The sequence below is a fragment of the Lactuca saligna genome, chromosome 2 (genome assembly GCF_052625555.1).
Source record: "Lactuca saligna cultivar CGN05327 chromosome 2, ASM5262555v1, whole genome shotgun sequence".
NCBI classification, from domain to species: domain Eukaryota; kingdom Viridiplantae; phylum Streptophyta; class Magnoliopsida; order Asterales; family Asteraceae; genus Lactuca; species Lactuca saligna.
Window position 1 is genome coordinate 109,119,033 of NC_136418.1, and position 72,089 is coordinate 109,191,121.

A 72,089-nucleotide genomic window follows, 5' to 3' on the forward strand; every position below is an offset into this window, starting at 1 on the left:
TTGGGCCATATTGGGCTTTAGGATTCCCTTTAGGAATTTGAGCCTTTTGAGCAATTGATTGGGACTTAGTGTTAGGCCAAGTAAGAAAAAGGGTAAAATGGTCTTTTAGCCTGGATATTGGACAAGTAGCTTAGATTCTTGATTATGGGTTGAGATTTAATTATTAATTGGATATTTATTTGATGATATTACCGTGGGAATTTTTTGGACCAGCAGATTGAGATTTTACCCGAGTGATTCTGCAGCTTGAGGTGAGTTTTCCTCACTGTGTTTAGCGGATCGAAGGCACCAATGTCGGCCCATGGTTTGATATGTTAGGATGCTAGTTGTTTGTGTGACTTTTGCATGTGATATGTGTATATGTTTAACGAGCGGAGCCCGATGCTGGACGAGGCGCGATGATTATCATGTATGCTATTTATCTTTGTGATTATTGCATATGTTTGTATGATTGTATGTTTATGTGTTTATATGTATATCGGGCGGTGCCCGATGCCAAGCGGGGCCTGATGACTGACATATATGTTTATCGAGCTAGGCTAAATGTCGGGCGAGGCTCGATGTCGGGTAGGGTCCGTAACGAGTGGGGCCCATTATATGTTTTATATGTATGGTATATGTGATATTTTGGAGAACTCACTAAGCTTTGTGTTTATGGTTTTTAGTTTATATTTTAGGTGCTTCTGGTTCCGCATTTTTATATTACTCTAATATACTTGAGTGTTTATTGATATACTCTAATTTTGCCATGGTTTTATGAACATGTTCTGCATGATGGTTTTATTATTTTGAAAATTGAAATTTTGAGTCTTAATTTTTAGGACGTTACATTATTGGCGCTTTACACGAGATGAACAGTACAAATTTTGATTCCATGTCACGCCCAAGGCATATCTGAAAGGTCAAAATCTTAGAAATTTTCTTATTTTTTGATTTTTGATTTTTTGGATTTGAAGCTTAACATTTATTCTACATGTTGAGAGGAAGTATGTGATTGTTTTACCCGATTGAGCTCATTCTCATGTCCAATTGACGGTTTTATGATCTTATTTCGATCATTAAAGGGGGGAATTTGGTATGATCAATCGAAAGAAGATTTTGACTTTTCAAAATAATGATTTTTAGGATAGTCTGGGAAGGATTTTTGTCGAAGTTGGCGTTGTTGGTGTCTTGATGAACTTTTATTGGAGTTTATTTGTTGCGATAGACTACGCATGTTATTGACTCAACTTTTATTCCTCTTGATTGCGCCTCATTGAGAGTCACAATTTTGATTTGTTACATTGTGCTTTTGGATCTTCTTATCTTTAGCAAATGCTGTTCATGGATTGTTTTGAAGACCGATGTAACATCGAGGGGGAGTTCTTTATTGTTTGAGAAGCATAAAGGTGATTTAGAATGCTTGTTTCTGAAGTGAGTTTTTATGATGGGTTTGTAAATGACATGCTTATTTTTGGGACCATTGGATCTTTGTGACTACAAAGGATTAGAGTTTTTTGAATTTCTTCATTGTTGCTTCATCATGATGTCACAATTGGACTTCTTATTCGGTAGATGCTCGATTAGGAACTTACAGTCTTGTCATCTATTCCAAGCTTTGAAGAGAAGATTGAGTGCAAATCTTTCCATGAAGGGTGACTTGGAGGTACAAAATATTCCCTTGACATATGTATTATATTCCTTAAGGCTTGGGCATACCATATATATTGTGATGTCATATTCATTCGAGGATACGCACACATGTAATCATAGGGACTAGAGTGACGATTCATTGTACGTAGCTACTGTTTATTTCTTGCACTCATCTTTATGAATGATTTACGATTACCATTCTTGGCAACAAAGTCATCCTCCCATTGTGTTGTTCTTATTTCAGTTTGCCAAATCAAACGTTCATGTCCCCACGTGACGAGACTTTACCTTCTCAAGGTGAAACGATGTTTGGATACGGGTTGTTGGAACGTTAGATACGTTGGCATAGGATACTTACTGGCCGAGTGCTTGCCTGCTTGGTAACCTGCTAATGCTATATATATATATATAGATATCATTACCTATATGTAAGAGATTTATGCTTTGGTCCACGTCGATGAGCTGTTTTTGTCCTTGCTTATCTCCCCAATAGAATAGAAAGACGAAGTCGGCTATTTTTATCGTATACGACAGTGAGCAGCTTGGGTGCCTCCTTGTGTCACCAATGTGCCTACTTGCTTACCATCATCTTCCAATTAGAGGGTTGTTGCCGCCCATATCTTCCATCATACTCTTCCGATCATTAACAAAAGACTTCACGGTGGTTTTCCTCTAGACTTGCCACCTCCTGGTTTATAGCCTTGCCAGATGCCACTAGACACATTTTTCCACTGATATACTATACCACCGCCTCTCTTGTTTGTTTTACTTTATATTTGAAAAACGCTCTTTCTACTTCACACAACCACTATCCATGGCTCCAACTTCTGAAATTTTGAGTCAGCTCTTCTCAATATCATCAGTACAATAAACTACATCCCCAGCACTGCGACAGCTGACGACCGCCATATCCTTCTTCCGTTGTTTCTTAATACAAACCACAACCTTCTGTTCTTGATAATTTACAACGCAAGCATTATGTATTCCAGTGTAAGTACACTTAGGGAAAAGAGATGTGACTACTTTAGATGCTGAAATGTATATTTGATTATTGTAAAAAATTGAAAAAGGGTTTTTCATAATCTTTGTTATTTGAAGCAAACAGGGTTGTTGAATGAGTACTTTATTAGGTTTGCTATGAATAAATATGGATAACATTCTTTGAACGTATCTCAAATCAGATGAAGAGAAACAGAGGTATGTGTTAATTGTTGTCTGTTGAGTGGACTTTGATACACATCGATTAGGTGCTTAAAATCCTCCAATAAGAACCGTGGGCGGACATTTTTAACCTTTCTTACATAAGAGCCTTCAAAGATGGATTTGCTTCAGCTGCCTATTCTTTTTAATGTATGCTGCATCAACTGTTTGCCTCCTTCACACCACCATCTCAATTACATGCCTAAAGGTGAGCCACTTCCTCTCTTTTTTAATGTCGTTTCCTTTTCCACCACCTCCTTCTTTGTTTTGTGGCCTCATATCACTGCATCAGCTGAAGTCATCGCAATTTTGGCCAACTGGGTTGCCGGAGTCCAGGTAGCTAATAGTGCTTGTTACCGCCTTATCAGGAAAGTAGAGCTTTGTGTTTCTAATTAATCGAAAGAATCAAAGTTTGAACTACAGCTTAAGGGTAATTGATTTGAAGTTATGCCACTGATCCTTCTCTCACATCCGCAAGGCAAACCTTAAACATATTAATATATACAACTGTAACAGCCCGAATCCCCAGGTATCTCCATTTCACATATTTTTATCATTCTGTGAGGGGACTCGGCGAGTTGGTAGTCGAACTCGCCGAGTCGGGTCGCGTTTTTGAGCGGGGGTTCGCATCCGGACTCGGCGAGTCCAAGGGATGGACTCGGCGAGTCCGCGCTGTTTGATGAAACCCTAATTTCCCGGTCCTAAGCCCTATTTAAAGGACCTTATGGCCCTCATATGCGGCCACCTTGAACCCTAAGAGCCTCCATACGTCTGTAAGCCCTTGTGAGTGTGTTTGAAGGCCTTTTGTTCATCATTTTGTGGGATATTGCAAGGAAAGGAGGGAGAGGAGCAAGCTTGAGGTGTTGGGGAGCTTAGATCTGTTGCTATTTCATCAAGGGGGTCTTCTTGAGGTAATTTTCTGAGCCAATCTTCGTGTTTTGTGTTGATGGGCTAAATCTAGGGTTTCTTCTTGCATTTCTTGGCTTGATTAAGAAGTATGAGAGGTCCCATGGAGACATGGAACCTAGATCTGGACTTAAGCAGGTCCAGGAGACCCCTCATGTCAAGCTTTATGTCCATTCTTTTGAGTTAGAAGCTAAACTTGCCAAATAAGTGGTTGTTTCTTCAAAATGAGCCTTGTATGCATTGCATGGCAACCAAGACTGAGACTTTACGTGACAAATAAGCTTGGGAAGGCCAGATCTATGTATATATGGAACGGATCTGACCGCAAAAGCCAGTTTTAGCTGGTGCATGGCATGGACTCGCCGAGTCCGAAGAACAGACTCGACGAGTCGCTTGAAGATTGTCCTTGAGACCATCCTGTGTGTAGTCCGGACCGAGTTGTGGGCGACTCAGTGAATCGCAGAGAGTTGGAAAGGTGTTGACAGGTGGACCGAGTCAGGTTGGGACTCGCCGAGTTGATCTTCGACTCGGCGAGTTGAGTCGCGGTGGCCCTGTGATTCAGGCCCAGGTGGAACTTGTCGAGTCGGGGGAGTACTCGACGAGTCAAAGGGAAAATTCTTGAGAGTTGGTAAAAATGCGTAGACTCGCCGAGTCGCTATTGTGCACTCGCCGAGTCTGGTCCAAATTGTCTAAAGACTACTGACCAAGTCAACCTGTGTTGACTTGATATGGATGGTTCACCTTAGTGGTACAAGTAATAATTATAGATTTATAATATCATAGGAGGATTGCAGCTCGAGGGTTCGAGCCCGAGTGATTCTAGGATTCACGATTGGCGACTTAGCGAGGCATACGAGGTGAGTCTTCTCACTATACTGTACCCGGAAGGGTTTTGACTGTGTGACCGGAAGGTCGAATATGATATGAAATATATGCCTTATGTGTGTTAAGTTATTTGCTATATGTGTCCTGTATGGTATGTTTGATATGGGCCGGAAGGCGTAGTCGTATGGACTATAAGGGTTGACGTGGGTAGGACCGGAAGGTTTACCCAGTCGGGACGGAAGTCCCCTGAGACACATGGACCGGAAGGTCAAGGCCTGGAAAGGCGTATGTGCGTATGTTGTATTTTGGGAACTCACTAAGCTTTATGCTTACAGTTGTTGTATTATGTGTTTCAGGTACGAGTGAGGACCGTGGGAAGGCGCCAGCGTGACCGTACACACACTCGGGGAAAACTATTTTATCTTTTGTTATGTAATCGGTTGTGACTACATTGTTACTTTGGAATTTAAACCTTTTACTCATGTTTTGATGGTTGTAAAAACGAAAATTTTTGGTTGGAAATTTTATGACGTTACAAGTTGGTATCAGAGCCTAGGTTTGAGGGATTCGGGTACACCTTCGGGCGTAACTGAACTCAAACCGAGGATTTGAGAAAAATTTTAATTTTTGACAAATGAGACGACCAAAGAAGAAAAAGTGTGTACGGTCAGCCAGCGCCCGAACGGTAAAAATCCCCAAAATACTCCTATTATATGTGTTACGATACATGATATGATATGATACGCATGCTAGTAGACTAGGTATACATATTAGGACTAGAGTGGCCTGATCTTGTGATGCCTTAGTCTAGAGAAACTTGCTTATATGAGGTGCTCGAGAGCGAGTGAGTAACTAGAGTATGATAAGAATAGAGTGCTCAGGATTCGGGATTCGGGGAGGAGGACTTGGGGTGGATACCGACGCGGTGTGATTGGTAGTATTGGGCCCGTACTACCAAGGACGCCGGGTCAGTAGGCAGCCCAAGTAAGAACCCCTGAGTATCGAAGACTGAGTAGGACTGCGTTATCGAGTGCGATTTTGCCGATAGAGTCTCTGATATTTTTATGTTGTATTTCAGAGACATCATGGTTGGACCTCGACACAGATCTGGCACGAGTAGAGCGACTGACGAGGAGCTTCGTCAGATGATTCATGAGGAGGTAGCTGCAGCGATCCGGGCCGAGATTCCGGAGATGTTTGGGTCTATTAAGACCACGCTGATAGAGACATTTGATGAGCGGTACGCTGCATTGTCTGAGGCTGCCGCCGCTGTAGCTACCACGGCTGTGGCTGCTGCCAGACCACAGGGGGGTGACTCGTTGCTGTTCCGGGAGTTCAGCAACACGAAACCACCAAAGTTCGACGGGGCGCAGGATCCGATTGCTGCAATGAGATGGATTGCTGATATTGAGGGATGCTTCTATACTTGTTCATGTCCGGAGCATCTGAGGGTGCGGTTCGCCTTGAACCAGCTCCGCCTGGGAGCAAAGGATTGGTGGAAGTTCGTGACGGCGAACTTCACTCTTGCCGAGGTTTCAGCCATGACTTGGGAGAGATTTACGGCTATGTTCAGAGACGAGTATGTTCCCCCGGTAGAGAGGGAATGATTGGTTCAGGAGTTCTTGACCCTCAAGCAGGGTGATGATTCGGTTACAGTGATCACGCGGAAGTTTCACGAGCGGGCGATGTTCTGCCCCGAGCAGGTGTCCACGGAGCAGGCTCGGATGAGCCGGTATTTGGGAGTGCTGAGGAGAGACATCCGGGAGTTCGTATCGAACTCGTCATATCAGACTTTTGCTGAGCTTCAGGCGAATGCCAGGAAGCGGGAGATCGAGTTGGAGACCCAGGCCAGGGAGGAGGTCGAGTCTCAACGGGCGGATCGGCGGCCGGCTCAGTCGCAGCCGGCAGCCAAGCGGACCAGGTCCAATGATTTGAGATCCGGAGGACAGAAGAGCTGCACTTGTGGAAAGTGCGGCAAGGGTCACGAGGGGGCATGTCGATCGGGTGCTTGCTACAAGTGTGGCAAGGAGGGGCACATTGCGAGGGATTGCTCCAAGGGATTTATGGTTTGCTTCCATTGCAACCAGACTGGCCATCGGAAGGCCGAGTGCCCCCAGCTTCGCCAGGGATCTTTGCCTGCTGCCAGGGTACCTGAGGTTCGGCCAGTGAAGACCGAGGCCCCGAAGGCTCGTGGGAGAGCTTTCCAGTTGACTGCGGAGGAGGTCCGCGCGGCACTTGATGTAGTGGCCGGTATGTATTCCTTCATGAATTTACATTTATGCTGAGATATTATGCTTATATTGTTATCTGCGTAGGTACTTTTCTTGTGAATCATGTGCCTACTTTGGTATTATTCGACTCAGGTGCGAGTCGGTCCTTTGTTTCGTTGGCCTTTAGCCAGCACATCGATATCGATCGGGAGACGATGAGTCGTCCCCTGCGAGTTGCTATAGCAAACGAGAGAGCGGTATACGCCACCGAGGTGATTCGAGGATGCGTGCTCGAGATTTTTGGGGTCGAGTTTCCTATAGACTTGGTCCCTATAGCTATGGGGGATGTTTGCGTTATCGTGGGCATGGATTGGTTGAGTAAGTTTGGAGCAGTCATTGACTGCGAGAGACAGCTGGTGATGATTCGAGACCCTAGTGGGGGAGTGCTCACGGTTTATGGTGAAGGGACCCGGTGTGGGTCGGCGTTTTGTTCAGCGGCCAGGGCAAGGCAGAGTCTACAGCAGGGCTGTGATGGATTCATAGCCTATGTGATGGATACTCGTGTGACCACGGAGAGGCCCAATTCGATTGATGACGTTCCGGTTGTATGCGAGTTTGTGGATGTGTTCCCCGAGGAGTTACCAGGTGTGCCTCCGGAGAGGCAAGTGGAGTTTCGTATCGATTTGGTTCCGGGAGCGGCGCCCATCGCCAAGGCGCCTTACCGTCTCGCTCCACCGGAAATGCAGGAGTTATCCTCGCAGCTTCAGGAGCTGTTGGGGAAGGGATTCATTCGACCAAGTAGTTCGCCTTGGGGAGCGCCGATTTTGTTCGTCAAGAAGAAGGATGGTTCACATCGGATGTGTATCGATTATCGGGAATTAAACAAGTTGACGATTAAGAACCGATACCCGTTACCTAGGATCGACGATCTATTCGATCAGTTGCAGGGGGCATCTTGGTTTTCCAAGATTGACTTGAGGTCGGGATATCATCAAATGAGGGTTCGCGAGGAGGATATCCAAAAGACTGCCTTCAGGACTCGTTATGGACATTATGAGTTCGTGGTGATGCCTTTTGGGCTCACCAATGCCCCGGCCGCATTCATGGATCTCATGAACAGGGTGTGCCGACCGATGCTGGATCGGTCGGTGATCGTATTCATCGATGATATTCTGGTGTATTCGAGGACTAGGGACCAGCCTGAGGAACATTTGCGGGAGATTCTTCGGGTTTTGAGATCGGAGAGACTGTATGCCAAGTTCTCCAAGTGTGATTTCTGGTTACGATTGGTCCAATTTCTCGGGCATCTTGTGAACCAGAAGGGGATATTGGTCGACCCGGCCAAGATTGAGGCGGTGTTGAGGTGGGAGGTGCCGAGATCGCCCACCGAGATCAGGAGTTTTCTGGGTTTGGCTGGATATTACCGCAGATTTATCAAGGATTTCTCCAAGATCGCTGTGCCACTTACCAGGATGACCCGGAAGGGTGTTGCGTTTTCATAGGGACCGGAGCAGCAGTCCTCATTTGAGACGCTTCGTCAGAAATTGTGCGAGGCTCCGGTGCTTGCACTCCCGGAAGGGATGGAGGATTTTGTGGTATATTGTGATGCCTCTATATCGGGTTTGGGGGCGGTACTTATGCAGAGGGGTCATGTGATAGCGTACGCTTCGAGGCAGTTGAAGCCTCATGAGTCGAGATATCCCACGCACGACCTGGAATTGGGGGCGGTGGTGTTTGCCCTCAAGATCTGGCGACACTATTTGTACGGGGTTCGATGTACGATTTACACGGACCATAAGAGCTTGAAACACTTGATGGATCAGCCAAATCTGAATATGCGGCAGAGGAGGTGGTTGGATGTGGTGAAGGATTACGATTGTGAGATCCTGTACCACCCGGGCAAGGCTAATGTGGTAGCCGACGCATTGAGCCGTAGGGCGGGTAACGCCCCTATCCGAGATATTTGTATGAGGTTGACAGTTTTGACCCCGATTCTGGACATTATTCGAGGGGCTCAGATGGAGGCCGCAAAGTCGGAACACCAGAAGAAGGAACGGGTGGTAGGTCAGGTATCAGGATTTGTTACGGATGGTCGAGGGCTTATGACTTGTCAGGGACAGATTTGGGTGCCGTTTGTGGGCGGTGCGCGCACTATTTTGATGGAGGAAGCACATCGATCGAAATTCTCGATTCATCCGGGTGCTACGAAAATGTATTTGGATCTCAAGAAGGAGTACTGGTGGCCATGTATGAAAAGGGATGTCGCTTGGTTCGTCGAGAGGTGCTTGACTTGTAGGCAGGTCAAGGCCGAACACCAGCGACCGCACGGTAAGCTGCAACCGCTAGAGATTCCCGAATGGAAGTGGGAACAAATCTCTATGGATTTTATCACCAAGTTACCGCGAACAGCGAGAGGAGTCGATGCGATCTGGGTAGTTGTGGATCGGCTGACAAAGAGCGCTCATTTCCTAGCTATTAGTGAGAGCTCTTCTGCGGAGAAGTTGGCTGAGATATATGTGAGGGAAGTAGTATCTCGGCACGGGGTGCCGATCTCGATTATTTCGGACCGCGACGTGCGTTTCACTTCCAGGTTCTGGAAGAAATTCCATGAAGAGTTGGGTACTAAGTTACATTTCAGTACGGCATATCATCCTCAGACGGACGGCCAGAGTGAACGGACAATTCAGACACTCGAGGACATGCTTCGGGCATGTGTGTTGGACTTCGGAGGGAGCTGGGACACCTATCTACCTTTAGCAAAATTCTCGTATAACAACAACCATCATTCGAGCATTGGTATGCCGCCCTTTGAGCTGTTGTATGGGCGGAGGTGTCGCACCCCCATCTGTTGGGGTGAGGTGGGACAACAGGTTATGGGTAGCACGGAGATCGTGCTTCAGACGACCGAGCAAATTCAGATGGTCAGGCAAAGGTTGTTGACCGCTCAGAGCCGGCAGAAGAGTTATGCAGACAGGCGACGGTCCGAGCTTGAGTTCCAAGTTGGTGATCTCGTGCTCCTGAAGGTCTCTCCTTGGAAGGGAGTGATTAGGTTCAGGAAGAGGGGCAAATTGGGGCCCTGGTATATTGGTCCTTTCCGTGTGATCGCAAGGGTGGGACGGGTAGCCTACCGTTTAGACTTGCCAGCAGAGTTGGGACAGATTCACGATACCTTCCATGTGTCGCAACTGCGGAAATGTATAGCCGACGAATCAGCGGTGGTTCCGTTAGGGGATATTCAGGTGGATGCAAGTCTGAATTATGCTGAAAGACCTGTGGCCATCAAAGATCGGAAGATCAAAGTTTTGAGAAACAAGGAGGTACCCCTGGTATTGGTTTAGTGGCAGCATCGGAAGGGATCAGAGATGACCTGGGAGCCGGAACATGAGATGCGGGAGCAGCATCCGGAGCTTTTTGCCTAAGCGGGACTTCGAGGGCGAAGTCTTATTCTAGTGGGGGAGATTTGTAACAGCCCGAATCCCCAGGTATCTCCATTTCACATATTTTTATCATTCTGTGAGGGGACTCGGCGAGTTGGTAGTCGAACTCGCCGAGTCGGGTCGCGTTTTTGAGCGGGGGTTCGCATCCGGACTCGGCGAGTCCAAGGGATGGACTCGGCGAGTCCGCGCTGTTTGATGAAACCCTAATTTCCCGGTCCTAAGCCCTATTTAAAGGACCTTATGGCCCTCATATGCGGCCACCTTGAACCCTAAGAGCCTCCATACGTCTGTAAGCCCTTGTGAGTGTGTTTGAAGGCCTTTTGTTCATCATTTTGTGGGATATTGCAAGGAAAGGAGGGAGAGGAGCAAGCTTGAGGTGTTGGGGAGCTTAGATCTGTTGCTATTTCATCAAGGGGGTCTTCTTGAGGTAATTTTCTGAGCCAATCTTCGTGTTTTGTGTTGATGGGCTAAATCTAGGGTTTCTTCTTGCATTTCTTGGCTTGATTAAGAAGTATGAGAGGTCCCATGGAGACATGGAACCTAGATCTGGACTTAAGCAGGTCCAGGAGACCCCTCATGTCAAGCTTTATGTCCATTCTTTTGAGTTAGAAGCTAAACTTGCCAAATAAGTGGTTGTTTCTTCAAAATGAGCCTTGTATGCATTGCATGGCAACCAAGACTGAGACTTTACGTGACAAATAAGCTTGGGAAGGCCAGATCTATGTATATATGGAACGGATCTGACCGCAAAAGCCAGTTTTAGCTGGTGCATGGCATGGACTCGCCGAGTCCGAAGAACAGACTCGACGAGTCGCTTGAAGATTGTCCTTGAGACCATCCTGTGTGTAGTCCGGACCGAGTTGTGGGCGACTCAGTGAGTCGCAGAGAGTTGGAAAGGTGTTGACAGGTGGACCGAGTCAGGTTGGGACTCGCCGAGTTGACCTTCGACTCGGCGAGTTGAGTCGCGGTGGCCCTGTGATTCAGGCCCAGGTGGAACTCGTCGAGTCGGGGGAGTACTCGACGAGTCAAAGGGAAAATTCTTGAGAGTTGGTAAAAATGTGTAGACTCGCCGAGTCTGGTCCAAATTGTCTAAAGACTACTGACCAAGTCAACCTGTGTTGACTTGATATGGATGGTCCACCTTAGTGGTACAAGTAATAATTATAGATTTATAATATCATAGGAGGATTGCAGCTCGAGGGTTCGAGCCCGAGTGATTCCAGGATTCACGATTAGCGACTTAGCGAGGCATACGAGGTGAGTCTTCTCACTATACTGTACCCGGAAGGGTTTTGACTGTGTGACCGGAAGGTCGAATATGATATGAAATATATGCCTTATGTGTGTTAAGTTATTTGCTATATGTGTCCTGTATGATATGTTTGATATGGGCCGGAAGGCGTAGTCATATGGACTATAAGGGTTGACGTGGGTAGGACCGGAAGGTTTACCCAGTCGGGACGGAAGTCCCCTGAGACACATGGACCGGAAGGTCAAGGCCTGGAAAGGCGTATGTGCGTATGTTGTATTTTGGGAACTCACTAAGCTTTATGCTTACAATTGTTGTATTATGTGTTTCAGGTACGAGTGAGGACCGTGGGAAGGCGCCAGCGTGACCATGCACACACTCGGGGAAAACTATTTTATCTTTTGTTATGTAATCGGTTGTGACTACATTGTTACTTTGGAATTTAAACCTTTTACTCATGTTTTGATGGTCGTAAAAACGAAAATTTTTGGTTGGAAATTTTATGACGTTACAACAACCATCTCTCGGTAAGTTCTATCTAAAGGTTTTTAGATCATCCACTTATATACTTTTTATTTGATTAATTTTGTTGGATTATTTATATGAAAAAAAAATAGAATTGCTTCAACTTGTTAGAATTTTAAATGATAATCAAAGTTTATTTGATGGTCGTAGATCAGTTGTTCGATGAAAAGGATAAACCAACTCTTATGGTCAATAAATTGGTTCACTATTGAAATGGACCCACCCTGGAATCCACATGATTTGGAAACGATCTTGCTATTTTTCTTTCTTGTTGCTTTATGTACAATTTTTTCTATGTGTGTTGGTGTTTGGTTGACGCATCATTAAGATGAACTTTATCTTTCCTTTTTATAGTGAAGAATATTAGTTAAAAGCAAGAAGGGGAGAGTTGCAACTATTACATTTTGGGGGATAGAATTGTATTTATGTCACTGAGTATGTTTCAGCTTATGATACCCATTCTTTTGTACATATACGTGGAGCTTGCGTATGTTGGTGAACCTTACTTTCTGATCGGAGTGCCAACTAAAAGATGAAGTTTCAATGTGCAAGCAGTGAGGGTGTAGATTATACTGGTAGAAAACATAGAAGAAGAGGGATGCAACATTCAAGGTATTAAAAGTTCCTTTTTTTCATTAGGTTTGACATAAAATAGCAATGTGTTTATAACAGTTCCTTTTTTTTCTGTTACATTGAATTTCCACCTGTTTGAATGCTTTAATCGTTCATAGTTTCTAGATTCCTACTCATGTGAACATGTAATTTTGTAAATTAAGGTACATAATTGTAAGCTGACATTTCAATTTGATGTCATTTGTTAGAAGGTTTGACTTATCATGTTTTTGTTGCAATTATTTATTACTACTATGTTTCATTGCTTTCAAGGAAATAGTGAAAATTTTCAATTTAGTAGCGTCTACCCAAGAAAATCAAATTTATTGCATTTTGGTGTTAATCTAATATGATATTAATCCCATGTGATTAGTTATATTGGGTATTTTAGGCACCATAAGTCGAGAACCTAAGAACCTACGACTTGAGCAATATAGAAAAGGACTTGGATCTGGCATAATTGATTCTTACTAAGAATTTATGATGGTATGTCATGCTTTTTTAAGTATGTTTATTTTATAATTCCCTAGATTCCTAAAAAAGAATTGCACTTTATTAAGATAATAAAGTTTGATTGTTTGTTCCCCTCTCTCCATAAAGGTGTTGAAATCCCTAAGTTGGTAAGACAAGAACACCCGAATTTGTGAGACCATTCCATCAAAATTGTCTGTGAGTTTCTTGAATTCTCATTTGGTAGTAATTGTATATCTGTAATTTTGAGTCATTGCAGCTTACAAGTCCAGTATCCATTAAAGTTGGTATATTGGAGCTATTGGGTATTACGTAGTGCTTTTTTTTTTAATTAGTAAATTAATAAAATAACTTATTTTTATCATTGGGTTTTAATTTTGAAATAAATTGAACTTCAATTTTTTAAATATGATAAGATATATAAATAATCATTTTAGACTTTTGGATATTTTGAGTTACTTTCATGTGTAGTATGTATAGTACTGAATTTGAACCTCAATGAGTCTTTCACATCATGCATGTATGATCGTGATGAGTAAACATCGATTGGTGCTTCTGATGACTTAAAGATTAGTTGCTAATTGCTTAAAGATCTGGATTTTGAGGGATTTATTTCCTACTTCCAGCTGAATGAGGACCACAAAGTCGTGCAAGAGTGGTAAGGATTCTAGGCCTCTTCTTTAATTGAAGAATTAATAATGTCCAAATCAGTCTTCATCTCATCTGAGGTAGGATGTACCTATATAATAATGGTGCATTGTTGTCATTAGCTTTTATTCCATACGTAAGAGATAAATGAAGAAATCAACAGGTGGCATACTTGATAAAGGAGAATGCACTGCCCAGATGATTGCTGCTCTTATTAGAAAATGGAGTTATAATGGTGCATTGTTGTCATTAGCTTTTATTTCAGTTAATATAATCCAAATTTGGCCTTCGCTTTTTGAAGAATAAGGTTAGGCTTTGTGGAAATTGTATGACTAAAAAACACAAGTTATGCAATTTGTGTTTGAAGTTTCACATGTGGAACCAATTATTGGGATAACATCATGCAAACTAACTGTTTGATGGAATGCTTGGATGGAATGATTCATTTTGTCACTTTATTTTCTACACCACATTTTGAACCTTCCTTGGTTGCTTGTCCTGAACAGCTATGTGAACCAAACTCAGATGGGTTTTTAAAAGTAAATGATGTTTGTAAAAGTAAATTACATAATCTGACCTTTTAACGTTCAGTTTTCTTATATTGGTGATAAAGTTTTGATTATTTTTTATAGGTTGTGATGATGAGTTTGCATCTTTCTGGTTGGATTCAAGTAAAGTTTAGATTATCCACATCTTATCAAAAGAAATTTTTAATTTCTCTTTTTACAATGCAACCGGTATGTTGTTGGGTTAATCTTGATGGGTTAAGTGCATGGAGATGGATCGGGTTATGGGTCACAGATCATGGTCCTGGTTGATTTAGTCTCAGGGGTATTTTAGTCATTCTTGTAGGGTTTGAATAAGTAACATGTAGGCCACGTTTGTTTAGTAGATCTCTTAGAATAGTGTAGATAGGGTTAGTTAGTTAGCTCCTTATTTTGTTGCTTTTGACTAGGTAGACGTGTTTTGATTATCTGTATATATCGTATGCTATTATATTGAATGAGAGCAATGCAAGAGTTCAAAAAGATGTAGCCTACGTATGTTGTTGGGTTTGTTCACAGGGGCATGTTCCAACAATAGGGGGAGGATCACAGGGATATGTTCCAACATATGTTTGTAGTTATGGAAGATTTATCCTCTTTGTTTGATCATTTACATATCTTAGCCACATATGAATCTGTCATATGATTTGTCTAACCACGTTTTACTTAGATTTCATAGAAAATTGTCATTTAGTCTTTGGAAAATCCATCTGTTGTCGACATTGTTATTTCTGAGAAATGCCATTAATGTGAAACAAACGACTGAATTGAGTTTCTTTAGGTTATATCTTTTAATTACAGTTGCATCTTAAGCCTTTGAAAAGTTGAAATGACATCTTTGAAGACATAATGAATTTTTAGGCAACTGAAACAACTATCCAACCAATTGAAATCAAGACATTTAGTTAGTATTTTTTTGTTGGCATGAAATGGAATGGATCATAATTCCATTTCTTTACTACATTCCTGCTCCTTTTTTTCTTAATCTGCCAAAGGATTTGTGGTGTCTTGCTTTCAACTTGCCGCTTCTCTTCATCAACTTGGCTCCGAAACCGCTTTTCCTTAGAATTACTTAAAATTAGCTTATTGGTTAGTTCTTTAGGGCCGTGATTATCACGGCCCCAACGAGTTTCCTAGTATATATATATATATATATATATATATATATATATATATATATATATATATATATATTGTCACAACTAGAAATTTTGTGTCTTGTAATCACTACACTCAAGTAAAGGTTGAATCAAAAACTTAAAAGCATGTGTGATGCTTATTTAATGACATCAAAAACTTCAATCAAATACATCATGCAAGTGCTACAAATAGTCAACAACCAATTGGAAACCCTAGAAGTCCTCGTTTAAGTCCATTTTGGATTAGGACTTCCTTATTGGACTCATTGGGCCAATAAGCCTCCAATTTGACTATCATGGGCTTAGAACCCTTAAATGGGCTCTAATTGGACCCACATCTATTTATTTCAACATTTTGGGCCATATTGGGCCTAGAATGAAATAAATTCAAAACTATGAACCATGATTAACCTAAACTAGCCCAACAAAGTGTAAAAATCATATTATATTTCTTTTGGGACTAAAAATCATCCAACTTAACATCTATATGGGCTTAGGGGCAATAAAGCCCAAAAACCTTTTTCCTTCCCAAATTCTCGGCCCAAGGCCCAAATCCCAGAAGAAATGGAGAAGTGTTGACTATTTGCATGCCACCTCACTTATATCCAACATGTTTCCATGCACCTCTCATACTTCTAGGAGCATATCACTTCAAAGATCACTTCTTCTTTCCCTCTCACTCACTCTCGGCCGAAACACACACACACACATACACAAATATCTCACAAATTCTCTCTAGAATACTCAAGAACACATCCTTCCTCTCCACTCAAAAATCTCGAAAATTAAGAGGCTCTCAAAAGGATATTTCCACAAACTCCTCATCTAAGGTAAGGTTTTGCTTGGATCTATGACTTATATTCTTTGTTCTATCAAAAACCTCTTCCTAATCCATGCAAAAATCGTGATCTTGCATCCTAGAAAACTCCATAAACTCGAAAGCTTCATCAAGGGTGCTAGGGTCAAAAATCACCAAGTTTTCTTCCATCTTTCCTTCAAGAACCAAAACTACTCCCTAAGGTGAGCTTCATACCCCCTTATTTTCGGTTTTTATAAGTTTTTGTGGGGGAGAATACAAGCAAAGGTGTATATCCATCATTATGTGTATGTTTTGGTTGATTTCTATGCTTATATGTATGTTTTGTATGATTTTGATGCTAGATCTAGTTATGAATTACTAAAAACCGAGATATATTTTATACTAGCATGAAATATACTAGTACATGCCAAGTATACCAAGAAAAATAGCCAAATGGCTTGACAACACTTATTTTGGGCTAAAAACTCATTTTTTTGACATAAAATGTTAAAAATACAAAGTAAAAGGGCCTAAAATGAAATATTTTGAAATCTGATGGGTGAGATGAGTCAAAACAGTTTCCATAATGTATTTTCTGAAAATATACTCTTTTGGAGGATTAAAACATAAATTTCAAGCTTAATGGGCTAAAAATGACAATTTCGGCCCAATAGGGCCCATTATGCGAAATTTTATGTTTTGGAGGGACAAAACTGCGTTTTTCTATAAAACAGTGGACTACTAGTGTTACAAGTGCTTTTCAAAGGTTTAAAATGCTTTTCAAATTTAAAAGGGACCAAAGTTGCAAAAATTTTCCAATTGGGGCCAAAATTGTAAAAACTGCAAAAAATGAGGGTTATAACCGAGAAAACTGCAATTTCAGGGACTTAATCTGTTTTCAATGAAAAATATACTGAAAAATATTAATTTCAATAATTTTTGGTGTTAAAATGTCAAGAAAAATGGTTTAAGGACTAAACCGGAAATTAATTTACCTAAAGGGGTGAAAAAGTAAATTTACAAAATAAAGAGGGGTTGTAAACATAAAATTTTCAATGATAATTCAATACACTCGTTGTGAACAAAGACTGACACTACGACTCTCGATGAATTACAATACACAATATCACCAACAATCGTTATCAAACGAATTGATTCGGTCTCGAATCAATAACAAATCTAAAACTACGAACACTACAACGCTCAATTCACATATGGAACTCTCGGAACTCTATACTCTCGTGGAATTACTCAATACGTCGACGTACACTCCTTAGGCCCAAAAGTTGCAAATCATGCTTGTCGAGCCTAGCTAGCCCGATGACATGATCGTTAGGCCCAAAGGACACTTGCTTACATGTAGTTGGGTCTAATACGACTCGACCGCGTGTAAAAGGACTTTCAATGGCAAACATGCTGCTGGTCCCCAAGGGTCCTTTGGCGCTGCTAGTAAAGTCGGGAACTCACGATTGCTGGTTGGGCTTCGGGCCCTTCGCAATTGCAATGGTCTTGAACGACATAGGGAAATACCAAGGGTTTTGCACCTTCACTTTTTCTCCTCGGTCGTGGGACTACACAAGTCCGGGAGGATTGAGTTGTGTGAATAAGTGCGAGTGACGCCTAAGGGATCGCTAGTACGGTTGTCAACTGGATGTTTTCATTAACGTACGTTACAACAATTCACCACCCTCTGTATACTCAATGCCTCCGGAGCTCAACGAACACCCTAACGTAACGAAATAACAACACACAAACTAAGTAAAGCAAAGTGATAGGAAAACGTTGGGTTTTCCTAGGGTTTTCAACTAGTACATTTATGAATTATATGTCAAATTTCACAACTCTTACGCTTACATCTATAGAATTCAAACAAGCATACTCACGGATCTTCACATATTTTTACGCTATTCTATTTTCAGAAAATATCGGATTTTCTGGTGGTTTTTTTTTTCAAAACATTACAAACATTGGATTTCAAACATTACTTATGAACTCACCAACATTTCATATGTTGACGTTTTTCAAAATACTTGTATTCTCAGGTAACAGATAAGTGAAGAAAGGACTGTACTCTATGATTGTTTTGCGGTTGTTTAAGTAACAACGAACAATGTATTTTGGAATGTAATATTTTGAGACAATGTAACGGATGTAAATGCTACCAGTTGTATTATTCCAATGCTTGGTGATGTATGATGTTATGTTTTATGTATATTCACTGTGATGGTATTCAATTGAGTCACAATAGCCCCCGGACGTTTCCGCCGTCTGGTTCGGGGGTGTGACATATATATATATATATATATATATATATATATATATATATATATATATATATATATATATATATATATATATATATATACTAGCTGTTACCCGCGCACAGCGGCGGGGACAAATAGTTTCTTTCAACGATATTTTTTTAACGAAAAATGTTATGTTCCAAAAGAAAGTTCATGTCGTGGGTGAGAGGAAGGGCGGTAGTCGTGATAGTGGTTGATTGAAGGCGAAAGGAGGCAGAGCGGCTGTGGTGGTGGTGGTTATACTGTCTTGGTTACTGGTTAGGGTTCTTCGAGAGAGTGTGCGTATATTTCTTACTTTGAAGGGATTACGAATATAGATATTCTGAGATTGTTTGTTACCAATGTGAGAGAAGAGATCCTCTATAAATTGTTGACATTTACCGCTTCAAATGGTTGAAGTGTTGAGATTGACGGGTTCAATTTGCAAATGAATTCTTCTATTAATTTGATACGAGATTTTTAAGGGATAAAGGATATGGTTAAAGTTTTAATATTATTATATTATAAATGGGTTGTACTTCAAGCTTAATAGTTTGGACGTCTTAAAAAAATAATATTATTATATTCAATCTATTTATAGAAATAGTTAGATTTCTTTTATAAGTAGTAAAGATATATATATATATATATATATATATATATATATATATATATATATATATATATATATATATATATATATATATATATATATATATATATATATATAATGAGTCCGAGATTTTGAGCTTTGGTTGTAGAACATTTTATGTCAAGATAAAACTACTAAAATATATAAATATTATGACTTTTATTACGAGTATACCACATGTACTTTCAAGTCGGTCAAAATCATGGTTTTCCAAAAGTTAAAAAATCATAAAAAACAAACATTTTTTTTTGTGTCTAGTGGAAGGGTTTTTCTATCTAGTTACGTGTAGTGGGAATTACCAAAGTTGTTTAAACACTACTCCAATCAGTTCCATGCCTCGACATCATATAACAAGAATATATCATCAAAACTTCATCATCAACCAATATTGAAGGTTCACATCGTATAAGGTTCGTAGACGATGTAATCGAGCCGAACCGAGTCAATGATTGTCAAGTTCAAAACTCGACTCGACTAAAAAACTAAAGTTCGAAATTCGACTCGAACCTCAATTTCAATCTCGGCCTAGAACTCGATAAAGTAATTGACACTTTCGAGCTCAGCTAGACTCGATTAATTATCAAAAGACTAAATTGCATTAAATTGAAATAAAAAATAAGACTAATCTTGTGAGCTTGATTCGACTGGGCTCGATTATGTAAAATATAATAAAATAAATGATAAAAGTATTAATATAACTAAGTTCGATTAAGCTCGCGTGTTTTATGAGCTGATTATTTCAATACTCGAGCTCGACTCAATAATATACCCACTCGAGCTCAACTTGGAGCTCGACCTGAACCAAATCGATTTCAAGTATTTTTAAAGTTGGTCTCGAGTATCTCACAAGCTGACTCAACTTAGTTACACTCCTTTTAGTCATTAGCACATCAAAACAACAAAGTAGAATTTATTAGATCTTTATTTGTGGTTTAGTGAATTTTGAGTTTGCAACATACTTCATCTGATTTAAAATCATTTTGGCTAGGATCAAAATTTGTCGCCAAAACCTGTTTACTAATGTCAAAGAACTAACCACAAACTACCGTCAAGCTAGCAACATAATGAATGCTGTTCGTGTCCAATTTCGTTAAAATTTCGTCCATGTTGCTTATTGTTGTTTTACCGACAGAACTTTTAAGTTGTTAAACCCACCGTCGATACTCAAATTTCTACTATTAAGTAGTGTGAATAAAGAAGAAAGTTATATATCTTACTAAAAAATATAACATTTTATTATTGATTGTTTTGGAAAAAATACCTTTTATCTTTTGGAGATCAATCATTTTTAATTTATATTATGAATATCTAATAATTATTAAAGTGGCTGTCCTGTGGTCATTTGAGATTAACATTCAAAATGTTCTATCTTGTATAATCTCATGTTCTAAAAGAAAAATAATAACGTATGCCAAATATATATGTTGGTAAAATTCAAGGGGAGTTTTAATAGGTGTCCCGGTATAGCACCGACAACACCTATTTTTTATTTCTGCAGTGGAAAAAATTTCAATTTTTCGATTTCTTTTATTTATTTTTCTTGTATTGACAACATTTATTTCAAACTCGACAACACCTACTATGTATTCCTGTATCCGGCCTAATAAAATTGTACCTAGCTTATCTCAAAAAGCTTTACCTCCATTTACATGCCTCATTAAGAATTAAAACAGTTATAACACATATTAAGTGACATCATTCTAGAAAGAAAAAATGTCAAGAGTTCGAATCCAACTCAAACATGCATTGAGTTAGACTGTGTGAAAAAGATCCCATCATTTTAATCATCATATATATTTTTAAGTCTTCTCTTAAACTCGTAACTATGTACGTGATATCTCTTTTACACAAAATACTTAGTACTTTTTTTGTATAATTAACTTTCATATTCTTTATACTCTGTCGACACACTAATAAATTAGTGTATATATGTTCAACATCATCATATCTTATCCGAGTTCCCATAGCAATTCACTAAATCCTGGATATTCATAATTACAACATCCCTTCAACGATTCATGCTAGTATCTACTAAATTAACTTGATGAGGATTGAGACGAATCGGAAGCCCATTTACAGGGGCAGCCAATGGATCATATTCGATTTTCTCATCGGGTACTAACAAGTCCCATTTGAAATTGGTGACAATGTTGTGGAGGAACACAAGTACTTGCACTCGTGAAAATTCTTTCCCTAAACACATCCTTGGCCCCCCTCCAAACGGCACATATGTATATGGAGTTGGTCCTTTACCTTCAAATCTAGATGGATCAAACCGTGTCACGTCTTCAAAGTTATCCTCATCTTTATGTGTCGATACAGCACTCCAATATAGCTAAAGATATATACAACATGAATACAATATATAAGATTAGGATATCTACGAGTTTCTAGGGTGCATGGCAATAAAATGAGTTCACAAGCTGCATGCATACCAATTACTATAAGTTATAACTATAAATAAAGACCCTATATTACGAGATATTGTATATGTATGTGAAGTCTAATTAAACCCATATATATACTATTGCCTATTGGTAGTGTTCACATCGATCGTTACCTTCCATCCTTTGGGAATGGTATAACCAGCGTATTCAAAATCTACGAGTGCCTCTTTATAGGATCCAATGGAAGGAGAATTTATTCTCATAACTTCACATACGACATTCCAAGAATATCTCATCTTCTGTACGTCCTCCCATTTCAACAATTCTCCTGCGGCTTTTAACTTTGAAATCTCCAATTGCTCTACAAATCAACAATGTCGATAATAAATTTTGATCCAGAAAGCATAGCAAATAATTGCAAGATAGTTAACGTTCCATAAGGAGAAGGGATGGGAGCATAAATTAAACAGATCACCTCTCAACACCTTGTCATAAACATGAGGGTGTTGGCCAAGATTCTTCATGATCAACGAGATGGATCCTGTGGAGGTGTCATGACCAGCAAATAGTAGTAACAAGAAGTTATTTGCGATCTCCATCTCAGTTAAAAATTTGCCATTGTCGTCGGAAGATGTAAGCAAATGTGACAGGAGGTCTTGTGAAGATGATGCCTTTCCTTCTTCCAAAGCCACTTTTCTCTCTTTAATAATGGTCATAAGGTCTTTCCTAATAGCTGCCGCTGCTTTTTTCGATCTATAAAATCGTGTGCCTGGGAAGTCTAGAGGTAGCCCAATGATGCCTTTCAAGAAGATGTTGAAAAGGGAAGCAAGTTTTGCGATATGGTTAGGCTCCTCGAGGCTAAGAAATAAACGGCAGGCGAGCTCAAAGGCGTATAGCTTCACGGTTGGGTATACGTTCAACTCCTCCTTGCCTTCATGGGAACGTACAATCGGAAAACAAACAGTTTAGCGACTTTTAATGCATAAAGTAAAAAGCAAAAAGCTCAAATTAAAATAAGTTTATTTTCACAAATAGGACCTTCACATGTAAACTTATTAATTTTTGATTTCAAATTTCAAATTTTATATTTTTTTTTTTAATTATATTAGATTTTCATTTCAAATTTTAAATTTTAAATTTCATATTCAAATTATATTAAATTAATAACATTAGAATAAAAAATAAAATCAAATAAAAATATATTATAAGGTGATATAATTTTATGTATTTATTTAAATCAAAGATTATAATTTTATATAGTTAAAGAAATATCTCTTAATTAATAATTCATTTAAAATAGTTTGTTTAAAATAATTGATTAATAATTTTAAGTTTTATGTATTAAAGTTTAATTAATTTTATAACCATTGTTTTTACATGTTATAAATTAGTTCGTTAATAAAAAGAAAAAGCATAAATATTGTACTTACGAATTAACATGAGATTTTTCAATATTTTCATAACCTCCAAGTTTAAGCTTAAATAAATGGAATACATAGGCTTTCCTATTATTAGATCACAAGTTTAACATCACTACCCTTAAGTTCAAAGCAATACATGCACGTAAAGCTTGACCCGAGTTCCAAAATATTCCACAAGAATTAAGAAACCTAGCTAGATATATACCTCAAGATGAGCAAACGATCGAGGATAACCAACAGTATTTTTCAAAACCCACACTAAAATGATCATGGAACGTCCAAGGATACGAGAGATTTTGAATTAATTTGTTAATGTTCCCAAAAACTAGTGGGTTGTAGTGAATGAGTTGATGCCTTATAAACATTAATTAGGCTTCAACTGAAAATGGGTATAGAACAGGGAAAAGTTATAAATCGTCTATTTACCTCGCCAGTGAACTTCGATATGGCGACGAGTGATGATGTCCATGGTGGCAACATAATGACTGGCGAAAGCTTCTGGACCCAGATACGATAACATCATCTTCCTCATCCACTTTGCTTCATCACCACGGATTGTAACCAAACACCGGCCAAAAAGCTTATTCACGCTCGACGGCCACCATGCCGCCACCAGCTTGTTCTCGTTCCCAAACAGGAACTTGTTGCCGGCGGGACCATAAAGCACTGCCATACGCTCCCCAAAAACGCACGTCTTGAATACTAATGGATTGCCATGTTTCTTGATTCGTTCTCGAACAAATCTCTCCGGAGTTCCATCCCAATTTGCCCGGAGAAATGATATAGATTCTCCGACGAACGGCCATCCAAAACTTCCTGGTGGAAGATTGATTTTGCTTCTTCCAGATTTTCGGTTCTTGTAAATGATTGAAAAAACGTATGAAATAACTACGAGGAGAAGCAGTGCTAGAAACTGATCAATCATGGTTTGTTTGTGGCACTCATGAATTGGAAGAACATCAAACTTATGTGTCTTATATGATGTGTTCATGATTATGGGATAAAAATGAATGCTCAAAATGTGTGGCTTAGCTTGATCATGTAATATCTAATTAAATAATTTTCAGAAACTGATAAAATGGGTAACCAGTTTGTCCATGCATGCTTTTAGATTGACGTACGCAAAGGGCAACTAATGTTTTCACTTAATTTATTCAAAGTAACCTCGGTACAGGTTAACTATTCATAACAAATGTTTATATATCGATAGATACAGTAAATTACTACAGTTCGTCAACTTCTTAATTTTGGAAACGATGGAGTTCGTCAAATGATTCTTTTTATGGGCGTTTGATTCATAGATTCTTTTGAAAGAGATTTTAATTTTTCAAAATCATGAGAATTTAATAGATTTGGAACTTAAATGAATTAAAACATTATACTATGTTTGATTTAAAAAAAATGGACTTCCAATTAGAAATATTTTAAATATGTGGCAAGTTAACAATTTATTTTATTTTCTATTCCTAAATATATTGAGATCACCTGAAGCTTTTGATGCAAAATGATATCAGACGACCTAGTTCAATCAAATAAGTCCAAACGTTAACTTTTGATCAATTAAATGAATCAAACGTTATCTTTCAAAAGCTTTTGTACTTTTTATTTAAAGAGAATGTAATATTTCAAAAGAGTGTTGTTAGGCCTGGCTGTTACGTAATAGTGTGGATTGAGCTAGGTTACGCTTTGCAACGGTGGAGAGAGAAGTATGCATGTAATGACACATGATTACCTAAAATAAATTGTAATCTACTCCGGACAATGACACATGATTACCTAAAGATCTTGATTAATAAGGCCATACCGAAAGGTCACCCGTGTTTGGGATGCCACATAGATATTTCACCATTCCACACCCAATCCACCATGGTATGGAAATGGTGTTCACGGTGGGCTGGTGGTGAAGGGGGCAAAAAGAAAGAGAGAGAAAGAGGGAAACTGTGAGAGAAATTGTGAAGGACCAATCAGATGCAGCGTCTTCTTCCGTCTTTCCATTCACGTCACACGCAGCCCACCGGTTTTTGGGGCGGTGTTCACGCGTGGGAGAGGCTGCCACCTCAGTCCAAGACGCGTGAAATGCCTCCCATACCAGGTAGCCTTAAACAATACTTTTAAATTACAACTTTGGTGTGGACCCACCGAAGGTCAATCCTATCCTTCAAGGTAAGCTAACTCATCAGGTTCTCACCACAAACAAAATCGCATTTTCTCACCACAAACACATTCAATCACTCCACGTCTTCGGTTTTCTATTGAGCTGTACGTTACTTCTTCAGTATGAATATTATATCACTATCACATACACCGGCAAAAGAAACACTACAAGAATAACAGGGTATCGTGACGACATGTATCCCGACGACAAAAGTCATCGCTAAAAGGTGGTCTCTACCGAAGACAAGTAGTCTCCAAAACGTTTGACTACTTTGACCAGATCTGTTTGATCTTAAAATGTATCCAGACGATAAGTCGTCGGACAGCGTGGGCGGGATAGACAAAAAATTCCTCGGTCACTGAAACTCTATGTCGACGACAAGTCGTCGGTATAGGGTACAACAAATTGAATTTTTATTTATTTTTATTCCATATTGTAGAAACCGAAACGACATAGTTTTCTGAAACTCTATACCGACGAAAAGTCGTCGATATAGGGTAAAAATCCAATGTGGCGATCCACTTGAAAATTTTAATTTCTTTTAATAAAGAGAAAATATAAAAACGACGTCTTTATTTGAACCATATACCGACGACATATCGTCGACATAAGATTTTACCCTTACAGAAAGGTATTAGTGCATCGTTCATTGTTCAGTTGCGTATAATCTTTCTCTCTCGGATTAGACAGACGATTTTTCATCATCTTCACCGGCGACAAGATATAGGTATATATTTGGTCCTTGTTTTCTTGATTGGTTATGATTGCTCAATATTTTTACTCTAAATTTAAGGGGTTTTCTTTTGTTTTCTTATTTTGTGCTTTTCTAGTGCCTACTAGCCACCATCTTCAAATCCAACCATCAGAATCCGGCCATCACATCAAAAAGAACAAAACAAGTTAGTGTTTGTTTGTTTTTTTTTTGTTGTTGAAATTTGATATATGTTTGATTTCATGTTTATAATTGTAGATTTGAACATGAAGATTTGTTTTTTGTTTTCTAATTTTTATAATAGATGTTTATTATGTTTTTTTTTGTTAATCTTTTTGTTATTTTGAAGATGAAGACTTGTTTTTTTTTTTTTATTTAAAAAAAAAAACGTATACCGACAACATGTCGTCGGTATAGGTTTTACCTGTAAAAATTGTTGGAAACTTTTCCTGACGAAAAGTCGTCAGTATGGATTTATACCAAAACTTTTTTTTTACCTCGAAAATCTTTCCCTTTATAGACGACAATTTGTCGGCATAGATGAGTCTTTACCGACAACAATTTTGACTTTTACCGACGGGGCTATACCGACGACTTTGTACGGTCGATAAGTCATCGATATAGGTTTTACCGACGATATGTTGGCGGCATAGGTGTTGAAAAAAATCGTCGATATAGGCCTGGTTCCTTGTAGTGAAATAGCAAATGTCATGCGGAGGAAAGTTAAAAGAATCAAAAAAATCAAGTACAAGTGACACTCCGAGTTCAAGTAGACCGAAGGGTTGTCATCGACTTAAATTTTGCCATGAAAAGGACACTCACTGAATGCCCTGGTTTCAAGGAGTGGCTAGATAAGAAGGTTAATGATTATTATTAATGATTTATGAGTTCCCATAAAGTAAATGTTCATTCAAACGCATATTTGATCGACTGTGGCACTAGTTACAATAAAAAAAGGTAATTAGCGATGACAAAAATCACCGTTAAAGAGTAAACAAGTCATTGGTAAAGGTAATAACAGCGACATGTCACCGTTTGCTGTTGATCAAAATGTCGTCGGTAAATATAATTGTCGCCACTAATGCTACCGTCGCCAATAATACTTCTTGTCGCCGGTAATACTTCTTGTCGCCGTAATAACAATTTTAATTTTTTTGATTTTTTTAATCAATGATTTTAGGTATAAAAAACCGATACATAACGACATTAAATACAAAAAAAATTACATAATAACATCCGATTAGTTATCAAATACTATTATAATTAATTTTATATCAAAATAAACAATCAAAGTTTTACAATTCTAACAAGTAGCAAAGTGTCACGACAAATGTAACATACAAAACACAAATTAATTATCCGACGAACCATCATCTCTATTCCCATCGTTTCCTCTTTGATCTTTCCCTGAATGAAAAAACGCATAAAGCTCATCCCTATATGTCGGGTTGTTGAGCATTGTCCGAATATTTTTCAACTACATAATAAATAACAATATATATAAACTTATAAGTTAAATTATCAAACATAAACAAAAACTACCAAAGTACATTGCTATTTGTTGCACTTAAATACAAAAAATACCAAAAGTACATTGCTATTTCTTGTACTTGGGGGCAAAAACACAATTATCAAATCAACATGCATTTATCGATGCCAAAGTATATTACTACTTTTAAGCTAAAACAAAAAACCCAAAGTACATTGCGTAACACTAATATGTTACGTGCACTAGGGTTCAAAAAGCGTAACCCTAATATGGAACTTCTCTGTGAGAGCGTACAAACAACACTAGGGTTCAAAAGTGTAACCCTAATATGTTACATGCATGCATTATATAAAGACTAGACCTGATAGCGAATCCAAGAATGGACAGACTCATTTCGGAATAAAGAAAACTATATAAGCACATATTTGTCACAACACATAACAAACCTAACAATCTCTCCCTTTGTGTCAAATTTAGAAGGAGTGTCTTCATTGTCTTCGTTGCGCGAAGAGCAGTTTAGGCATTATATTCAGAAGCGAGTTTCAGACACATAAGTACTATCTGGTCATATCCGAAAAACATTTGAGGTCGGCAGAAGAGTTCGCTTTGCATGCTTGAGCCATAAAAAGAATAGTCTTATGAGAAGCTATAGAATAGATGTTGTAAATGATGCTCCAATGCTCTTTTCGGATTGTAACAGCCCGAATCCCCAGGTATCTTCATTTCATATATTTTGTCATTCTGTGAGGGGACTCGGCGAGTTGGTGGTCGAACTCGCCGAGTCGGGTCGCGTTTTTGAGCGGGGGTTCGCATCCGGACTCGGCGAGTCCAAGGGATGGACTCGGCGAGTCCGCGCTGTTTGATGAAACCCTAATTTCCCGGTCCTAAGCCCTATTTAAAGGACCTTATGGCCCTCATATGCGGCCACCTTGAACCCTAAGAGCCTCCATACGTCTGTAAGCCCTTGTGAGTGTGTTTGAAGGCCTTTGTTCATCATTTTGTGTGATATTGCAAGGAAAGGAGGGAGAGGAGCAAGCTTGAAGTGTTGGGGAGCTTAGATCTGTTGCTATTTCATCAAGGGGGTCTTCTTGAGGTAATTTTCTGAGCCAATCTTCGTGTTTTGTGTTGATGGGCCAAACCTAGGGTTTCTTCTTGCATTTCTTGGCTTGAATAAGAAGTATGAGAGGTCCCATGGAGACATGGAACCTAGATTTGGACTTAAGCAGGTCCAAGAGACCCCTCATGACAAGCTTTATGTCCATTCTTTTGAGTTAGAAGCTAAACTTGCCAAATAAGTGGTTGTTTCCTCAAAGTAAGCTTTGTATGCATTGCATGGCAACCAAGACTGAGACTTTACGTGACAAATAAGCTTGGGAAGGCCAGATCTATGTATGTATGGAACGGATCTGACCGCAAAAGCCAGTTTTAGCTGGTGCATGGCATGGACTCGCCGAGTCTGAAGAACAGACTCGACGAGTCGCTTGAAGATTGTCCTTGAGACCATCCTGTGTGTAGTCCGGACCGAGTTGTGGGCGACTCAGTGAGTCGCAGAGAGTTGGAAAGGTTTTGACAGGTGGACCGAGTCAGGATGGGACTCGCCGAGTTGACCTTCGACTCGGCGAGTTGAGTCGCGGTGGCCCTGTGATTCAGGCCCAGGTGGAACTCGTCGAGTCGGGGGAGTACTCGATGAGTCAAAGGGAAAATTCTTGAGAGTTGGTAAAAACGCGTAGACTCGCCGAGTCACTATTGTGCACTCGCCGAGTCTGGTCCAAATTGTCTAAAGACTGCTGACCAAGTCAACCTGTGTTGACTTGATATGGATGGTCCACCCTAGTGGTACAAGTAATAATTGTAGATTTATAATATCATAGGAGGATTGCAGCTCGAGGGTTCGGGCCCGAGTGATTTCAGGATTCACGATTAGCAACTTAGCGAGGCATACGAGGTGAGTCTTCTCACTATACTGTACCCGGAAGGGTTTTGACTGTGTGACCGGAAGGTCGAATATGATATGATATATATGCCTTATGTGTGTTAAGTTATTTGCTATATGTGTCATGTATGATATGTTGGATATGGGTTGGAAGGCGTGGTCATATGGACCGTAAGGGTTGACGTGGGTAGGACCGGAAGGTTTACCCAGTCGGGACGGAAGTCCCCTGAGATACATGGACCGGAAGGTCAAGGCCTGGAAAGGCGTATGTGCGTATGTTGTATTTTGGGAACTCACTAAGCTTTATGCTTACAGTTGTTGCATTATGTGTTTCAGCTACGAGTGAGGACCGTGGGAAGGCGCCAGCGTGACCGTACACACACACACACACATTCGGGGAAACTATTATCTTTTGTTATGTAATCAGTTGTGACTACATTGTTACTTTGGAATCTAAACTTATTACTCATGTTTTGATGGTTGTAAAAATGAAAATTTTTGCTTGGAAATTTTATGACGTTACACGGATAATCCCCACTCTTAGCTTCTGAATATCCTTTGGTTGCTCTTCTGGTTTCAGAATGGGCCTCTTTTTCAGAACTAATGTGATCTTAACATCCATTTTTTCAATTTCCAGAATGTAGCAGATGATCATTCTTTACAAATGCGCTACAATAGGCTCGTACTTCTTTTCATCTTTCATAACAAGGTTGAAGAAGTAGATACAAGCGTATGGGTTCATAAATGGAAAGTCTGCCAAAGTGAACTCATCCACAATATGATTAGCTCCTCTGAATCCCTTGAATTATATGTTCAGAAAGTCTTCGGTCTGAACATGAGATTTAACCTTTACAACAGTTGTTTTCTTCAAGCTCCAAGACTTGTACTGTGGCTTGGCGTACTTTAAGTAAAATGAAAAATGCTTCTGATTAACTGCACTTTTCGAGATCAAAGACTTCTCAATCTTCTCAAAACAACGAAAGAGAAAAGGCATGGGTGTGATGGGAAAATCGAATTGAGATTCCAGATCGTTGTAAAGGTCAAATGAAATCGAGGGCTCCAGCCAGTAGATGCTCGGATTGACAATTGCCTCTTTCTGACGACATAAAGAGAAGTTTTTTCGGTTCTAAAAATTAGGGGATATCGTAGTAACACATGTTTACTTGTTTGTATGGCTTCATTATGTCTAAGTAAGCCTTTTCAAGCATATAAAGTAGAGGAACTCTTCGTAATGGCTAATGTTTTACCCACACACATTTTATGATACGTGACTATGACACTTTAAAAGGATATGCCACATAACATGCCATATCATAGGTGTAGAACATGTCATTGTCCTTGCCACAGTCCACAACAACATCCATGTCATCCACTATCCAAACAAATCATATTACTTTTCACCACACATATTTACTAATTTTAGCCGCATATGGATGTGTAGGTATAACTTACTCTATACCCACACATAGCTGATGTGTAGGTAATGACCTATACCTATATGCATGTGCCGACACATAGTAACATTTAATTTATGTATGGATAAATCCAACTACCACCACATAATATGTATGGAAAATCAATCTACCAAAGCATAATATGCTTCTACCCACATATAATGTGTATGGATAAACACCCAAATTTCTTGTGGTGTGTAACCTACTTCGTACATTAACACATGGTTACATAAAGATCATCACTAATAAAAATACATTTAAATTACAACTTCAATGTTGGACACATGATTACATAAAGATATTGATAAAAAAATTTATTAGTTCAATAATATAAATGATCAATTTATGAATGTTTGCCATGTCGTATATTGAGAAAGAATGTTAGAAAATATTAGCAACCATATAATTACAAATTGTTTTCAAAATATGAAAAGTAGCAGTAAACAAATGTAGGACAATGACTACTATTTTTTAAAATTATGTTTGATTTTTGGTATTATGATTATAATTGCATTAGATGATATAATTGCCGATTCGACCACATAACCAAACTTTTTTGAAGTATCTATTTTATCACATATGAGTTTGAACCTTGGATTCACCTCTTTAAACATTATAACTCATTTCTAATAAAAGAATCTTCATGATAATGAACTAAAATAGAAGCTTGAATATATAAATTTTTTCGAAAGAGTTAAAAAGTGATTTAAACAAAACACAATTTATCTTATTTCTTAGTTAGTTATATTTTACATTATAATTATAATATTGTGGATTCGGTTTCTTAGTAAAAACAACTATTACAATAAGTGTCTATGATTCTATAATATAACATATAAAAATACAAACTTACAACATACATACATTGATTCATGTTTGTATTCTTCAAACTTGATGTGGATGAAGGCGCACAGGAAGTCCCTTTACAGGAGTAGCCATGGGATCATATTCAATTTTCTCATCGGGTATTAACAAGTCCCATTTAAAGTTTGTGACGATGTTGTGAAGGAATACGAGTACTTCCAATCGTGAAAATTCTTTCCCTAAACACATCCTTGGACCTCCTCCGAACGGGACAAATGTGTATGGAATTGGGCCTGCACCTTCAAACCTCGATGGATCAAACTGTGTTGCGTTTTCAAAGTTTTCCTCGTCTTTATGTGTCGATACAACACTCCAATATAGCTGAATATGTAACATGAATACAAATATACAATAAGAAAAGTTTTTATATCATTCAAAATTACGTATAATAAAAATATACGTTTATATAAACTTAACTAGTTCATGGATAGACTAAACTACTCTATATGGACAGGCTGCTGCTGACTTAAACAAATTTGACTAATTCACATGCTATCTAGATCAGATCGAATAAAATGATGTTTAGGCTTATTGGTCGTCAACGAGAATTTTCTAGGACCAAATTTTATTTTGTTGTAATTTTATGATTCCTGAAAAAATGTTTTTATAAAGATTCAAGTATTTCTTTATTTCTTTAGTATTATTTTTAAATGTTTTTATAGAAACAGTTGTGACTTCAAGAATTTTTAAATTAAATATTATGTTTTTTTTTTTTAAATGACAAATGAATTAAACAAAAGCATATTCGCAATATTTTAATGAACACCTACATGGATATGAAATATACATCAACCCGCTAGATATCGTTTTCATTATATGTTTCTTTATAATTTGTAATTTAAATATTAAAATACTACGACTTGTTTACAACATTGTTTTTTACTTTTTTTGTACTTTTTATAGTAAATTAAATTTTTTGGTTATTGATTTTTGTCTTAAAATTTTATTTACTAGCTCTTACACAATATTGGTTTTTATTTAATATTTTTATAAGGTTTTTTTGTCCATATTTCAAGTTACATGATTTTTATTTTTGGTCTCGAGGCATATCTATCTTTCCTGTCTTCCCAAAATAATACTTATTTTAACATTAAAAAGTAAACATTATCAAATAAAAACAAAATCAAAAAAAAAAAAAAAAAAAAAAAAAAAAAAAAAATCATTTTGGAATAAAAGTGAAAATTTAGCTATACTCGGTGAACAAAAACTGTAAAATTTACACTATTTTTTATACTTTGAATAATAGGATGAGGCTCGACTAGGGTGAGGTTTTTGGGCCATATTTAAAACCGTTACCTACTCTATAGTATTTAAACCCATTCATTATTTAAAAACCATAAAAGATAGGGATTTACTAACATATCTCATAAATAATCCTTTTATTATAGTTAGGGTTTATATAAAATAGTTTTAAGTTGAGTAAATTACACGAATGGTCCCTATGGTTTAGGTTAATTTATATATTTGATCCCTAACTTATTTTTTTAATTCGAAAAATTTCTATTGTTTGTTTTTTTTTACGATTGGTCACTATCTTACCTAAAAAAATTATTTTACAATTGATTTTTTGATTTATTTAAATAAACATACCCCCAACCTCACATTTTACCTTATCTTACCTAAATTATTATTTTTCTCTAGTTAAATAATAATTTTTTTTAGATAAGATAGAAATCAAATGCATAACAAAAATAAATAATAGGGATCAAACACGTAAAAAAACAAATAATAAGGACCTTTTTGATTAAAAAAATAAATTAGAGATCAAACACGCAAATTATCTTAAACCATAGGGATCATTCGTGTAATTTCATACCTTCCATCCTTTGGGAATTGTGTAACCTGCATACTCGAAATCCACGAGAGCTTCTCGAAACGATCCAAGAACAGGCGGATTAATTCTCATCACTTCACAAACAACATTCCATGAGTATCTCATCTTCTGTACATCTTCCCATTTCAGCATTTCCCCTGCTACTTTTCCCTTTGAAACCTCCAATTGCTCTGTAAACAACTCCATTTTCATCTCTATTTCTCAACATAATCAATTAATCATAATCAAAGAAAGACAACTAACCTTTCAACACCTTCTCATAAACATCAGGGTATTCTCCAAGACTCTTCATAACCAACGTGATAGATACAGTAGAAGTATCATGCCCAGCAAAGAGTAACAACAAGATGTTGTTTGCAATCTCCATCTCAGTTAAAAACCTGCCATTTTCATCCGAAGATGTAAGCAAATGTGACAGGAGGTCTTGTGAAGACGACGCTTTTCCTTCTTTCAAATCTGTTCTTCTCTCTTTGATAATCGCCATTAGTTCTTTCCTAATTGCTGCTGCTGCTTTCTTCGAGCTGTAAAATCGTGTTCCTGGGATGTCTATTGGTAGCTCGATGATGCCTTTTAAGAACACGTTGAACAGAGAACCGAGTTTTGCGATATGATTTGGGTCCTCGAGGCTTAGAAATAAACGACAGGCGAGTTCAAAGGCGTATAGTTTAACAGTTTTGTAAACGTTCACCTCCTCCTTCCCTTCATCGGAAAAGTTGAATCACAATTAGACATGAACACATGGGTAAAACAGTTCTTCGACTTCAATTGAGCAATCGAAATGCAACAAATTGGTAAAATCACAGATTGGTTTTCGAACTTTCAAACGCGTTGAGAAAACTAGGGCACAAATTCATAATCTGAACAGATTTTGTATTCGTTGATCGTGTAATTTCGTTATTGATGATGATGGATTTGTTCATTTAACTTCATCGATTATTGAACAACTTCGATGTGGAAAGAGTAAAGATATAACAGTATAGTTCAATTACCTTGCCAGTGAACTTGGATATGGCGACGGGTGACGATGTCCATGGTAGCAGCATAGTGAGTGGCGAAAGCGTCAGGACCTAGATACGATAACAGCATCTTCCTCATCCATTTTGCTTCATCGCCACGGATTGTAATCAAGCACCTGCCAAAAAGCTTCCTCACCGGCGTCGGCCACCACGCCGCCACCAGCTTGTTCTCGTTCCCGAACAGAAATTTGTTGCCGGCAGGACCACAGACCACTGCTATACGGTCGCCAAGCAACGACGTCTTGAAGACTAAAGGACTACCGTGTTTCTCGATCCGTTCTTTAACGAATTTCTCCGGAGTTCCTGCCCAACCTGCTCGGAGCAGAGATAGAGATTCTCCGATGAACGGCCATCCGAAGCTTCCTGGCGGAAGATTGATTTCGCTTTTTCCAGATTTTCGGTTCCAGTAAAGAATCGCAAGAATGTATGAAACAATGAACAGGAGAAGAATCAGTGGTAGAAATTGAATCATGATTCGTTTGCGCACTGATTTTGAAGAACATTAAGTGCGCATGGAGAAGTTAACGTGATGATATAGCATGTATATGCGTATGACAAATATAATAATCTAATATAATATATAATATATGTATTGTGGAAAAAAAAGAGAAAGAGAGCCATAATATCACTATGATAAATTGTAAATCATTTTCAAAATGATGATCTTTGAACAATCTTTTTTAGAATCTTGCTATGTACATGTCAAAATCATGTTGTGGCATCCTTAATGATGGGTAGTGGGACATCTCACTTGCTAAGAATAAAGAAGTTATTTATTATATATTTCAGAACTAAAATCAGTATATTATACAGGTTGTTTAAAAAAAATAAAATATTAAAATATAAATAATAACTATTTTTTAAAATAAAATTTTGAAATAAGAAATATAAAAACATATTAATTGTAATTTATTATAATATTTATTATATTTGATACTTTACATATATAAGTATTAGATTATGTGACTTTTTTAATTCTAAAATTTGAAAAAAAAAAAAAAACCATAAATTGACATATGGATATTATTTATTTAAAAAAATATCACAAAATGACAAATGTTAAAACTCATTAGAGATTGACATATGTTAGAAAAAAAACATTCATTTATTAGAGATGATAGTTATTTTATTAGTTTTGCTAATCTCTAAGAGCATCTCCAACCCATTCTCACTCTTCATTTTTTCTCCCATTCTTCTCCAACCCTCACCAATTTATTTCCCTATTTTGGGGGATATGAATAGTATTACACCAAATATGGTGTTATACTATTTGTAACACCGTAAATTTCAAAACAAAATTTTCAATTTTCTTATAAAACATAATTCGATTAATATTCATCAAACAACCATATTAATTATCCAATATAGGTTAATACAAAATCCCAAGATCACAATGTAAAAACTCCGAGTGTGTGTGTGTACGGATCAAGCCGGCGTCTTCCCGCGGTCGTCACTAGTACTTGAAACAATAACATCAAACACTGTAAGCACAAGGCTTAGTGAGTTCCCCAAAATACCACATATAACACATATTAGCCACTCGAGGCTATAACTCTGTGGGTCCGTGCACCCAAACTCTGTGAACCCTTAGGTTCTAGCTCTGATAAACATGCACTACATAAATCACATAGAAATAATGCAGTACAACACATAACATACATAGCATACAAATACTCTATCACATAACTCTGGTTACCTACTCAAGGTAATATAGTATAGTGAGAAGACTCACCTCGCGTATCTCAGTATCTCACGAATCCTGGAAATCCCTCGTGCTCGATCCTCCGAGCTCTAATCCTCCTATAACATTATATGTTTCTAATTAACACTTTATATCTCTAAGGTTGACTATCCATAAGAAGTCAACACAGGTCAACTCTGGTCAACGGTCAACGGTCAACTCTGACCGGACTCGGTGAGTACCATGGCGACTCGGCGAGTCTAGACGTTTTCACCAACCCTCTGAAATCCCTTACTACACGTCGAGTATTCCCTCCCCCCCCTTTACTCGACGAGTTTCACCTGAATGAATCGCGAGGCCACCCTGACTCAACTCGCCGAGTCTCAAGGACAACTCGGCGAGTCCAAGTTTGACTCAGTCCACTCTTCATCCCTCTCCAACTCACCCTGACTCACCGAGTCTACTCATGACTCGATTGGACCACTCGCTGAGCAGTCCCAAGGCAATCTTCAAGCTACTCGCCGAGTCGGATGAACAGACTCGGCGAGTCCATGCCATGTAACCACTCCAACTTGCTTCTAAGGTCAGATTTGCTTCCAAAAACTATAGATCTGGCCTCCCTTGACTGATTCATCACATAAAGCTCCTATCTTGGTGCTCATAACACACCCTATAGCTCATAAATGGAGTTTTTTGACCTAAGGCATGAGGATTCCAATCCAAAGCCTCCATTGATTCCCAAAAAGCTTGGGTAAAGGGACACTCTGGACCTCTAAGGGTCTAGATCTATTGTTCAAACCTCATAAGGGACCAAGAGGACACTAAATCTTGCCATAAAAGGGTTCAACAAACCCTAAATCTAGATAAACAACAACAAGGAAGAAGGTAACTCAGATTTATTACCACAAAAGTGATGCTCTGGACTCCAAACCCACAGAAGTGGCTCCTCTTGCTTTCCCTTGGCTAGCTCTTCTCCTTCCTTGCAACAATGGCACCTCCAAGGTCAATAATGGCCTCCTGCTTAGCTCCAAATGCTCACACTCGATTAGGGTTTCACTCAAGGGGCTGGTGAACACAAATGACGGCCATTAGGCCCTTTAAATAAGTCTCAAACCCGAGAAATTAGGGTTTCATTACATAGCGCTAACTCACCGAGTCCATATCCTGGACTCGTCGAGTCCAGGCGCGATCCCGCGTCCAGATCCGCGTCCCTACTCGGCAAGTTTGAGCTCCAACTCGCCGAGTCCCCCCACAAATCAACAAAATACAATAAACAAGATACCTGATAAAATCCGGCTGTTACAACTCTCCCCCACTAGGACTAGACTTCATCCTCGAAGTCTCGCTCTAAAAACAGCTCCGGATGCTGCTTCTGCATCATACGCTCTGGCTCCCAGGTCATCTCTGATCCCCTCCGGTGTTGCCACTGAACCAACACCAAAGGTACCTCCTTGTTTCTCAAAACCTTGATCTTCCGATCCCTGATGGCCACTGGTCTCTCGACATAATTCAGGCTTGCATCCACCTGAATATCCTCTAACGGAACCACTGCCGATTCATCGGCTATACACTTCCTCAACTGCGACACATGAAAAGTGTCGTGAATCTGTCCCAACTCTGCTGGCAACTCCAACCGATAGGTTACCCGGCCTACCATCGCAATCACACGAAATGGACCTATAAAACGGGGCCCCAACTTGCCCCTCTTCTTGAACCGAATCACTCCTTTCCAAGGAGAAACCTTCAGGAGAACGAAGTCGTCGACCTGAAATTCAAGCTCGGACCGGCGCCTGTCCGCATAACTCTTTTGTCGGCTCTGGGCGGTCAATAACCTCTGTCTGACCCGTTGTATCTGCTTTGTCGTCTGAATCACGATCTCTGTACTGCCCATCACTCTCTGCCCAACCTCACCCCAACAAATGGGAGTCCAACACCTCCTTCCATACAACAGCTCAAAGGGCGGCATACCGATGCTCGAATGATGGCTGTTATTGTAGGAAAACTCTGCCAAGGGTAAATACGTATCCCAGCTACCCCCAAAATCCAATACACATGCTCGAAGCATGTCCTCAAGCGTCTGAATCGTCCGCTCACTCTAGCCGTCTGTCTGGGGGTGATATGCGGTACTAAAATGCAGCTTAGTACCCAACTCCTCATGAAATTTCTTCCAGAATCGGGAAGTGAAGCGCACATCACGGTCCGAAACAATCGAGATCGGCACCCCATGCCGAGATACCACTTCTCTCACATAAACCTCCGCCAACTTCTCCGCCGAAGAACTCTCACTGATGGCAAGAAAGTGAGCGCTCTTCGTCAACCTATCCATAATCACCCAAATTGCATCAACTCCTCTGGTAGTCCTCGGCAATTTGGTGATGAAATCCATAGTGATCTGTTCCCACTTCCACTCGGGAACCTCCAATGGCTGCAACTTGCCATGCGGTCTCTGGTGCTCGGCCTTCACCCTTCGACATGTCAAACACCTCTCGACAAACCATGCGACGTCCCTCTTCATACAAGGCCACCAATACTCTTTCCTCAAATCCAAATACATTTTTGTAGCCCCGGGATGGATCGAAAATTTCGATCTATGAGCTTCCTCCATCAATGTAGTACGCGTACCGCCCACAAACGGTACCCAAATCCGGCCCTGAAAAGTCATAAGCCCTCGACTATCCGACACAAACTCAGAAACCAAACCAACGACCCGTTCTCTCTTCTGCATCTCCGGATGCACAGCCTCGGCCTGTGCCCCACGAATGGCGTCCAGATTTGGAGCTATCACGATCAATCTCAAACATACATTTCGCAGTGGAGTACTCTCCGCCCTGCGACTCAATGCGTCGGCTACCACATTAGCCTTGCCCGGGTGGTACAAGATCTCACAATCATAATCCTTGACCACATCTAACCACCTCCTCTGCTGCATATTTAGGTTAGGCTGATCCATCAAGTACTTCAAGCTCTTATGGTCTGTGTATATCGTACAACGAACCCCATACAAGTAGTGTCGCCAAATCTTGAGAGCGAACACCACTGCCCCCAACTCTAAATCATGTGTGGGATATCTCGTCTCATGAGGCTTCAATTGCCTCGATGCATATGCTATCACATGTCCCTTCTGCATCAGCACCGCTCCCAGCCCTAAAATCGATGCATCACAGAATACCACAAAATCTTCCATCCCTTCCAGAAGAGCTAATACCGGAGCTTCGCACAACCTTTGGCGAAGAGTCTCAAAGGAGGTCTGCTGCTCGGGACCCCATAAAAATGTAACACCCTTCGGGGTCAATCTGGTGAGTGGCACTGCGATCTTGGAGAAATCCTTGATAAACCTCCGATAGTACCCTGCCAACCCAAGGATGCTCCTGATCTCAGAGGGTGACTTTGGCACCTCCCATCTCATCACCGCGTCAACCTTGGCCGGATCGACCAATATCCCTTTCTGATTAACGAGGTGCCCCAGAAACTGGACCTCCCGCAACCAGAAATCGCACTTGGAAAACTTTGCATAAAGTTTCTCCGATCTCAAAACTCCAAGAACTTCCCTCAAATGCTCCTCATGCTGCTCTCTAGATCTCGAATATACCAGAATATCATCGATAAATACAATCACCGACCGATCCAACATCGGCCTGCATACCCTGTTCATGAGGTCCATGAACACAGTCGGGGCATTGGTGAGCCCAAAAGGCATCACCACAAACTCATAATGCCCATAACGCATCCTGAATGCTGTCTTCTGGACGTCCTCGTCCCGCACTCTCACCTGATGATAGCCCGACCTCAAATCGATCTTGGAGAACCAAGATGCTCCCTGTAAATGATCGAATAAATCGTCGATCCTCGGCAACGGGTAAAGGTTCTTGACCGTCAGCTTATTCAATTCTCGGTAATCAATACACATTCGATGTGAGCCGTCCTTCTTCTTCACAAACAGAATGGGTGCTCCCCACGGCGAGCTACTCGGCCGAATAAACCCCTTCCCCAGCAGCTCCTGAAGCTGCGAGGATAACTCTTGCATCTCTGGAGGTGCAAGACGATAAGGCACCTTAGCGATAGGCGCGGCTCCCGGAACCAAATCGATACTGAACTCCACTTGCCTCACGGGAGGCACACCCGGTAATTCTTCAGGAAAAACATCTGGAAACTCACGCACCACCGGAACTTCATCCACTCAACTCGGTCTCTCGAAGACCACTCACGTATCCATCACATACGCCACAAAACCCTTACAGACCTGCTGTAAACACTGCCTCGCCTTAGCGGCCGAACAAAAGGTTGATCCAGAACGTGCACCCTCGCCGTATACCGAAAGAACTCCCCCACTAGGATCTCGTATGGTCACTAGCTGACGCTCGCAGTCGATAACCACACCGAATCGGCTCAACCACTCCATGCCCACTATGATACAGACATCACCCATCGCAATAGGAACCAGATCGATCGGAAACTCAACCCTAAAAATCTCTAACACACATCCCCGGAGGACCTCCGTGGCACAAATCACTCTATCGGCAACTATGGAAACCCGCAGAGGCCGACTCAGTGCCTCACGACTAACACTGATATGCTGACTAAAGGCCAAAGATACAAAAGACCGACTCGCACCCGAGTCAAATAACACTAAAGCAGGCACAGAGTTCACAAGGAAGGTACCTATGCATAACATAATATAAGCATAATATCTCAACACCAAAAATAAATATATAGAAGGAAACGTACCAGCCACAACGTCGGGTGCAGCGCGGACCTCTTCCGCAGTCAGCTGAAAGGCTCTCCCTAGAGCTCTCGGTGCCTCGGCCTTCATAGGCCGACTCTCTGTAGCTCTGATGGCGGCGGGAGCAGATCCCTGAGATGCTCCGCGCAGCAGCGGACACTCCGCCTTCCGGTGTCCGGTCTGGTTGCAGTGAAAACACATTGCAAATCCCTTGGGGCAGTCCTTGGCCATATGCCCCTCCTTGCTACATTTGTAGCAAGATCCTGCTCGACAGACTCCATCGTGACCTTTGCCGCACTTCCCGCAAGTGCGGCCATTCTGGCTCCCGGGTTTGGGATCAGCGGGTTTGGCCCGCTTGGCTGCCGGCTGGAGCTGTGCCGGCTGCCGATCCCTCCCCAGAGACTCCGCCTCCTCCCTGGCCTGAGTCTCAAGCTCAATCTCCCTCTTCATGGAATTTGCCTGAAGCTCAGTGGACACGTGCTCAGGACAGAACATCGCCCTCTCATGAAACATCCTCGTGATCGTTGTAACTGACTCAGTACCCTGCTTGAGGGTTAGAAACTCCTGTGCCAAACGCTCCCTCTCCACCTGGGGAATGTACTCATCTCAGAACATGGTAGTGAACCTCTCCCAGGTTACTACCAAAAGCTCAGCAGGCGTGAAATGCGCCGTCACAAACTTCCACCAGTCCTTCGCTCCCAAGCGAAGCTGGTTCAGCGCGAACCGAACCTTCAGATGCTCAAGAGATGAGCAAGTGAAGAAGCACCCCTCCATATCAGATATCCACCTCATAGCTGCCACCGGATCCTGTGTACCATCAAACTCTGGTGGTTTGGTGTTGCTGAACTCCCGAAACAGTGACGCATCACCTCCCTAGGGTCTCGCCGCAGCGATCGCTGCGGTAGCCGCTGCAACAGCAGCCTCAGAAAGAGCGGCATAACGCTCGTCAAATGTCTCAATCATCGCGGTCTTAATAGACCCGAACATCTTTGGTATCTCAGCTCTGATGACCGCAGCCACCTCCTCATGAATGATCTGTCGAATCTCCTCATCACTAGCTCCGGCACCCTCCGGCATATGACGTGTCCTCACCATGATCAACCTCTGAAATACAACATGCGATAAATTAGAATTCACTCGAACATTCTTACACTCGACAATCCACCCCTCCTTGATTTTTGGTATCCCAAGATTCTTATTTGGACTGTGTACTGCCCCGGTGCTTTCAGTAGTACGGGCCCAATACTACTGTCCACACCGTCTCAGTACACACCCCAAACCTTCCTCTTCGGATCCAAATTCCCAAGTACTCTATCATGCATAGACCACTCTCTAATAGATCTCTCATAAACCCCTTGCTGCTACATACTCACTCTCAGCATCTCATAGCAGTTCACCCCTCCCTAGGCTAAGGCATCACAAATCAGGCCACTCTAGTCCTATTAGCAATACCTAGCCTACTCTAGCATGCAGATACATCATATCAATATTAATATCACGTAATATAAATGTATTTTGGGAATTCACCGTTCGGGCGCTAACTGATCGTACACACGTTTCTTCCTGGAATTTGTTTCTTTTTCAAGAAAATCTTTTACTCTTAGAAAATTTAGGTTTTCTTTTGAAAATATCTTTACAATTCCTCAGTTTGAGTTCAAATACTCCCGAAGGTGTACCCGAATCCCTCAAACCAAGGCTCTGATACCAAATTGTAACACCGTAAATTTCAAAACAAAATTTTCAATTTTCTTATAAAACATAATTCGATTAATATTCATCAAACAACCATATTAATTATCCAATATAGGTTAATACAAAATCCCAAGATCACAATGTAAAAACTCCGAGTGTGTGTGTACGGATCAAGCCGGCGCCTTCCCGCGGTCGTCACTAGTACCTGAAACAATAACATCAAACACTGTAAGCACAAGGTTTAGTGAGTTCCCCAAAATACCACATATAACACATATTAGCCACTCGAGGCTATAACTATGTTGGTCCGTGCACCCAAACTCTGTGAACCCTTAGGTTCTAGCTCTGATAAACATGCACTACATAAATCACATAGAAATAATGCAGTACAACACATAACATACATAGCATACAAATACTCTATCACATAACTTTGGTTACCTACTCAAGGTAATATAGTATAGTGAGAAGACTCACCTCGCGTATCTCGGTATCTCACGAATCCTGGAAATCCCTCGTGCTCGATCCTCCGAGCTCTAATCCTCCTATAACATTATATGTTTCTAATTAACACTTTATATCTCTAAGGTTGACTATCCATAAGAAGTCAACACAGGTCAACTCTGGTTAATGGTGAACGGTCAACTCTGACCGGACTCGGCGAGTCTAGACGTTTTCACCAACCCTCTGAAATCCCCTTACTACACGTCGAGTATTCCCCCCTTTACTCGACGAGTTTCACCTGAATGAATCGTGAGGCCACCCTGACTCAACTCGCCGAGTCTCAAGGACAACTCGGCGAGTCCAAGTTTGACTCAGTCCACTCGTCATCCCTCTCCAACTCACCCTGACTCACCGAGTCTACTCATGACTCGATTGGACCACTCGCTGAGCAGTCCCAAGGCAATCTTCAAGCTACTCGCCGAGTCGGATGAACAGACTCGGCGAGTCCATGCCATGCAACCACTCCAACTTCCTTCTAAGGTCAAATCTGCTTCCAAAAACTATAGATCTGGCCTCCCTCGACTGATTCATCACATAAAGCTCCTATCTTGGTGCTCATAACACACCCTATAGCTCATAAATGGAGTTTTTTGACCTAAGGCATGAGGATTCCAATCCAAAGCCTCCATTGATTCCCAAAAAGCTTGGGTAAAGGGACACTCTGGACCTCTAAGGGTCCAGATCTATTGTTCAAACCTCATAGGGGACCAAGAGGACACTAAATCTTGCCATAAAAGGGTTCAACAAACCCTAAATCTAGATAAACAACAACAAGGAAGAAGGTAACTCGGATTTATTACCACAAAAGTGATGCTCTGGACTCCAAACCCACAGAAGTAGCTCCTCTTGCTTTCCCTTGGCTAGCTCTTCTCCTTCCTTGCAACAATGGCACCTCCAAGGTCAATAATGGCCTCCTACTTAGCTCCAAATGCTCAAACTCGATTAGGGTTTCACTCAAGGGGCTGGTGAGCACAAATGACGGCCATTAGGCCCTTTAAATAAGTCTCAAACCCGAGAAATTAGGGTTTCATTACACAGCGCTGACTCGCCGAGTCTATATCATGGACTCGTCGAGTCCAGGCGCGATCCTGCGTCCAGATCCGCATCCTTACTCGGTGAGTATGAGCTCCAACTCGCCGAGTCCCCCCACAAATCAACAAAATACAATAAACAAGATACCTGATAAAATCCGGCTGTTACACTATTCATGTAACATCATGTTTCAGATCGTCCATGATTTAGGGCTCGTAGGATGCAACCCAAGCATGATGAAGTCTCGGGGCTGCGATAAGTTGCTAGAAGCGTAGGGCTTCTCGTCACATTTTCGTAGATATGAGTATCATTGGAAACGGACTTACATCAAGAGAGTTATGATAGTTTGAAGTTTTGGCAAGAAAGGCCCTTTAATTGAGAAAGGCGGCAATTGAGTACGATGGGCATACGTGTGTGTACGCTTAGCGTACTCATGTGCGTGAAAGTGAAGCGAAGCCACCTAGTATGCTGGGTATACTAGTCCCAGAGTGAAAACCTAATTTAAGGTGCGCCCTTATATAAAGGACATGATGGCCTCATTTCTGGCCACCATTCCAAGACATTAACTCTCTCAAACCCTAATTTCTCGTCATTTGAGCTGGTGTGTCCATTATTGAGCTATCAAGTGTTATTGTTCTTCTTTGGAGTGAAGAAGGAGATTTGAGAAGGAAGGAGTGGGAGTCCAAGCCTTGGATCTGAGCTTATTCGTGGTTAGAGCTTTAGTTAGAGGTATAAAGCTCAAAGCTTTCTCACCTTTCTGATTTGTGCATCATTCTAGTTCATTTTAGGGTTTTGGTCCCAAAGTTGGATGCTTTATGAGATATTGAGCTCCAGAGGTTATTATCATTTCCTTTGAGTGTTTTGAGTGGTATAGAGTCATAAAAATCGGGACTTGGGCTTTTCGGGCTAAAACCCACATTGGGCCTTAAGTGTTGGGCTTGGGCTTTTGGGTCGATTGGGATGGAGATTTTGAACAGAGGAATATTTTGTATGTCTTGGGCCTTTGTGTTGAGCTTGCTATTTGGACTTGAGTTTAAGAGTTGGGCCTTGGGAGAGCCCATTTAGTATTGGGCCTTGGTGGGCCCAATGAGCTTGAGTTAATTGTGGACCGGGTAGTGAGCTATCTTTGGACCTAAGGAGTGAGGTTTAGTCTTAGATCTTAATTGGGTAATTGCAGGTTATGGTTTAGTGGTAGAGATCGATGTGCAGCAGCAACATCCATAGGAGCTGTTCGTCATTCGAGATGAGTCTTCTCACTATACTTTAGATAGAGTGGTAATCTTTGTGTGACCAGAGGGTCTTATGTGCTTATATTGAGTATTGTGATATCATGCATTATGTCTTTATGATTTATGATGTATAGTATACTGAGCTTACTGAGTTAGGACCGGAGGGTCCACCCGGGTTGTGGGACCGGAAGGTCCCACTGAGACACATTAACCAGAGGGTTTTGTTCGAGCATAGCCACAAGAGGCTAATGAGACATGTGTGGTATTTTAGGGAACTCACTAAACTTCATGCTTACGGTATTATGTGTTATGTGTTTCAGGTACCCTCGGGACCACAGGAAGGCACCGACTTGATTGTACATATATACGAATTGGAGATATGTTTGTGGAGGATCCTGGATTGTTTTATAGAAAATTTTTAAGCATGTGTTTTAATAACTTGATATAATGGGATTTTTGTGTATGTGTTAATAAGATTTATGTGATTTAAAATGAAAAATCTGTTTGAAAAATTACGGTGTTACAATTCATTTATCTCAAAATGGGGATGAACTTTGCATTGTCGGTTTTAGTCCCGCTTCTTATATATTTATACGTTTCTAGTTCATTTTACCTACTAATTATAATTTAAATATAATATTTAATACTTATAATATTTTGTTATATATTAAATTATATTAATTAATTATAAATAAGTTTGTTTTTTGTTCATTAAATTCATATAAAAATTTAAATACATATTGAAATTTTAAAAAACGATAACGTATTTTACAAAACTTGTAATTAAAAGTATGTATGTCTAATATTTATATAAATATATGTATAATATTTATTTAAAAGTGTGTATATGTAATATTTTTTATAAATGCATATATAAAATTTATTTATAAGTTTATTCTAAATATAATCTTTTGTATTTAATGTTAATGTAATGAAAAAAATATAGGTTATATATTTCTTACAATTAAATTAATTTGTGTGTGACAATCTATGTAAATTGGAATAATAAAATATATTACTAAGAATATACTTTTTAAAAGTAGAAATAAGATAAAATATAAAGTAGGGTTAGAGATAAAAACTATTTGTTATATTTTTTACTTAATTTTTAAGAAAAAAAATAAAGATATTTTCCCATTTTCCCACTCAAGTGGGGTTGGATAGGAGAACATATTTCAATTGTTTTTCAAATGGGGTTGGATAGGATAACTCGGCACATGAGAGATCTGCCTCCGTGTTACATGGTCAGCCATCCCAAAGCAATGGAGGCTTGATGATTTAGTATACCATTATTTTCTTACTCGTAACCCAACTAAAGTCAAACACAACACAATGTTCAGAAATAGTGGGTACTCGAACTAATCTCCAAAGCCAAAAAAAATTAGAACCGTGGATAGATTTATTTTGTATATTTTATAGATTGACTATGATGGCAATATGGAAACGGTTTTAATTTATTTTGTATATTTTATTGATTATCTATGATGGAAATATGGAAAAGATGACAACATGTTAATCATATAACTACATAATAGTTGAACTATTTTTTTAAACTTCAAACTAGTTAATCTAATGTTTTAAATACCAGTAAGAATAGGTTAGATCGGAAATTGGTGGAGGGAGCGGTTCAATTATTACCGGTTTATGTCGATTTCTGAACCGGATTGAACCGACTGATTTTTAGAAAAACCTGGTTGAACCGGTCAAAATAAACTGGTTGAATCGGTTAAACCAAATAAAAACATATGAAAAAAACCATTTACATAACAACTTTGATGATTATTATTTTTCAAATACATTTAGTTTCTCTAAATAAAAACATATGGTAAAGGTTCTAAAGTTTTTTGATTGTATTAATCTAAAAGTATATTTTGTTTCGGTATTATATTTTATTTTTTGTTGGACGTATATAAATTGATGTAAAACATTAAAACTTATGTTTATGTGTTATTTTAATATATATAGATTCATTTACAATTTATTTGTATGCGTATTTTTAATGTTTGAACTTTTAAACATCAAATTGATGATATATATATATATATATATATATATATATATATATATATATATATATATATATATATATATATATATATATATATATATATATAGGGGAAGGTTCATGCAAAAATGCAAACTATATGTGAAAATGAAGGAACCAATCACATATTGCCACATCATTATTCATGTTTTCTTCAATTTATTACTTAAAATTATTAATAAAGGGTAAGATAGTAATTAACATAAAATAGTGATTAAATACGTTCTTCGTATAAATAACCGCAAACAAAAACTGACATATTAATATGAAATTAACTTCTTCCGTATGTTTATGATCGACAAAATCATCTCCATTAAAATCATTGATTGATTTAATTACAATATCAAATTGAAGAGATGTGTAACGACCCGTTCCCGGTACGTTAATTCATCGGTAATTGTTGTAAGTTTTCAAGAGGGACTCGGCGAGTCACAGCCTGACTCGCCGAGTAGGGTCGCGACTTCGAGCACGCGTGAGCCGGGGACTCGACGAGTCCATATCCCTGACTCGGCGAGTCCATCCGTCTGGGTGAAACCCTAAATCCCCGGGTTGCCCACTATTTAAACCACCTTATAGCCCCCATTCTCGCCTCCTTCACCCTGAGAACACAGTGAGAGAACCCTAATCCTCCCTTGAGAGCTTATAAGTGTTTTGGTGCCATTTTGTGAAGGTGTGAAGAAGAAGAAGAAGAAAGAAGCAAGGAGAAGAGTTGTAGTGCAAGGATCCAAGGGCAAATCTGAGTTAATTGAGGTATTTTCGGAGTTTCCTTCTTGTTATATGCTTTAAACTTCCATTAGAGCTCTCCTAAGAGCTAGTTGATGCTTGTTCCAAGCCTTATGTTTGCATGAATGTCTTAATAAGTCGAAATATCTTTGGATCTGAATGATGGGGTGTTGTAGAGCCCAGATCTACTGTCTTTTTGGAGTTACTTTGCATATTAACCATAGATCTACCCATTTTATGCATCTTTTAGCCTTATTTCCCTTATTCATGAGGTTGTACACGTAAAGTTGGAAACTTTACGTGGTAAATCAGCTTATTGGACCCAGATCTATCAATTGTATGTGTTGGATTCAAACAAAATCGAGTAAAAATCAGTTGCATGGCGGCAACTCGGCGAGTCGGGAAGAACGACTCGGCGAGTTGGGTCGCGAGTTCCCGAGTCCTTCAGTTTTGTCAGTGTCGAGTGGACGAGGTGAGTTAGGGAGTGGACTTAGCGAGTTGAGGGTAAACTCAGTGATGGAGGGACTCGGCGAGTTGTTCATCAACTCGGCGAGTCCAAGGCAATCTCCTTAAGATCAAGAACAACTCGTCGAGTTTGTTCATCCGGCTCGGCGAGTCGGATGAAGATTGTCTGAGTTCTTGGATCAAGAGGGTACTCGTCGAGTCGATGCCAGACTCGACGAGTAGCAGCGAGTAAGAGTAAAAAGTGAGAGTAGGACTCGACGAGTTGGGTGGCCCAACTCGGCGAGTCAGTCCAAATGAGAGTAACTTTGACCAAGGGTAAAAGAGTCATTTTACCCTAAGTGCAGTGTTTAGTATTTGATTGAGTGTGTTTATGGACTTGTAGCCGAGGAGATTCAGGAGCAGCAGCCGTTAGCTTCCCGAGCCACACACTCAGCAGCCAACTTACGAGGTGAGTTTCCTTCCAGTAGGAACGGGTCTAAGGCCACAATGCCGGCCCGTTCAGTTAGCAGTAGTTTCCGGATTTAGGTCTGATGCAGTAGCTAGAATGTTCGATGCCTTCGTGGCTCGAACAGGATTTGTGTGCTATGTTTTATGCGTTAAGTATTATGTGTTCCGGGCTACGGCCCGATGTAGTATGTCGTATATGTGTTTATGCTAGTTGATGTGTTATGCTATGCCATGTTCAGTCAGTCAGTTCCGGACTTCGGTCCGATGCAGTTAGTTCCGGACTTCGGTCCGATGCAGGGGACAAGGTCCCAGTCAGTTCCGGACTTCGGTTTGATGCAGTTAGTTCCGGACTTCGGTCCGATGCAGGGGACAAGGTCCCAGTCAGTTCCGGACTTTGGTCCGATGCAGTTAGTTCCGGACTTCGGTCCGATGCAGGGGACAAGGTCCCGGTCAGTTCCGGACTTCGGTCCGATGCAGTTTCCGGGCTTCGACCCGATGCAGTGGGCAAGGCCCAATATGTGTCTATATGTTATTGTATGGTATGTGGTAGTTTGGGGGAGCTCACTAAGCTTCGTGCTTACAGTTTCAGTTTTGGTTTCAGGTACTTCCGCAAGCAAAGGGAAGAGCTCGGGGTGATGGCATCGCACACACCATAGCTTTAGCTTTTAGCATGGGATTGATTTAGTTTGTTTTGATTTGCCGTAGTATGATACAGTTTCCGCACAATGTTTTCTATTATGTTGGAATACATCACGTATGGTTTTATTATATGACACTCTGATTATGGTTTTGATTATATCGAAAAACGAAATTTTTGGGTCGTATTTTTGGGTTGTTTCAAGTTGGTATCAGAGCCCTGGTTTAAGGGATTCGGATACACTTCCGGGTGTATCTGAACTCAAACTAAGGGAAATAAAAGATTTTACTAAAATAAAAATGTTTTACAAAAAGAATTTTGAAAGCACTTAGAAAGAAAGAATTGTTTTTAACAAGATAGAGGTGTGTGCATGCGGTCAGCCGAGCTCAAGTAAGTACTCCCAAATTACCCATACAAGTTATTTGTTCAGTTTCAGTTTCAGTAGAACAGCATGCTAGTATAGGGCTAAGGATCTAGGAGAATGCCTTATGTGCGTGCTTATGTGTTACATCTTTATGAGTATTGCATGCTAGAATTGAGTAGACAGCAGTAGGATAGCCTGTTGAGGTTATGCCTGATAGTATGAGCTTAGCATCCGATGCTAGTGCCATTTCTTGTTACGAGGATAGTTTTGCTTGAGCCTGGTTCCTTTGTCCGAATGCTGCTTGCTTCGTGCTTTGTGGGGTTCTGAGTGATGGGAGTTAGCCACTAGGTGAACACGTCACACCACATGTAATCAGGTTTGAATAATCCCAGAGTGCTGGAACTGGCCCTACTGCGCAGCTCTTGTTTGAGTCCAACCGTTGTAGGGACGGATCTTTTACTTGAAGGATTATCTGATCCTCATCACATGCGATGGTGTTTAGGTGGTGGCTAGCTGGCATTATGAGGAGACCTACAGCAGCTGAGGACCAGTCATGTTGAGCTTGAGGTTTCCCTAGGGCAAGCCTAGGATGAGAGTAGCAGAGAATGGCAGTAGTAGAAGTGACTTGGTGGAGTCAAGGCAGTTCTTGAGGAAAGTATGGATAGATGTGGAAGGTAGTATGGGCCCGTACTACTGAAAGCAGAGGATCCGTACTCGAATCAAGGAAGGCCAAGACAAGACCAGGAAGATAGTAGTAGTAACATGATCCCTTGAGATATTTCAGTGTTTTGATGTTGTTATGTTATGTTTCAGAATGGTAGTTTTGCGTCCGAGACCAGCAGTCGGCAGCTCAGATGCCGGAGGGGGATCAGGATCGGGATCAGGCCCGGAGGTCGGGCAGATGGATGAGCAAACTAGAGAGTTCCTTTCTTCTGAGGTTACTCGCATCATACTGGAGCAGACTCCTGTGATCTTCGGTTCGATCAAGGAGGGTATTTTAGAGCTGATGGATGAGAGATTGAGTACTTTCCGTGCTGAGATGGCGGCTGTGATGGGGTCGCGCACACTTACGTTCAGGGAGTTCAGGGCATGCGGAGCTCCAGACTATCATGGGGCGCGGGACCCCATAGCGAGTACCAGATGGTTGGCGGATGTGGCCAACGCTTTCCGCACTAGCAGGTGTCCCGAGGGGGACAAGGTCAGATTGGCGTCCTGTCTTCTGAAGGACAGGGCACGGGATTGGTGGGAGGAGGTCGGACATGTCATCGGGGATGATGCGGCATTGGATGCCATGACCTGGGCTGATTTCTCTACCAGGTTCAGGGCGGAGTTTGCACCGGTCATTGAGGTGCAGCAGTTAGCTAGGGAGTTCCAGGACCTTACCCAGACTACAGAGACAGTGGCGGAGATCACCGCCAAGTTCAGGGAGAGGGCTCTTCTTGTTCCACAGTATGCAGCCGATGAGGAGATGAAGAAGGCCCGTTATCATGAGATGTTGCGGAGTGACATCCGCATGTTTGTGAGCCGGTCCAGTTGTAAAACGTTGGACGACATGATTGCCAGAGCTAGAGAGAGGGAGATTGATCTCGAGATGGAGAAGAAGAGGAAATCGGAGGCGGTTTCGGGTTCAGGCAGTGTGGGCAAAAAGCCCAAGGTTTCAGATCACAGGTCTAGGGGTCAGCAGAGCCACGGTCGGTGTGGCAAGTGTGGGAGATTGCACGAGGGGGCGTGCAAGGCAGGGAGTTCCGACTGCTACAAGTGCGGTCGGACTGGGCATTTGAGTAGGGATTGTACGGCCCCTGCTACTACGGTTACAACATCGGATCTGATTTGCTTTCAGTGCAATCAGAGGGGACATAAAAGGTCCCAGTGTCCCAGTTTAGCTGCAGCAGGGAAGGTGGTTGCACCTGCCCCTGCCACCTTGAGGATTACGGATGGCCGACAGGGCCGATCTGATGCGCCAGTGGCGAAGAGCAGGGCATTTCAGATGACAGCAGAGGAGGCACGAGCGACTCCTGATGTGGTGACGGGTATGTATCTTTCCTTCATCTTTTAATTGTTATTATATCGGTTGAGTATTACTTATGTGGGTATGTTTTATTTAGGGTCGTTCTCTGTGAACGACATTTCCGCTTTGGTATTGTTCGATTCGGGGGCTACCCGATCATTTGTATCACTTGCGCTTAGCAAGAGATTTAGCAGAGCTCCCGGGGAGCTGGATTGTCCACTAGATGTTGAGATAGCAGATGATAGGACCGTAAGGGTTGGCAGAGTACATAGAGGGTGTTCCCTTAAGATATTTGATGAGCAGTTTTCAGTGGACCTGGTTCCTATTCCCCTGCGTGGGAATAAAGTTATTGTGGGCATGGATTGGCTGAGCCCCAATGGGGCGGTGATTGATTGTGAGCTTCAGCTAGTGAGGGTTCGCACTCCCAGTGGGGGAGAGATAGTGATTCAGGGCGAGAGGCCCCAGCGAGGACCGATCTTTTGTTCCGCCGCAAGGGCGAGGCGCTATGTTCAACAGGGTTGCGCCGGTTTTGTAGCTTACGTCTTGGATGCCCGGAAGGAGGGCAAGACGACGATTGATGATGTTCCCATTGTTCGTGACTACCCGGATGTGTTTCCCGAGGATTTGCCGGGGATACCTCCAGAGAGGCAGGTTGAGTTCAGGATCGACCTAGTTCCTGGTGCGGCTCCGATAGCCAAAGCACCGTATCGACTTGCTCCCCCTGAGATGCAGGAGTTGTCTACACAGCTTCAGGAGCTGTTAGACAAGGGTTTCATTCGGCCGAGCAGTTCGCCTTGGGGAGCGTCGATCTTATTTGTGAGGAAGAAGGATGGGTCGCATCGTATGTGCATTGATTATCGGGAGTTGAACAAAGTAACGGTGAAGAACCGTTACCCACTTCCGAGGATAGATGACTTGTTTGATCAGCTTCAGGGAGCGTCTTGGTTCTCCAAGATCGATCTACGCTCCGGTTATCATCAGATGAGGGTTAGAGATGAGGATGTTCAGAAGACTGCTTTCAGGACCCGGTATGGTCATTATGAGTTCGTGGTGATGCCATTTGGGCTCACCAATGCCCCAGCCGCGTTCATGGATCTCATGAACCGTGTGTGCATACCGATGTTGGATCGGTCGGTGATAGTATTCATAGATGACATCTTGGTATATTCCAAGACACAGGGGCAGCACGAGGAGCACCTGCGGGAGGTGTTGGAGACTTTAAGGAGGGAGAGACTTTTCGCAAAGTTCTCCAAGTGTGAGTTCTGGTTGCGTGAGGTGCAGTTTCTTGGTCATCTCGTCAACCAGAAGGGTATTTTGGTAGATCCGGCCAAGATTGAGGCCGTGATGCAGTGGGAGGTCCTGAGGTCTCCATCTGAGATTCGGAGCTTCCTAGGGCTAGCAGGGTATTATCGGAGATTTATTCAGGACTTCTCCAAGATAGCAGTGCCGCTCACCCGACTAACCAAGAAGTAGGTGGTTTTTCGTTGGGGGCCTGAGCAGCAGGCGGCGTTCGAGACTCTCAGGCAGAGATTGTGCGAGGCTCCGATCCTTACCTTGCTAGAGGGAGTAGAGGATTTCGTAGTCTATTGTGATGCTTCGATCACAGGTATGGGAGCAGTATTGATGCAGCGAGGCCATGTGGTAGCTAATGCCTCGTGATATGTGCATAATTAGTTAATTATTTAACATATATTCTTAGTTATTTTTGGTTAATTATGAAAATAATATGGACAAAAGGTACTTAAAATGCTTTGAATTGTGTTTTCAGTCCAGAAGATATGCTTGGAGGCAAAGAGGAGAAAAGGGAAAGCAAGTGAAGATTAAAGAGTGAAAAGACTGACCTACTCGGCGAGTACGTCGACCATACTCGGCGAGTACACGATGGTATGCCAGAAGATAAATACGACTGCTAATCTAAAGACGGATAAGTATTGACTTACTCGGCGAGTTGATTCTGCTACTCGCCGAGTACCCTCTGTTTTGGGATATCTTTAAAAGACGAATCCCTATCTCATGGGAAAAAACCCCTGGCGAATTTTGAAGGATTAGCTGCGACTAAAAGGTTCAGAAGGCGCTAAGGAACCCTAAGCTTCAAGAGTTGGAAGAATTCAAGCAATTAGGTTAATTCTACCACTTAGACTTAGGAATTAAACATGTTTGCTTTCATAAACTTTGTTTTTATGCTTGTTTCTACTACAAATATGAGCTAAATTCGTTTTTGTTTCTGTTTGGGGAATACCAAAGAACTCCTATGGTTTAATTATTGAATTTTGTTTAATTGTCTATTGGTGATTTATTAAATTAAGTTTGTTAAAGAGCCTTATGTATTAATCACTACTATTTTCTGTTAATTGGAAGGCAATTAGGTTGCATGAACATCACTTAGTTGTTAACCTCATATGTCTATGTGAATGCTAAAACATATGCTTGGAAGTAATGAGTATGAAACTAAGATTAATAAGAAAATAGGAAGATTAATGTGTGAGCTTGTTTGAGAAACCATCAACAAGAGGTTAATTGAATTAATAACTTAATTGACCATTACAAATCTTATTTAATCCAAATAATTAATCTAGGAAATTAATTAGTTTAAACACTTGATTAACGCTTAAATTAGTTAATTGTCTACGGGTTAGGAGTAATGAACATGAACCTAACTATTATCATTGGTAACCAATAGCAATTAATCTACCTTAATTTAAATAACCATAGGAGTGAATTGGTTGAACCTAAATAGAAACATCTTTATCAAATTTGGTGAATAGCTGTTGCTTTAGTTAATTAGTTAATTTAGTTGTTTAAGTTTCTAGTCTTGCAAAACTAGAGAAAAAACCATTTACTTTTATTATTTGTTTTAGTTAAAATTAGCTCTTAGTTTAATTTCCGTTCCCTGAGTTCGATACCTTACTTATCAATCTATACCACTTAAAGACAGGTTCACTGCCTTTGTGTGTTTAAATTATTAATAAAAAGTAGGGATAAAACTAGTTGAATTTACACACATCAAGTTTTTGGCGCCGTTGCCGGGGAACGGTTCTAAATAATTAAGCTAATCCCTAATTTTTTCAATCCTTTGTGTGAGTTTACTTGCATAAAGTTCATTTATTTCAATTTAGTAACTGGTAATTAGGATTTAGTATCTATTTTAGTTAGGTTAAAAACTTAGAATTTTTTTTTTTGAAAAAAAAAACCACTGATACTCGCCGAGTGCACTCGCACCTACTCGCCGAGTAACAGTTTAGTTACAATTTTTTTTCCTTTTATTTGGTTACAATCCTTTTGTTCTTTTTACGCTTTTTATTTGATTAATTTCAGGACTTTCATGACCAGAGGAGCAAACACACCACTGGTACCCCCGTTTGAAGACCCCGAATCCGAATTGAAAAGAAACAAAGGGAAGGACGTGGAGAGTTCAAGCACACCAAAGAAATCACCATTGTCCAACTTGAAGACTGTTTTTGGGAAAAAGAAGAGCAGCAAGTCAGGAGCTTCAAGCGCTTCCTTGATAATTGAGGAGCCAATTCAAGAAGAGATTAGATACGAAACCGAGGAAGAAGACGAGGCAACTTACGAACAAGACACAGAATCGGAGGAAGAGTTAGCATTCACTATGGATAACATTGATGAAATTCCCATGGGAGAATGGAAGAAGAGGATGCGCGACGACCATGGCCCGGGACTTGTGCAACCCGCAATTCCCGCAACTGCCACCTTCGAGCTAAAAGGCCATATCCTAGCTTCACTCAAGGAAATACCTTTCTACGGGAAAGATCATGAAGATGCCTACAAACATTTGGATGAAGTAAATGATGTTGCTGATTACTTCAACATTCCAAATGTCACCCGCGAAACTCAACTGCTTCGGATGCTTCCGGTAACCTTCAAGGGTGCTGCTAAAGACTGGCTCAAATCACTTCCTCCCGGGTTAGTCACTACTTGGGCCAGAATGAAGGAAGAATTTATTGACCACTTTTGCCCACCATCCAAGATAGCCAAGCTCAAGAAGGCCATTGCAAACTTTGAACAACAAGCTGGAGAGTCGTTATATGAAGCATGGGAGAGGTACAAAAGTCTGCTACGAAATTGCCCACACCATGATCTAAATAGCCAACAAGAAGTTTCCATCTTTTATGATGGAGTCAATGTCACGACCCGGCAGCTACTAGACTCACAAGGCCCACTTACAAAGAAGCCACCCCCGGTGATCAAAGAATTAATTGAAGAATTCTCTAAACACTCTAGAGAATACCACAACCCTAGGAATGATGTCACGAGGGGAGCCGAATACGCTGCTACTGAAGATTTATCCGCGGTCATGGCCATGTTAAAAACCATGGATAGGCGAATGGACAAAATGGATCAAAGTATCCATGCCATACGGGTGGGTTGCGAGAATTGCAATGGACCTCACCTCACTAGAGATTGCGATTTGGATGAGCACGGCAACAAAAAGGCCCAAGTGTGCTATTCGAGCGGTGACCGGTATGATGAGGACTGGCGCAAACAAAAGAAGGAGTGGCTGCCTTACGAAGAATACAAGAAGGCCAAGGAGGAGAAGTATAGACAAAAAGGGAGAGGATTTTACCAAAAGGAGGAGCCGGTGCAAGAGAAGAAGCCAAGCTTGGAAGAGATGCTAACTAAATTTGTGGCTGCTTCCGAGAAAAGACACAGTGACCACGATGCTGCTATCCAAGAAACAAGAACAATGCTCAGGAACCAGCAAGCATCCATCCACAACATAGAAACTCAGCTTGGGCAACTCGCTCAACAACTAAACCAAAGGTCACCGGGTGAGCTTCCTAGCAAAACCGAGAACAACCCACGAGGCGCGCAAGTGAATATTGTCACCACAAGAAGTGGGAAGATTATTACTCCCCTGGCCCCTATTCGAACTGAAGCGAACAAGGACTCACAGAAGGAAGGAACGGAAGTACAAGTCGAAAACCAACATTCACAATATGAGAGCCCTACTCGCCGAGTAGGATCGATGGACTCGGCGAGTACATCTGCAAAAACTAATGATCAGCCACCCTTGCAACCATACCAGCCTCCAATGCCGTACCCAGCCCGAGCCAAGAAGGAGAAGCAGGAAGAGGAATATCAGAAGTTCCTTGATCATATTAAAACTCTTCAAATAAACATTCCTTTCATTGAAGCCGTCATGCAAATGCCCAAGTATGCAAAGTTCCTTAAGGAACTCCTCACTAATAGAAGAAAGATGGAAGAAGTGCAGAAAGTAGTATTGAATGAAAATTGCTCCGCCGCCATGCTAAACAAATTACCAAAGAAGAAGGGTGATCCGGGGAGCTTAACTTTGCGTTGCCAATTTGGCAACTTGGCTGCAATACATGCTTTAGCTGATTCTGGAGCAAGTGTGAACCTTATGCCATACTCGTTCTTCAAAACGCTGGACCTCCCGGAGCCAAGGCCAATTCGGATGGCAATTCATTTGGCAAACAAGACGGTTACTTTCCCTAGAGGCATATGTGAAGATTTGCTAGTGAAAGTAGACAAATTTGTCTTCCCGACTGACTTCATCATTCTCGACATGGAGGCGGATCCGCAAGTACCAATCATCCTTGGAAGACCCTTCCTCAACACCGCTAGCGCCATCGTAGACATGAGAGATTCTAAGCTCACATTGCGAGTTGGGGACGACTCAGTGACATTCGGGGTAGACCAAGCCATGAAGTACTCAAGGAGTAGTGACGACACGGCGTTCTCAATCGACATGCTTGACGAGTTATTGGAAGAAGACATACCTGAAGATTCCAACAAGTTTGCAGCTTTGGAAGAAGTATTTGATCCAGAAAAAGACTTATTAGAGATTGAAAGACTGTTGGAAGAAGCAGAGTATGAAGAACTAAAGAACCAAGCTGAAAGCCCTACTCGCTGAGTAGACCCGATCTACTCGCCAAGTACATCTGAAGAAAAGACAGCAGTCGCGAATGCTGCCACCAACTCCCCGAGTACCATATCTGCACTCGGCGAGTCCGCCACTATGCACAATAAATTGGAGCTCAAAACACTGCCTGACCATCTGGAATACGCCTTTCTGGAAGAAGGAAATCAGAAGCCGGTGATTATAGCCTCGGATCTATCCAAGACGGAAAAGGAGGAGCTTGTACGGGTGTTGAAGAAAAGGAAAAGAGCCATCGCATGGAGCATCTCCGACATAAAGGGAATAAGTCCATCCTACTGCTCTCACAAAATCAACTTAGAAGAAGGAGCAAGGCCAGTGGTGCAACATCAAAGAAGATTAAACCCGAACATGCAAGAAGTCGTCAAGAAGGAGGTGGTCAAGCTTTTGGATGCAGGAATCATCTACTCCATCTCTGATAGCCCATGGGTGAGTCCGGTCCAAGTGGTGCCCAAGAAAGGAGGAATGACGGTCATTACCAACGAGAAGAACGAGTTAATTCCAACGCGAACGGTAACCGGTTGGCGAGTGTGCATCGATTATCGCAAGCTAAACAATGCCACTCGCAAAGACCATTTTCCCCTTCCTTTCATAGATCAAATGTTAGAGAGACTATCGGGCCATAGCTACTATTGCTTCTTAGATGGGTTTTCCGGGTATTTCCAAATACCCATAGACCCAATGGACCAAGAAAAGACCACCTTTACATGCCCCAGTGGGACCTTCGTCTATAGACGCATGCCATTTGGACTATGCAATGCACCTGCAACATTTCAAAGGTGCATGACCGCCATATTCCATGATATGGTGGAAAAATTCATGGAGGTCTTTATGGATGACTTTTCTGTATTCGGATCTTCTTTCAATGACTGCCTCACAAATCTTGACTCGATGCTTGCTAGATGTGAGAAAACCGACTTGGTCCTAAATTGGGAAAAGTGTCACTTCATGGTCAAGGAGGGTATAGTATTGGGACATAAAGTCTCTAAAAAGGGAATTGAGGTGGATCGGGCAAAGATAGACACCATCGCTAAACTACCCCCACCAACTAATGTGAAGGGCATTAGAAGTTTTTTGGGACACGCAGGTTTTTACCGGCATTTTATTAAAGATTTTTCCAAAATTACGAAACCTCTAACACAATTATTACTAAAAGACGCACCCTTTAATTTTACTAAAGAGTGTTTAGAGGCATTTGACTTTCTAAAGGAAAAATTAACTAATGCCCCGATAATTATAGCACCAAATTGGAACTTACCCTTCGAGATCATGTGTGATGCTAGTGACTATGCACTAGGAGCGGTCCTTGGACAAAGGGTTGATAAGCACTTTCAACCCATCTATTATGCAAGCAAGACCTTAAATCCCGCCCAAGAGAATTATACTACTACTGAAAAAGAACTGTTAGCCGTAGTTTACGCTTTTGACAAGTTTCGCCCTTATTTGGTTTTATCTAAAACCACTGTTTTTACTGACCACTCGGCTATCAAGTATTTGTTTTCCAAACAGGATGCCAAGCCAAGACTAATACGATGGGTGCTGCTTCTTCAAGAATTCGATATAGCAATACGAGATAAGAAAGGAATGGAGAACGTAGCGGCCGATCATTTATCTAGGCTCGAGAACCCGGCATTGCAAGAAGATAACGATGGAGACGACTTTCCGGACGAATACATTATGGTGTCCGTGGGAGAGGAGCTATGGTTTGCCGACATAGCTAACTATTTAGCTACCAACTACGTCCCGAAGGATTATAGTAGTCAGCAAAAGAAGAAATTCTTTGCAGAGAACAAAGATTATTTTTGGGACGATCCATACCTCTTCCGAAGCTGCGCGGATGGAATTATAAGAAGATGTGTGTTCGGAAAGGAGAGTCGAAATATACTAGAGCACTGCCATAGCGGGCCCACGGGAGGACATCATGGAGCACACTATACCGCGAAGAAGATCTTTGATATTGGGTTCTATTGGCCTACAATCTTCAAAGATGCAGCCCAATATGTAAAAGAATGCGATGCTTGCCAAAGGGTGGGAAACACTTCATCCCGAAATGAAATGCCACAACATAGCATTCAAGTGTGTGAGGTGTTCGACGTGTGGGGCATAGACTTCATGGGGCCATTTCCCACATCCAAAGGAAACAAGTACATCCTAGTGGCGGTAGATTATGTTTCAAAATGGGCGGAGGCGCAGGCTTTACCTACAAATGACGGACGGGTAGTGGTACGGTTCTTGAAAAAACTATTCTCCCGGTTTGGTGTTCCAAAGGCCCTAATTAGTGACCGTGGCACACACTTTGCCAATGATCAATTGGACAAGGTGCTCAAGAAATATGGGGTGACCCATAAGTTCTCCACATCATACCACCCGCAAACGAGTGGGCAAATGGAAGTGACCAATCGAGCTTTAAAGCGTATCTTAGAGAAGTCGGTGGGAAGCAACCGCAAGGATTGGTCGGACAAATTGGATGACGCGCTATGGGCATTTCGTACCGCTTTCAAAACACCTATTGGTACTACACCATATAGGTTAGTTTATGGAAAGCAATGCCATTTACCGGTTGAAATCGAGCACAAGGCATATTGGGCGCTAAAGAGGTGCAACTTTGACATGGAAGAATTGAAGACCAACCGACTAATGCAAATGAATGCCCTTGAAGAACTCCGAAATGAGGCTTATTCGAGTTCGTGGCTCTATAAAGAAAAGACCAAGAGATGGCATGACCAAAGAATCAAAAGCAAAGACATCCATGAAGGCCAAAAAGTACTACTCTTCAATTCCCGATTAAAACTTTTCTCGGGCAAACTCAAATCAAGGTGGGATGGTCCATTTGTGGTCAAAACGGTGTTTCCTCACGGGGCTATAGAATTGATCTCAAGAGATGGCACACCATTTAAAGTCAATGGCCATCGAGTAAAGAAATATGAAGAAGGAGTCCCCCGCAATGAAGGAATGGAGGAGCTCCTGCTGTGCGGACTCGCCAACACGTAGAAGGGGCGGAGTCCAGCTAATGACTCCATCAAAAGAAGCGCTTCTCGGGAGGCAACCCGAGTTTCACGTTTGCATTTTCTTTCCCTTCTTTATTTTTCGTATTTTTTTTCATTATTCTTCATTCATTCTACTTCTCTAAGTGCTTGAGGACAAGCTCTACTGAAAGTGTGGGGTGGAAAGGCTAAACAAAGGAATTAATATAGTAAAAATTGGCAAAATTTAAATTTTTTTCAACCTGAGACATCTACTCGGCGAGTATATCGGCTATACTCGGCGAGTAAATGTTCGTATACAGCCAAAAATGCATGACACGCGTGTCTACTCGGCGAGTAGATCCATTATACTCGGCGAGTAGATGGTTCAAACCCAGTAAATTAAAATCTGTAAAAATTACTTTTATTCAACATTTCACCCCCACACTCGCTGAGCATCTTCTTTCAGTCGCCTCTCACGAGTTCTTCAAGATCTAGTCAATTTTCTTTCTCTTTCTCTTAATTCAACCACCAAGGTAACATCTTTACTCTTTAATTTTATGAAAGGTCCAATCTTTATCACATATCTCCCCATATTTGGTATATTTTCGGATTTGGGGAGTTTTCCCCGATTTTTAGGGCTTTGATTTACTCATGAATTAGAAGTTATTTGGTAAAATTTCTTCAAGATATATGGTTAGATACACAATTACAACAAACCCCTATGAACAAATTGGACTATTACACTGATTACACAGATCCGGTTTCGATCTGTCCGAGTGTTCATATTACTCGGCGAGTATGCTCGCGTACTCGGCGAGTAGGTCACAATCAGATCATAAATTTTCCTGTTTTAATTGCTGGGTGATATTTGTTGCTGTGTTTTTGATATGTGTATGCAGTTAGAATGGCAAGAAGAGGTCAATCATCACGTAGGGGAGGCCATGGTGATATGCCATGGTTAGCCTTTCAACAAATTACCTCCAAATCTTCCAAAACTCGAGCGCTAAACAGGTTGGAAGCACTTCGACAGAAAGAAATCCACCTACCGAATGCAGTAGATTGGGGATGGATGGGCAATGTTGGCTTGGAAGAGGAACTCACCCCATATTTGGTGAAAGATTGTAACTTGGGTTATGCCAACATCACTTGTGATGGTTGGTTGCAATTGTTCAAGATTCAAGAGCCAGTATACGCAGAGTTGTGCTGGGAATTCTTCGCTACCATCTCATTCCGAGGTGGTAGTGAGTTTTACAATCCAAACACGATCTCGTTTTCTTTGGGTGGGGAGCTGCGACAATGCAGCATGGTTGAGTTCTCTTGGCGGTTGGGCATCTACGATCAAGACATGGTGATGACGGATTACTTTGAAGCCTTCTTGGAGAATACCTACAAAGAACTTCCCGAGGAGGTGGTGGCATCGACATGGTGGAGTACAATTGCTAACCGAGTCTACATACCTTCTACTACTCAAGAAGGTCATATCCGTTCTCCGATCCATCGACTCCTTCACCGGTTCATTGCAAGCACGATCAACATGCGGAAGGATGGGGACAAAGTTCCCACCCTTGATATTTTTTACTTGTGGAGTATCATCACTCCCGACGTCTTCTGCAACCTCCCGTATTGCATTGCCAAATTTCTTGCAGAGGGGGCGGTTAAGGAGAAGATAAACTCGAAGATAAATGGGGGCATGTTCATTACTCGGCTTGCGAAATCGTTTGGGCTCTTGGATTTTTCGCAAGCTCAAGCGTTAACGATTATCCACCCTCCTCCGTTTAACACTGCACTTTATAGGAGGGCTCGGATAGTGGAGAAATTTGGTGATTCCTTTACTATCCCAAATGAGGATGAGCCGGCGGTCCCCGAGGAGCCGGGAAGGCGGGTTAGGCAAAGGAGTGAGCGGGTGCGGGAAGACCCACCGGTTATTCCGGTAGAGGATAACAAGAGTTGGAACCAAGTGGAGTATCGACAATACTTGGATGATATTGGCCGAGGGGTTAATTACACCAATCAATCCTTCGAGTATCTTTTCCAACAAATGCACATTGCCCCGAGGCCTGGACCTGGCTACCCGTATATTATGAATTGGGACGAGAGGATGCGAAGAAGGGGTGGAGAAGGAGGTAGTGGAGCTGGAGGATCCGGGATGGACGAGGAAGAATGAAGATTTTATTTGCTTCTGTTTTTGTTTGATTATGATGTTTGTTTTAAAGACAATTGTGGACATGTGAACTTGGTTATGTGGTTTGAATTTTAGTGTTACTTTAGTTTTCTTTTCAGGTATTGAAGCTAGGATGCATGCTATTTAGGAATGGTCAAGCAAGGAATGAGAACCTTTAGGAGTGCTTATGGAGTTTTGTTCCTAGGATCGAGTCCGTACGAATCGAGAGTTTATTAAAGTGTTGCTGTTTAGGAAGTTTACTGGAGAGTGCATTTATATTTGCATGTCAACACTACAGTAAAGAGAGTCAGCGATTAAAAAACTTCTGGAATTATACGCTCTACTCGCCGAGTGCACTAATACTACTCGGCAAGTACATCTGTTTCTGCACGGTATGATTTGTCCGATACCTACTACTCGCCGAGTTTACTATCCTACTCGCCGAGTAGCCTGCTGCTGAAGGAGTTATTGATTTGTTCTGGCTACTGTTATATTCGCCATTCATACATTCTTTATGCATTACTACTGAGGCTTGTGCAATACTCCTTTTTCCTTGGACTTTTCGAATTATCAACCACACGAGACATATGGCACCCATGTCATGGATGAGCTGTTCCCATGGTTAAAGTCACTAGAAGAAGGAGTTGAAGAAGAGAGTGTCAACCTAGCGACTGCTACCCCAGGGGAGTTTGTTCCAACTTTCTCTCTATTTGCATTTTTTTTAAGTTGTTATAATATGCAATGAGGGCATTGTATAAAATAAGTGTGGGGTAGGGGGTTAGTCACATCTTAGAACACTTAGAATTTTAATTTAGGCTAATTTTTAAAATTTGTTGAATATTCAAAATGATTAGGTCTTAAAGTAGAAAATTTTGGTAAAAAATTAGGATTCCATATTAAGATTGTGTTAATAATTGCATGAGAACCCAAATGTTTAGTTGAGCCTATATATGTTCTAGTGCATTTGTGGCTTCCTTATTTCAGTGAAATCATGAGAAAAAAACACGACCTTGCTCAGCCTGAGGGATGCAATATGTTTAGCAGCCTAAACCTGAAATGTATCCAGTAAAATTTTTATCATTAGCCAATAAAGGTTGAGATTGAGCGCCCCTGCTTAAGCATGTAGGGATTTGAGTGAAAAAAAAAAGTGAGGTATACATGTAAAAAAAAAGAGAGAGAATTACAAGAAAAATTGTAAGAATTTTGGAGCAAATGAAGTAAAGATTTGAAGATCAAAATTCGAAGAAATCCGAAAAGTTGAAGATACCAAAAATCAAACAACAAAGGTGGTGAATTCAAAGATATCCAAGATCAAATTATCAAGAAATGAAGAATTCCAAAGAGCTCCATAGTGGTATCATAAATTGTAATTTTCTAGATTATGTATGCTTGGGTTGCTCAATTAAAAATACCTTGAGGGTAAAGAGGTTTTCTGAGGATGGATTCGGAGGGTTGCATAAAATGAGCATAGTTCGGGGTGAGTGGGCGAATGTTTATGAGGATTGTGAGTATTTGAAGTATGGGGGGTTTTTAGGATTTTAGACACAAATGCATGCGTTGCGGTCTTGGCATAATGGCTGGGAAGGATTGGAGTTATTAATGTGATTTTAATGTGTTTAAAATATAGTTTTGCTTGGGGGCAAGCAAAAGTCAAGTGTGGGGTATTTTGATATGTGCATAATTAATTAATTATTTAACATATATTCTTAGTTATTTTTGGTTAATTATGAAAATAATATGGACAAAAGGTACTTAAAATGCTTTGAATTGTGTTTTCAGTCCAGAAGATATGCTTGGAGGCAAAGAGGAGAAAAGGGAAAGCAAGTGAAGATTAAAGAGTGAAAAGACTGACCTACTCGGCGAGTACGTCGACCATACTCGGCGAGTACACGATGGTATGCCAGAAGATAAATACGACTGCTAATCTAAAGACGGATAAGTATTGACTTACTCGGCGAGTTGATTCTGCTACTCGCCGAGTACCCTCTGTTTTGGGATATCTTTAAAAGACGAATCCCTATCTCATGGGAAAAAACCCCTGGCGAATTTTGAAGGATTAGCTGCGACTAAAAGGTTCAGAAGGCGCTAAGGAACCCTAAGCTTCAAGAGTTGGAAGAATTCAAGCAATTAGGTTAATTCTACCACTTAGACTTAGGAATTAAACATGTTTGCTTTCATAAACTTTGTTTTTATGCTTGTTTCTACTACAAATATGAGCTAAATTCGTTTTTGTTTCTGTTTGGGGAATACCAAAGAACTCCTATGGTTTAATTATTGAATTTTGTTTAATTGTCTATTGGTGATTTATTAAATTAAGTTTGTTAAAGAGCCTTATGTATTAATCACTACTATTTTCTGTTAATTGGAAAGCAATTAGGTTGCATGAACATCACTTAGTTGTTAACCTCATATGTCTATGTGAATGCTAAAACATATGCTTGGAAGTAATGAGTATGAAACTAAGATTAATAAGAAAATAGGAAGATTAATGTGTGAGCTTGTTTGAGAAACCATCAACAAGAGGTTAATTGAATTAATAACTTAATTGACCATTACAAATCTTATTTAATCCAAATAATTAATCTAGGGAATTAATTAGTTTAAACACTTGATCAACGCTTAAATTAGTTAATTGTCTACGGGTTAGGAGTAATGAACATGAACCTAACTATTATCATTGGTAACCAATAGCAATTAATCTACCTTAATTTAAATAACCATAGGAGTGAATTGGTTGAACCTAAATAGAAACATCTTTATCAAATTTGGTGAATAGTTGTTGCTTTAGTTAATTAGTTAATTTAGTTGTTTAAGTTTCTAGTCTTGCAAAACTAGAGAAAAAACCATTTACTTTTATTATTTGTTTTAGTTAAAATTAGCTCTTAGTTTAATTTCCGTTCCCTGAGTTCGATACCTTACTTATCAATCTATACCACTTAAAGACAGGTTCACTGCCTTTGTGTGTTTAAATTATTAATAAAAAGTAGGGATAAAACTAGTTGAATTTACACACATCACCTCGCGACAGTTGAAGCCTCACAAGGCTAATTATCCTACCCACGACTTGGAGCTGGGGGCAGTTGTATTTGCCCTCAAGATTTGGAGACATTACCTTTATGGGGTCCGCTGTACTATATACACAGATCACAAGAGTTTGCGATATCTTATGGATCAGCCGAGTCTGAACATGAGGCAGAGGAGATGGTTAGACGTGTTGAAGGACTATGACTGTGAGATCCTTTATCATCCAGGGAAGGCCAATGTGGTGGCCGACGCCCTGAGCCGCAAGGTGTCGGCAGCCCCTATCAGAGATCTGTGTATGAGGATGACTGTGATCACTCCACTGTTGGAGCGGATCAAGGAGGCTCAGATGGAGGGCCTCAAGGAGGAGAGGCAGAAGTGTGAGAGGATAGTGGGCCGAGTAGCTTCGTTTGATTACGACAGTCGGGGTTTGTTGATGCTTCATGGTAGGGTGTGGGTACCGTACTGGGGTGGGGTACGGCAGGTATTGATGGACGAGGCTCATAAGTCTCGATTTTCTATCCACCCAGGAGCGACGAAGATGTATCGAGATCTTCGACCTGATTATTGGTGGCCCTGCATGAAGCGGGACGTCGCTTGGTATGTTGAGAGATGTTTGACCTGCCGGAAGGTCAAGGCGGAGCACCAGAGACCTCACGGAAAGATGCAGCCGTTAGACATTCCCGTGTGGAAATGGGAGGATATCACCATGGATTTTGTCACCAAACTCCCCAGGACCGCACGTGGAGTGGAGTCTATATGGGTAGTAGTGGATCGGTTGACGAAGAGTGCTCATTTTATTCCGATTCAGGAGAGTATATCGGCGGAAAAGTTAGCCGATATCTATGTGCGGGAGATTGTGGCACATCATGGAGTGCCGGTATCGGTGGTGTCGGACCGAGATGTCCATTTGATGTCCAGATTCTGGAAGCGGTTCCACGACGAGATGGGTACTCGTCTCCATTTCAGCACCGCTTTTCATCCACAGACAGACGGGCAGAGCGAGAGGACGATTCAGACTCTTGAGGACATGCTTAGGGCATGTGTTCTAGATTTTGGGGGCAGTTGGGATACGTATCTTCCGTTAGCGGAATTCTTGTATAACAACAGTTATCATGCGAGCATCGATCGACCTCCTTTTGAGATGTTATATGGCAGGAAGTGCAGGACCCCGATTTGTTGGGGCGAGGTCGGTCAGCGAGTCATAGGGAGCACCGAAGTGGTGCTCAAGACGACTGAGTTGATCCAGCAGGTCCGTAGTAGGCTGCAGACTGCGCAGAGTCGGCAGAAGAGCTACGCCGACAGGAGGCGTTCAGACTTGGAATTCCAGGTGGGCGATATGGTTCTTCTGAAAGTCTCACCTTGGAAAGGTATCATCAGGTTCCGGAAGAGGGGCAAATTGGGCCCCAGATTTATTGGTCCTTTCAGGGTTTTGGCCCGGGTGGGTCGGGTTGCTTATCGGTTAGATCTCCCTGAGGAGCTTAGTCAGATACACAACACCTTCCACGTGTCGCAGTTAAGGAAGTGTTTGGTGGATGAGACGGCAGTCGTTCCCTTAGAGGATATCCAGGTTGATAGCGGCCTGAATTATATTGAGAGACCGGTCGCGATTCTGGAACGGAAGATCAAGACCTTGAGGAACAAGATAATTCAGCTAGTAAAGGTGCAGTGGCAGCACCGGAAGGGGTCTGAATGGACATGGGAGGCTGAGGAGGAGATGAGAGCGCATTACCCGGAAATTTTTGCAGATCCAGCCGTAGCAGACTTCGAGGACGAAGTCTAAGACAAGTGGGGGAGAATTGTAACGACCCGTTCCCGGTACGTTAATTCATCGGTAATTGTTGTAAGTTTTCAAGAGGGACTCGGCGAGTCACAGCCTGACTCGCCGAGTAGGGTCGCGACTTCGAGCACGCGTGAGCCGGGGACTCGACGAGTCCATATCCCTGACTCGGCGAGTCCATCCGTCTGGGTGAAACCCTAAATCCCCGGGTTGCCCACTATTTAAACCACCTTATAGCTCCCATTCTCGCCTCCTTCACCCTGAGAACACAGTGAGAGAACCCTAATCCTCCCTTGAGAGCTTATAAGTGTTTTGGTGCCATTTTGTGAAGGTGTGAAGAAGGAGAAGAAGAAAGAAGCAAGGAGAAGAGTTGTAGTGCAAGGATCCAAGGGCAAATCTGAGTTAATTGAGGTATTTTCAGAGTTTCCTTCTTGTTATATGCTTTAAACTTCCATTAGAGCTCTCCTAAGAGCTAGTTGATGCTTGTTCCAAGCCTTATGTTTGCATGAATGTCTTAATAAGTCGAAATATCTTTGGATCTGAATGATGGGGTGTTGTAGAGCCCAGATCTACTGTCTTTTTGGAGTTACTTTGCATATTAACCATAGATCTACCCATTTTATTCATCTTTTAGCCTTATTTCCCTTATTCATGAGGTTGTACACGTAAAGTTGGAAACTTTACGTGGTAAATCAGCTTATTGGACCCAGATCTATCAATTGTATGTGTTGGATTCAAACAAAATCGAGTAAAAATCAGTTGCATGGCGGCAACTCGGCGAGTCGGGAAGAACGACTCGGCGAGTTGGGTCGCGAGTTCCCGAGTCCCTCAGTTTTGTCAGTGTCGAGTGGACGAGGTGAGTTAGGGAGTGGACTCAACGAGTTGAGGGTAAACTCAGTGATGGAGGGACTCGGCGAGTTGTTCATCAACTCGGCGAGTCCAAGGCAATCTCCTTAAGATCAAGAACAACTCGTCGAGTTTGTTCATCCGGCTCGGCGAGTCGGATGAAGATTGTCTGAGTTCTTGGATCAAGAGGGTACTCGTCAAGTCGTTTCCAGACTCGACGAGTAGCAGCGTGTAAGAGTAAAAAGTGAGAGTAGGACTCGGCGAGTTGGGTGGCCCAACTCGGCGAGTTGGGTGGCCCAACTCGGCGAGTCAGTCCAAATGAGAGTAACTTTGACCAAGGGTAAAAGAGTCATTTTACCCCAAGTGCAGTGTTTAGTATTTGATTGAGTGTGTTTATGGACTTGTAGCCGAGGAGATTCAGGAGCAGCAGCCGTTAGCTTCCCGAGCCACACACTCAGCAGCCAGCTTACGAGGTGAGTTTCCTTCCAGTAGGAACGGGTCTAAGGCCACAATGCCGGCCCGTTCAGTTAGCAGTAGTTTCCGGATTTAGGTCCGATGCAGTAGCTAGAATGTTCGATGCCTTCGTGGCTCGAACAGGATTTGTGTGCTATGTTTTATGCGTTAAGTATTATGTGTTCCGGGCTACGGCCCGATGTAGTATGCCGTATATGTGTTTATGCTAGTTGATGTGTTATGCTATGCCATGTTCAGTCAGTCAGTTCCTGACTTCGGTCCGATGCAGTTAGTTCCGGACTTCGGTCTGATGCAGTTAGTTCCGGACTTCGGTCCGATGCAGGGGACAAGGCCCCAGTCAGTTCCGGACTTCGGTCCGATGCAGTTAGTTCCGGACTTCGGTTCGATGCAGGGGACAAGGTCCCAGTCAGTTCCGGACTTCGGTCCGATGCAGTTAGTTCCGGACTTCGGTCCGATGCAGGGGACAAGGTCCCGGTCAGTTCCGGACTTCGGTCTGATGCAGTTTCCGGGCTTCGGCCCGATGCAGTGGGCAAGGCCCAATATGTGTCTATATGTTATTGTATGGTATGTGGTAGTTTGGGGGAGCTCACTAAGCTTCGTGCTTACAGTTTCAGTTTTGGTTTCAGGTACTTCCGCAAGCAAAGGGAAGAGCTCGGGGTGATGGCATCGCACACACCATAGCTTTAGCTTTTAGCCTGGGATTGATTTAGTTTGTTTTGATTTGCCGTAGTATGATACAGTTTCCGCACAGTGTTTTCTATTATGTTGGAATACATCACGTATGGTTTTATTATATGACACTCTGATTATGGTTTTGATTATATCGAAAAACGAAATTTTTGGGTCGTATTTTTGGGTTGTTTCAAGATGTCTAGTAAAGAATATGAAGACATTTATTCTACTTATTTAATTGATAAAGCAAAGGAATCTTCCCAAAATTTAACTATCGGAAATTCAATATCAACGTTAGATGATGTTGATAAAGGCAAGTTTTCATTCTGTATAATTACTATATTTTTTATTCTAATATTCAAAATTTATAAATACCTAACATTACAATACTATGTTACACATTCATTACATATATTTTTACGATGATACTGAAAGTTAATTTCAACCTTCAAAATGATGTTCATGATTCGAAGAAAAAAAAAGTTAATCGTATGATTAATTAATTTTCATTTACTAAATATTTACATATAAATTCTTATTTCAATATTAATCTTTCTGAATATTGGACAGGAAGTAATGAATTGGAAGACTCTTTCAATGTTTTAACTATTGAACCTTCAAAATCAACATTCAACAATGGTGATAAAGGCAAGTTTAATAAATAATAAGATGAATATTTTTGATGTTATTATTCAATAATTAAATTTGACATATATTACTAAAATCTATAGAATAATTACTAATAATTTTAAAATAAATAAACTGACTCCGAAGTTCAACTTTCAAAAGGAACTACAAGTGCAGCAGCAAAAGAAAAGGATAAAGGCATGTTTACCTTCTTTATATTAAATACATAATTATGAACATATTTAATATATTTCAATATTGAGCTTTTTGAATATTTGACAGGAACATCTTATATAAATCAAGATGATGTGTACATTCCACATGTTGCTACAGATATCATTCCTAAAAAAGAACAAATTGTGTCAAGTTGAAAGGAAGGAATTGAAATGTACAGAAATTATGCCAAAGCAGTTGGTTTTGGAATTAGATTAGGAACAACAACCAAATACGGGGATCAAAGTCTAAGGAAAAAACAAGTAAGATGCAACAAATATGGAAATCCAAAAAAAAAAACATTGATACTCTTACATCCAAACGACTGAACAAACAGGAAATGAAATCATATTCTAAGGTCACAGGATGTATGGCAATGATTGGTTTTGACAGAAATGTTGCAACAAATAAAATCACTGTATATGCATTTGAAGACGCACATAACCATCCACTTACTGAATTTAATGAAGAAAACATCTGCTCTCCAAATCATCCTCTTAGTATTTTTGATCAAGAACTAATTGTTAAAGCTTCAACTATCAACATTGGTGCCACAAAAGCACACAAGTTAAGAGCATCATTAAAGGGAGGATATGATAATTTTCCAGCAACAAAGAATGATTTCAAAAACTTTTGGAGAGATTATACAACTATTGTTGGACCAAATGATGCTCAATGTGTTGTAGACCAGTTGATAATTCGCAGAGATAATTATCAAAATTTCCATTTTCAATATAAGTTGGATGATGATGTGCTAAATGCTATGTTTTGGGTTGATGAAACAGGAAGAGAAAACTACTCTAAGTTTTCTGATGTTATATCAATGGATGCAACTTATAGAACAAACAGGTAACATTTATATTTATTAAATAATATTACATAATAAGGGATACATTTTACAAATATTTTCAGGTACAATATGATATTTGTTCCTTTCACTGCAATAAACAATCATGACAAGACAATCAACGTTGGAGCAGGACTAATATCAGATGAAACAATTGAATCATACTCTTGGTTATTAGAAGCTTTTTTGTCATCACATAAGAAGAAACCAACAATGATTCTGTCAGACATGGATGCAACATTATCTTGTTCAATAGCAAAGGTGTTTCAAGGATGTACTCACAGATTATGTATGTGGCACATAATGTCAAAAATGCCATCAAAGGTAACAAAAAATTTAATTTACTAAATTACATATAGCTTATGAAAATATACTAATAAAACCAAATTTAACATGACAGATTGAAGCTGACTTAGTTTAAAATTCAGATTTCAAGAAACGCATAAATCAACTAGTTTGGAATATGAATATTAAACCATCAGAATTTGAGAACAAATGGGATTTGATGTTGAATGAGTTTCATTTGAAGGAAAATAAATGGTTGGACGATATGTTCAACAAGAGAGATAAATGGATTCCATCCTATTTCAGAGATATACCAATGTGTGGACTTATGAAG

The 72,089-nt window shown here is 40.7% G+C and overlaps 3 protein-coding genes and 1 non-coding gene across 4 annotated transcripts in view; 1 reads left to right on the plus strand and 3 right to left on the minus strand.

Moving 5' to 3' along the window:
• Positions 1-21,062: 21,062 nt before the first annotated feature.
• On the minus strand, positions 21,063-23,946 carry LOC145031350 (beta-amyrin 28-monooxygenase-like). The gene is made up of 4 exons (XM_078979892.1): positions 23,367-23,946; positions 21,995-22,450; positions 21,693-21,880; positions 21,063-21,467 (listed from the first exon to the last, which is right to left on the minus strand). The coding sequence occupies exons 1-4, from the start codon at positions 23,929-23,931 to the stop codon at positions 21,141-21,143; spliced, it is 1,536 nt and encodes a 511-aa protein (XP_078836018.1). The 5' UTR covers positions 23,932-23,946; the 3' UTR covers positions 21,063-21,140.
• A 7,442-nt stretch (positions 23,947-31,388) lies between these two features.
• On the minus strand, positions 31,389-34,985 carry LOC145031351 (beta-amyrin 28-monooxygenase-like). Its single transcript, XM_078979893.1, has 4 exons — positions 34,371-34,985; positions 33,625-34,080; positions 33,364-33,551; positions 31,389-31,868 (listed from the first exon to the last, which is right to left on the minus strand). Exons 1-4 carry the CDS (start codon positions 34,867-34,869, stop codon positions 31,569-31,571), a joined length of 1,443 nt encoding a protein of 480 aa, XP_078836019.1. The 5' UTR covers positions 34,870-34,985; the 3' UTR covers positions 31,389-31,568.
• A 20,952-nt stretch (positions 34,986-55,937) lies between these two features.
• On the minus strand, positions 55,938-56,044 carry LOC145033156 (small nucleolar RNA R71). Its single transcript, XR_013677394.1, has one exon. It is a non-coding gene; the product is annotated as a small nucleolar RNA R71 (small nucleolar RNA).
• Positions 56,045-70,993: 14,949 nt separating this feature from the next.
• The window catches only part of LOC145029973 (protein FAR-RED ELONGATED HYPOCOTYL 3-like), a 2,170-nt gene continuing 1,074 nt past the window's right edge, over positions 70,994-72,089 (plus strand). The window contains exons 1-3 of the mRNA XM_078978417.1: positions 70,994-71,472; positions 71,536-71,744; positions 71,899-72,089. The exon at positions 71,899-72,089 is cut by the window's right edge and continues 207 nt beyond it. Coding sequence (XP_078834543.1) covers positions 70,994-71,472; positions 71,536-71,744; positions 71,899-72,089 — 879 coding nt within the window. The remainder of the gene's footprint in view (positions 71,473-71,535; positions 71,745-71,898) is intronic.

Excerpts from the sequence above, each read along its gene's own strand:
- LOC145031350 (XM_078979892.1), bottom strand. The coding sequence starts at position 23,931 with ATGAACACATCATATAAGACACATAAGTTTGATGTTCTTCCAATTCAT. Across the intron at positions 21,881-21,994 it reads TTATGACAAGGTGTTGAGAG|AGCAATTGGAGATTTCAAAG; the intron begins GTGATCTGTTTA and ends GTTGATTTGTAG. Across the intron at positions 21,468-21,692 it reads CCATTCCCAAAGGATGGAAG|CTATATTGGAGTGCTGTATC; the intron begins GTAACGATCGAT and ends ATATATCTTTAG.
- LOC145031351 (XM_078979893.1), bottom strand. The coding sequence starts at position 34,869 with ATGATTCAATTTCTACCACTGATTCTTCTCCTGTTCATTGTTTCATAC. Across the intron at positions 34,081-34,370 it reads TATCCAAGTTCACTGGCAAG|GGAAGGAGGAGGTGAACGTT; the intron begins GTAATTGAACTA and ends TTTCCGATGAAG. Across the intron at positions 31,869-33,363 it reads CAATTCCCAAAGGATGGAAG|CTATATTGGAGTGTTGTATC; the intron begins GTATGAAATTAC and ends TTACATATTCAG.